This window comes from Abrus precatorius, unplaced genomic scaffold, assembly GCF_003935025.1.
Source record: "Abrus precatorius isolate BTA unplaced genomic scaffold, Abrus_2018 Scaffold9, whole genome shotgun sequence".
In the NCBI taxonomy this organism is placed as follows: Eukaryota; Viridiplantae; Streptophyta; class Magnoliopsida; order Fabales; family Fabaceae; genus Abrus; species Abrus precatorius.
Window position 1 is genome coordinate 14,981,586 of NW_020874439.1, and position 72,089 is coordinate 15,053,674.

At 29.0% G+C, this 72,089-nt stretch overlaps 4 protein-coding genes across 9 annotated transcripts; 2 read left to right on the plus strand and 2 right to left on the minus strand.

Moving 5' to 3' along the window:
- Window positions 1–3,726: 3,726 nt before the first annotated feature.
- On the plus strand, window positions 3,727–8,538 carry LOC113850118 (glucose-induced degradation protein 4 homolog). 2 transcript variants are annotated; one of them, XM_027480489.1, is made up of 8 exons: window positions 3,727–3,894; window positions 4,269–4,324; window positions 5,986–6,129; window positions 7,030–7,103; window positions 7,276–7,330; window positions 7,405–7,467; window positions 7,565–7,692; window positions 8,028–8,538. In XM_027480489.1, the coding sequence occupies exons 1-8, from the start codon at window positions 3,849–3,851 to the stop codon at window positions 8,104–8,106; spliced, it is 645 nt and encodes a 214-aa protein (XP_027336290.1). In that variant the 5' UTR covers window positions 3,727–3,848; the 3' UTR covers window positions 8,107–8,538. The 2 variants fall into 2 exon arrangements, with proteins under 2 accessions (XP_027336290.1, XP_027336291.1); XM_027480490.1 differs by having other exon boundaries at window positions 3,744–3,894; window positions 8,038–8,308.
- An 11,797-nt stretch (window positions 8,539–20,335) lies between these two features.
- Window positions 20,336–22,256, plus strand: LOC113850876 (putative cyclin-D7-1). Its single transcript, XM_027481400.1, has 5 exons — window positions 20,336–20,563; window positions 21,091–21,189; window positions 21,572–21,776; window positions 21,906–22,039; window positions 22,128–22,256. Exons 1-5 carry the CDS (start codon window positions 20,336–20,338, stop codon window positions 22,254–22,256), a joined length of 795 nt encoding a protein of 264 aa, XP_027337201.1.
- Window positions 22,257–23,292: 1,036 nt separating this feature from the next.
- LOC113851444 (delta-1-pyrroline-5-carboxylate synthase-like) lies at window positions 23,293–36,264 on the minus strand. 4 transcript variants are annotated; one of them, XM_027481928.1, is made up of 20 exons: window positions 35,986–36,264; window positions 31,616–31,687; window positions 31,351–31,454; window positions 30,816–30,918; window positions 30,522–30,683; window positions 29,939–30,216; window positions 29,140–29,290; window positions 28,548–28,712; window positions 28,309–28,386; window positions 27,845–27,934; window positions 27,522–27,608; window positions 27,304–27,390; window positions 27,134–27,230; window positions 26,955–27,058; window positions 26,726–26,801; window positions 25,890–26,040; window positions 25,720–25,788; window positions 24,434–24,500; window positions 24,273–24,343; window positions 23,293–23,793 (listed from the first exon to the last, which is right to left on the minus strand). In XM_027481928.1, the coding sequence occupies exons 1-20, from the start codon at window positions 36,184–36,186 to the stop codon at window positions 23,712–23,714; spliced, it is 2,295 nt and encodes a 764-aa protein (XP_027337729.1). In that variant the 5' UTR covers window positions 36,187–36,264; the 3' UTR covers window positions 23,293–23,711. The 4 variants fall into 4 exon arrangements, with proteins under 4 accessions (XP_027337729.1, XP_027337728.1, XP_027337730.1 ...); XM_027481927.1 differs by having other exon boundaries at window positions 23,350–23,793; window positions 29,939–30,228; window positions 35,986–36,244; XM_027481929.1 differs by lacking the exon at window positions 35,986–36,264 and adding an exon at window positions 32,234–32,415 and having other exon boundaries at window positions 23,351–23,793; window positions 29,939–30,228.
- A 19,826-nt stretch (window positions 36,265–56,090) lies between these two features.
- LOC113849673 (uracil phosphoribosyltransferase) lies at window positions 56,091–65,866 on the minus strand. Of its 2 annotated transcripts, none has more exons than XM_027479745.1 (12): window positions 65,613–65,866; window positions 65,350–65,442; window positions 64,720–64,798; window positions 63,872–63,930; window positions 62,485–62,562; window positions 62,109–62,190; window positions 61,769–61,817; window positions 61,507–61,568; window positions 60,820–60,887; window positions 56,623–56,678; window positions 56,503–56,550; window positions 56,091–56,398 (listed from the first exon to the last, which is right to left on the minus strand). In XM_027479745.1, exons 1-12 carry the CDS (start codon window positions 65,745–65,747, stop codon window positions 56,347–56,349), a joined length of 861 nt encoding a protein of 286 aa, XP_027335546.1. In that variant the 5' UTR covers window positions 65,748–65,866; the 3' UTR covers window positions 56,091–56,346. The 2 variants fall into 2 exon arrangements, with proteins under 2 accessions (XP_027335546.1, XP_027335547.1); XM_027479746.1 differs by having other exon boundaries at window positions 56,623–56,642; window positions 65,613–65,816.
- Window positions 65,867–72,089: the final 6,223 nt, after the last annotated feature.

Here is a 72,089-nt window from a genome sequence, read left to right on the forward strand (position 1 = left end):
TGGTTGATCTTAGCTTAATCTTTTTGAAGTCCTCTTTCTTTCATTCTCTTGCTCTTTTCATCCTCTTAAAAGTGATCTTCCACCTCCTTTAGTCTCCTCTTCCACGTGATCAAGGCCTCCATCAAGAAAGTTTGTTACTTTGTGGATTTTAGGGGGTTTAGTGTCTACTTTAGGACCTTGATGGTAAGTTGATGGATGATTCAACTTGGTGGGGTTCAAGAGATAGGTGTGGGACTAATTGTATAAGTATTTGAAGGTTGCTAAGTTTGGAAACTCTTTTTCCCTTGCATGGTTACTCCATTCCTATGTGAAAATGGCCTTTTTTCATTACGTGGAGTTTTAAAAAAATTTGGCTTCTTTCTCTCTCTCTGTTGGCCCCTCACGGTTACTCCCTCTTATAACAAGTGTGGAGATTTAATTTGGGGTTCAATTGAGGCTTCTCTCATAAGCCTACACATGGCCATCTTTCCTAATGCCAAAATTGTCCTCCATCATGACTCTTTGTCCTTAAATTCCTTATCCAATTGCACTTAAATCCTTTTGGTTGATCTCTAATTTTTTTAGTTGATTTAGAGCGTAACTTCTAGTCCCATTTTGCTGGGGTATTCATGGATCCTAATCTCAAAATTGGATGGGAATTGAATCTTGCACTTCATTCAAACTCTTAGTCATGAAACATTAACTTACTTCACATGCTTTCCTTTCTTATTGGCTACTTCATTTCAGCTTATTACACACTTCAATTACTATCCAATTGGCTTCTATTTCAAGCCAATAAAACATTCAAAGTGAATTGGGTTGGGTAGGTTACAAATTTTGCAAGTTTTTGGCACAAAATGGGCCATTTTCCACATCATATGTGGGCTGTTTTTGAGGAATTTGGTTTCAATTTTTTACTTGGATTTTTGAGTTGCTTCTCGAAATTCATAACCCTATTTGATCCAATAACTTACCATAAAAATTTCAGAATTTATCTCATTCGTTTGCTTGTCCAAAAGGGGCCTCCATTCCAGGTGTTTTTAGGAGTATTTTGGTCATTTTAGTCAAAATTTTTATATTTATTTATTTTATATTTTTGGCTCTTTCAAAATCTCTTATAATTCATATAAAACTATTTTATATAGTCTAAAATTGTTAAATAAATTTTTTGATATTTATTTTTTTTTTATATTACTCAATTTTGTTAAAAAAAATTTTAGTTCTAAAGTCTCTGTGATCTACTTATTTTTTATTCAATGAGATTGATATAATTCATAAATTATTTATAGAGTGAAGAAAATTTGGGTGTTACATTTAGAGCCTTAACATACAGTGACCTAATTTGGCATTGCAGAGTAGTTGAGGAGCTTGGGAAAGTGATCATGAATCATTGGAAGAACTAATTTCTGTCATTTTTTCCTTGTATTTTCTTATTATAATGTATGCCATGAACGGCTAGAACTTTAGGGATTTGATGTAATCTTTATACTCTGAATGTTTTGGTATTTTTTATATACGTTTGTTCATTTGTCATGAGTTAGGTGTGTTTATTTTGATATTAATGCTTATTTCTACCCTACGAGGAATGGTTTATGATTCAAGAATTCGGGATGAGTTGGAAAACTACCTTGTAACCCAGTTTGGGTAAATACACATAATAGGCTGGGACTCTAGGAATAGATTTTAATCTATTGTATGCTATATAACTCTTGCTAGTAATGTTAGATATTTAGGTAAGAAATTATCACTCAATAAATACATATTAGAATCTTGGGTGAGAGGAATCCAATGAGTGAATATAATTAGAGTGCATCATAGAACTTTGGTAATTGTTAATGTGTGTTAGAACCAAAATATGAAAAGGATGATATATGAAGTCCAATCCCTAATCTTATCATAGTAGTTTAATTTGCTTTTATTTATATTTGCATTCATTTTAAATTGGACATCTAAAATCGTTTAAGCGCCCACATTCCCTGCGAATACAACAATCCTTTATATTATATCGAAAGCTTGGTAACTTGCCAAATCCATAACATTAACATTCATCGCAATCTTTACACCACAAAGTATCATTATAATTGTGAGATAAGGAGAATTAATTCTACAACAATTATGGTTTACTCTAATTCTCACAATTCACTCAATAAGGTTTATATAGATTAAGGAAAACAACCACTACCATTTTTAAAGGAAATCTAGAGAATCATGAAATTTACAACCAAAATCTCTTATACCAATTAATAGTTGTTATTTTCTCATTTATGTTTTCAATTCCAAAAATTACCACAACATTATGATCTTGAATTTCAGAAATCTCACATAATCAAGATATTGAGAGAATTACCTACATCCATAACTTTGATGTGTTCTTTTGACAATAGTCTTAGTCACTTAGGGATTGTTTGAGAAGGGAGATTTTGGAAGAGAGAGCAAAATTTATATTTTAAATAAATATATTTAAAATTAATATTTTTTTAAAATAAAAGATATAAATTGGTATATTAACATAATGTATTAATAATATATTTGTCATAATAAATTATATATAATTCTTTTAATTTAAAATTTAAAAATATGTCAACATTCCCTTCTCTTCCTTTAAAAAACTCTCTCCCAATTAAAAGAGTGATAAATTAAAAGAAATAGATAAATAAAATTAAAAGAGTTATACACTTATACTTTAAAGATGTAAATTAAAAGAAATAGATAAAATTATGTGTTTTTTTTTAAATAATAAAAATAACTCTTAATGCTACTATCTCTTTCATATTTTTAAAATAATATTTTGTATATTTAATTATTGTTTACTTTCTTATATAATTAGTATTTAATTGTTAAATATAATTAGAAGTGTCAAAATGAAACCTGTTCCTACGAACAAACCTATCTAGCCCACCAAAGTTGGTAGACTGAGTTGAATCTTATGAATTCACTAGCTCGCCCTGTTTTAGCCTACTAAATATTATTTTTTAAAAATAAAAATAATTAAATATTAAATTTTATTAATATAAAAATATTTTAAAATAATTATTTATTACTTATTGTAACTTTTTTCTTATTTTTTGGTTAATTTTCGGTAAGCTAACCCATTAATCCAATGACCTACTAACTATTTTTATTTTTATTTTCTGTGGACTAACTCGTTAGCTCGTCAACCCAATCTTAAATGAGCAGAGCTAGAAAATTTGTCCCATTTTTAAATAAGACGTGAATAGGTACCCATTTTTAGATAGACTTTTGGCGAAACATACCGGCTAAATTAAACTATTTTGTCACTCCTAAATATAATTATAATTTTGAAAATTATAAATTTTTATTCACATCATAAAATTATTCTATAAAAGTATGATTTATTTTTAAATCTGTATAAGTTAATTATATATTATAATTTAAAATTTTTTATTGTGTTTCATGTGTTAAAATAGAAAAAATATTATTTTAATTAAAATTATGTTATTTAATATTGCTAATGTATTTAATTTTATAATATTATATTTTTTATAAAAAAATAAATTTTTATAATTAATGTGTGGTATAATATAACACAACTTACCGGTGCATATCAGTAAGTTTTAATTTTTCTAAGGGAGAGGGAATAAAGGTGTAATTTTCACCTCTAATCTATCACTTAAAGAGAGGAGGGACACGTGACAGAAAATTTGAACGTGATTCGAAGTTAAGGTGGGCTTTCAGCTTTGGGCCAGATATTTTAGCAATAACCATCTTCACTACGTATCTTCAATGGCATAGCTCAATATATTATTAAAGTTGAAACTCTTCTGGCATTTTAATTTGTGTCTGTGTGCCTAATTCCCACCCACACACACTTACCAATCTCTGCATTCTCTGGTAACAATCTAAGGAACATGCCTGTGAGGGTATTGGAGAACACCACACCTTCTCAGGTTTCAGGTAATACTAATTTCTCATATCATGTTGCAATTACCTCCAAAAAGATAAAACAAAAATGCAAATTTTTGTTCTTTTGGTGCCCTTATCTAATTTTTGCTAAATGGGCATGTTCTGAAATTCCCCCTCCTTTTTTATGACTCTTTGTTTTCAACGTGCGTCATTTCCCATCTCACCCTGCAATTACAAAACAAATTGCGATTTCCCTTTTTAATTTTTTTTTTTAACTCTTTGTCCTCCAACCTTTGGTCAAGGGGCGTGTTCTGAATTTTCCTTTTTTTTAAAATTTTTTTTAACTCTTTGTGTCTGTTGATTTTGTAGATTATTGATGTTATTATCAACCGCTAATTCAGTCTTCGTTTAATTGTTTGTGTTAGGTGCAAATTCGGGGCGGAGTTCATTCCAATCTTGTAGTCTTCTAGGAGTTGGGCAGGTACTTTCTAACGTTTTTGTTTAATTTTTGTGCTGTTAATCATTTTGGGTTTGAAATTAGTATGTAGGATTAGCCTTTGACGATGGGAATGTATGTGGGTACCTGAGACTTATATATTCATTGGGTAAATGTGGTTGAGCTTATATTGGATCTCAATGGGGATGGTAGTTGTATATACATGTTATGATTGAGCCCTATTTTAAGGATTATGTGTTGCCGACTATTGATGGCAAAGAAGATTAATAAAGCTTATACCACACAGTAGAGCGAGTCTGTGATTCTTCGCTTCAACTTGTAAACTACTTTTCGAGGAAAATGATAGTGTGGGATGGAGTGGAATGACCTTTACTCATCCATAAAATGTCCATTTTTACTTCATCTTTTTAATCTTTATCTTTACCAAGTACAATAACTTGACATATACCGAGCAGGAATTTTCTTCTGTTGGCACCTGTTCCTCTATGACCTTTTGAGGCCCTGAGAGATAGATCATGTGATAAAAAAATGTTTGTGCTGTCAATTTCTGATTAAGAAGCTAGCATTTGAAGAGATTCTGGTTTCATATTGTTTAACAGCAATTAATTAAGCACACCCTTTATATGCCTCAAAATTAGCTTACTAGCAAGGTTATGGTATGTATTCCAGTTATGTCCTTGGTAGTGATGTACTGCATATATTTTTCTTAATTCTAAATGCCATGACAATCAGTTATCTTGGTGCATAATGGTAAACTGTGCATATCACATGGATAAAATGTGTCTTAGAAAAATACAAGAGTGATTTTGCTATATAAGTTCAAACTTGATTTGTTCTACTGAATATGTATTAATGCCTTTTGTTATTTACATGAATCTTTAACAGATATTGTAGTCAGGTAGTGATTAAATATAATCTAAATGTACTGCTAAAGTTTTATTTCTGTTCTCCATTTGTACTTAAGAACTTGGGACTGGAAGATGGGAGAGAAAAGCTTCTCATATCCAGTCTTATTAAGGATAGTGTATAGAAATTGCCTAGAGACTAGAGCTAGGTTGCATGGCTACAGGATTGGTAATTTTTTCACAAATTAGGCATAGGTTTGGGAGTGGGATAAGGCTTGGTTGGTGGTTGGTAGGGAATGGGTTTGGAAAGTATGTATGTAAAAAATAAAAGTATATACGTATTCCATTGACATAATAATCTTCCAAATCAAATTTTTATAAAACTCAAAATAATACAAAAGATTAGAATGTATCAGTAATGTAATACTCACTAACCTTTTTACAAAGACATAATAAAATAAATTTATTATTGAATCCCAAACCAATACAATAAAAAACCTTTACAGCCAGATATTGGAAACTGAGGAATGAGTAATGACATTACGGTCTACAACTCTGCATTTGGCCTGTGGGAGACATTTCTATTTCAATGCTCAAATAGAATTATGGTGCTGGCTTGGAGACAAATAGTACTGGATTGTATCCAAGCTTTATATGTGGTTGTATTGTACCATATACATACCAACTAGGGCTTGCTGGTTGTTGTACCAATGATGCATAGTCCTAATGAAACAACTTCAACTTTTAAACCACTGAATTTGATTTAACATCTTTTGTAAAACGTCATCTTATTATAAGTTCAAAGTTTCAGCATGTACTCAAGGAGTTTTATATTTACAGGCCTTTTCTGGGACCCAGAATGTTTCAAGCGCTCAAAAAGATGAAGCATGGAGAGTAAATGTCCGTATACAAGGATGTGACCTTGAGCATGGGTATCTATGTGGCACCATGGAAGCACTTAATGTTCCTATGGCAGACACGCCAGTAAGCAATTTCTCTATTTTTCATCTTGAAAATGAAAACAGGGAATCAACCACTTTTGTCCTTTAGAAAATACGCTTGTTTATGATTTTTGTTCTTGTTCAATTCAAACTATTTGTTGTATCAATTACTGTTTTATTGCAAATTGAATTTGTTGATTTAGGACAGCATTAATCTGCAATACTCGTTTTTATCAAAATAATTTATCTTAAGAAACTGTTCATACATGCATTAATAATCACACTTCTCATTTTATTTTCTGCAGTCACCATTATGATCCTGCCAGGAATTAGTTTTTATGCTTTTATCTCTTGAAAATGAAAACAGAGAATCAACCACTTTTGTCCTTTAGAAAACACGCTTGTTTATGATTTTTGTCTTGTTCAATTCAAACTATTTGTTGTATCAATTTCTGTTTTATTGCAAATTGAATTTGTTGATTTAGGACAGCATTAATCTGCAATACTCGTTTTTATCAAAATAATTTATCTTAAGAAACTGTTCATACATGCATTAATAATCACACTCCTCATTTTATTTTCTGCAGTCACCATTATGATCCTGCCAGGAATTAGTTTCTGTGCTTTTATCCCTTGTGTGGATAATATGGAACATTTTGTTTCATTACAGGGTATAACATGTTCTGTAGGATTTTTCTTAAATGAAGCTCTAATTTTAAACTATCTTGATTCTTGCAAAAGTAAAAACTTCAAATTGAAACTGCTGTAAATATATACTTGTCCTGCCTTAAACTCTTGAATGGTGTGGACATGTAGAGCATGTATATTATGTAAATCAACTAATTTTTCAGTCTTTTCCTTCTATGTCCTGCTTGTCTATTCTTTAAGGTTTCTAGAAAGGAAGAAAATTTTCCATGACATTCACTTTAATGATTTGTGTCAGGTAGTAACATTCTGGGAAGGGGAGATTGTTGATACCAAGAATTATACTTTCTTCACTGGCAAATGGGAGGCAACGTAGGTTCTTATGCCATAACTCTTAATTCTTGGAACTTAATTTAAATAACACTAATGATGCCCCACATGTTAGTGTGGATAATAGTTTTAAAATGCCTCATGACTCCACAAGCATATTTACTCTTTATATTTTGATAAACTTTGTGTTTCCTTTTTCTTTCGATTTTCTCAGACCAGAGGATGATATAAGGCACTGGACTAAGTTTCCATCTTTTTCTCCCCTAGTGGTAATGAGCTAGACTTTGTTTTCATGTGTAAGAAGTGTCACATGTAATGTTTCTAATGCTCCTCAACTAACCAGGGCCAAGTCGAGGTTGACGGTGGCAAGTCTTTGGACCTAAGCAACTATCCTCACATATTCATGGTAATTTGATTTTCACTAATAGAAAATGAAAATAGTGAAAAGTTTCATTTTATCTGGAATTAGAATTCTTACAATTTCATTAAACTCTTTGTTGCAGAGATGGAAGGAGCAGTACTTTGTGAATGTTGGAACTGACTGTGGGTTAACTATAGCCGGCTTTTACTATGTTTGTTTTTCTTGCAGTGATGGCTCTATCAGTGGATTCTATTACGATCCCAACAGCAGGTACTCTTCTCTTTTGTTTCGAATTGGTTTATTATGGTGATCCCAATTCTTTAGCCTTCATCTCAGTATACTTACTAGTCATTTGGACATGGAAATATGGCTTAATTAAGCATTTTTATTCAATAAGATTTTATTATATTTATACAATATTTGACAAGAGAACTCTTTAAAATAAGCTGGAAAGAACTTATTCTTATAAGCTATACTGAACAACTTCTTGAAATTACCTGAAAAGAGCTTGCACATGTGATTATCTGATCATTTTGCATTTTTTAAAATTATAATTCATCCTTTTCTTAAAATATTTTGACATAAAACACATGGACCCTTTGCAGCCCTTTCCAGAAGCTGGAGTTGAAATCCACAAATGATGGAAGATCAGGTTTCAGTTTTTCATCATATGAGTTACAATAATAGATTGTGACTCATCTAACATGTCAAAGTCCATGTCTAATTGAACTTCCTTGAAGTGTGTTAACAATCAATCAAGAACCTCTGGGAGAGTATGCCAGAGCTCAAGACTGTCTGTTGTATATGAGTGGGAAAATTTGGAAAGTTCAAGTTTACTGGGTTTGAATCAGGTTTCAACCACTCTGAATATATGCTTCTTGTAAAGCAGGAGGCCCAACACGGCTATTACAAGCTGCAAATATATTATTAAAATGTTAAAAGTATGATACAATTTTTGTGGAACACATTGATAAAGAATGACCTTGCTTGATGGTGTTATAGTTGCAAATTGAAATTTCATTTTTAATTCGTGTATGTATCATGTATCCCTCCTCTTATTGATTAAAAGTGATTTTAACTCTCTACAAAATGAATTTAGTTGGAATGAATTGTTAGTGTAAATCTTTTAATGGTATTTAATTATAGATTGTGATATCGGTGAGAATTTTCTATATATTCTAAGTTGTTACACAGTACAAAAATTTAACTATAAATTGTAAATATTAAATTAGCTTTGTTTTAAGAAGACAACTTTTAGCCTATAATTTTTTAACTGAGACAACTCACCAAATTTTTCTTGTGGTGCCCAGTCGCCTCTCTACTCTTGCAAAGTATCCTAGATATATCAAATACTTATTACACAAATGCAAATAATGACTTTCTTCATCCTCTTTAGGTTGCTTTTGGATGTTATGTTTAAGAAGCGAGAAGTTAGTGAAATTTAATTTTTATTTAAAAGTTTAATTAATTAGAAAAAAAAAAAAGAGTTAGAGGGTTTTTCTAACCTCTTTTTTTGAGTTTTCTATTTTGGAGAGTTTTTCTCTCTCCCACTTTTCGGCGCTTTTTCACGATTAGGGTTATAATTTTTTTAAATATGTTAATTTTTAAATTGAGATTTTTTTTAAAAAATTATAAAAATAAAATTTTAATTTTGATAATTCTAATTTAAAATATATTAGCTTTTAAATTGAGAATTTTTTAAAAAAATTATAAAAAATAAAAATTTTAATTTTAATAATATTAATTTTTAGAGAGAGAAAAATATTTAATTTTTTGTATTATTTTAAAAAATAAAAAAAGATTAAAAAATATGAATGAATGGTATAAAGGATAATAATGTCATTTATATAATTAAACTTTCATCACCCTTTCCTTTCAATATTAAACATCCAAACAAGTGAGTAATTTAACCTTCTTCTCCTCCCCTCCTTCCCTTCATTTCCCTTTAAACTCTTTCCTTTCCTCCTCTACTAAACATTCAAACAAAGTCTTAGTGTTAGCATTTTCATTGCCTCCTCCTTCCTTATCCAATTCACTTACTCATGTCCTCACCATGCCTGACTCTTTCTTCTTCATCTCAACTGTCTATACTATCACCACAATGTCATTTTTAGACTCTCCATTAGAATCTACATCAAAACAAGTAGATATCACTTTAAAATTGTGGTGACTAATGGAGCCAATTTTGTTGAGAGCCAAACTCATTGCAAGAAGAAATGTCATGATTATGGGGATAATTTCATTGGAGTTTGAATGAGGTTGATGGTTGTAGTGCTATGTTAATTTTGCTTAGGTGGTAATGTTAATTCAGGGTCATTTGTTGCAAAAATTACAACAATGGGATGGTGGGTTTGTGGTAGTGGTTAGTAGTATTAATGGACGATTTGTTTGGAGTTTTACGGTGTATAGTGAGATTAGGGAAGGTGAGGCACAATGAGCTTATGGTACTGGTGCTTTGGTCATTGAGATGGTTGAAATTAGGAAAAACATGGTGATGTTTTGAGAAAATGATGGTTAAAGGAAAGGAGGTTAGGGAGGACAAACAAAGAGACTTGATTTCAATATTGTAAGGATTAATAAGAAAATAAATATTTAATAAATCTTTAAATGTAAAATTACCTCTATTTCAACTATAATTAGTATCCAGTATGTCATAACCCTTTTTGAGAAGGATTTGTGACACATTATCCAATATAACCTATAAAAATTTTATCCATTTAAAGAAAGAAGAATCGAAACTTAACTCAGAACGATTAATGAAAAATAAAGAGAACTCACACTTTGATGATAAAGCAGGGCCTCAAGGGCATCATCATAAACTTTTGAATATATACATATAATCTTCGCTTAGCCATATTTACAAGAGCTGCTTGGCATGGAGCTCAAAAGAATACAAAGTTAAAAACAAATTATTACATTCTATGACCAAATATGTAGCTAAATAGTCTAAACTCATAACTAAGACCTAGACTAACAAAAAACAAAGCTATAGATGTAAAAAACAATGTCAGGCTTGGATCACTCCTCAGCCAGACCCTCCAACATGAGAAGTGGAAGCACCACTTGTCATGCTTGCTCACGTATTACTATACAATCATCGCAACACACACACCAACACAGACAAAATGCAATGGTGAGCTTATACAACATATAGTCATAGTCATAATATTAATACAATGTGATTATATATACAACTTAATACATCAAAATGCTCAGCAAAGGAATGCAGCAATTATGCCTCTTCCCAGGTCATCTAATGCAAATGTAACAACTTAGTTCCAAATGGTTTCACAACTCAAATAATTCAGAAGGAACCTACAATTTTTTGGTTTAAGGCAACCCATCCTGGTATTTGGATCTAGACATAGCATTGCACAACTCAACATTTTTCCTATCATTACATATTTAACCACCTAAACATGTACCTTGCCTCTAGAATGATAAAATATAGATTTGAATCATTCGAGTCGTATCTCATACTCAAGCGTTCGATCTATCTCCTTGGGATTCACTAGGAGCAAGTGATGAATGTCGTACTCAGTCAAAAATATTGCAATTAAATGTAGCTAGGGGTCGACCTAGATCGTCTCCCAAGGAACAACGAATTTGGTCAAAGATTCAACAAACCAAAATTAAAAACAGCAAACATGGGGGTTTTTATCAAAAATTTTAAACAAAACTCAAACAAAATTCAAATCACACAGTTGTTGGCAAAACAGAATGAAACACTAACAAATCTAAAAATGCAACATATTGATTCACTTAACAAGATTACGAATTGCTTGCACCAGATTGACATTAATTAATTTCATTCACTAATCTTGCTTCTCAACTCAATCCACTAAGCGAAAATTAAATTGAGAAATTACAATTAAACATTGCATAAGCTAATCCCGGGTTTAATACATGGTTTTACCAAAACAACATTTACTAAGCATAATTGTGAATTCGATTTTACCATGAATCCAACCGAAATAACATTCTGATTCATTAAGCAAGATTCAAAAAATCAATTAAGCATTAAATCAAGAGATTAACAACAATAATTGGTGAAGCAAAACAAGATACAATCCGGACATACAATTCATAATCCAATTAGTGAATCAACTCAAAATCTACTCCATAGCTAATCAATTAGAACCGGAATATAAACAAAATGTAAACTTACAAATTCAAAAACTAGAATTTATAACCAAGAGATCAAAACAGCAATATAACCTAAAACTGTAATCAACAAGCAAATGATTAAACAGCAAGATTCAAAGAAGTGAAGGGAGCAAAAACCGAAAAATGGAACCAAGAACACAGAACAACACCCAATCTAAATTGAAAATATTTAAAGCATAAATTGAAGGAGGAAGAAGAGTTACGCGAGCGTAAATTGGAGAACCTGAATTGGAATTAGAAATAAAATTTGAAAATTATCCAAGAAAAACAAGAAGAATCCGAGAGCTATCATGAATTCAACCGAAAGAAGTTACGTCCGAAAAAAAAAATATTGAGTATGCCGAAAAAAAAATATCTATATTCACTGTGCTGGCGCTTTTTTCAATTAGGGTTATTCCCCCGTCCAAATCTGGACCCACTCATTGGATCTTCTAGAAGCATTCCAAATTGGGCCAAAACTAAAAATAAAATATGACAAAACAAAACCCAAATTCGGACATGTGCAAGGCAGGTTCCGTGGTGATTTTTCGACCTCAAATTTGGCCATCTTCCAGTTGGATTTGGACAATGCACGTGAGAGAGACATTTATAGTTTTGCCTCTTAGCTTTACAATGCACTTGGAATCGCTCGATTTGGAGTCCCATAGCTCCAGATATGTCCTTAGCACTGAGCAAAGGTCAAACTGCCAATAAACATGAAATTTAATTAGTTTTGCAATTAAGTCCACAATTCAAATGACAGTTAACAAACATTAAACTACCACAAAATTAAGCTTAAATGTGACAGTAATTAGGGCTATAATGATATGTAATTACACAATAAAATATGTCCCATCAGCAAGACCTTGGAACTCATTCCAGGTAAGAGGAGCTTATCTAAGCCGATTTATTCATCTAATAATTACGAAGTTAATTGTGAACTTAGTTCTGTTATAGCTAAGAATAAGTCGTTGAATGGTTAGATTCTAAATTAAAACCCAAAGTAATATAGCTGAGTAGATTTCTCAGTTGCTTAACTAAGCTGATTTGGTTCATAGATAGATAATTTCATATTAGATAAGGACCAGTTGTTGTATGAACAAGTTTTACGGTAAAACCCAAAGTAGGTATGGTTGAGTATATTTCTCTGCTATATGATAATTGTTTGGAAAGTAGTGGTAGAATATGATGTGTTATAATGTTATGTTATATATGTCGAGGATGTTAAATACGCAGAAATACTTAAATAATGTTTTAAGCGACTTAATTTTATTATGCAATAAGTGCTAGAATGTTTAATTAATGTTGTGAAATGCTTGGTTTTGCTGTGATAATATATGTATGGGTGTGCTATCAATGTTAGATGAAAATGAATACATTGTTGTATGGATAAATCTGAAATTAGATTTAACTCTGCTGTATTATATTGATTTAACCGTGCTGCACCACATTCATTTTCATCATTTCAAAGTTGCATAAAATGATGAGTTGTGCTTGTTTGGATTCAGATACTGGAATGGGTCGCTCCTATACCGAAACAGTGCTTCTGAATTACTTAGGCTGTGAAATTAAATGAAAACTGAATCGCTGTATTTGCATTAGATGGGCTGGGAAAGGGGCTGGACATGTTGCATTAATTGATTGAAATTGCTGTAAACCATAAGTGTTGTGCAAATGATTTTGCTATGTTCATATTTTGTAATTATGATCTTTATTTAAATAAGCTCACCCTTGTGTTTGTTTTTGTTCTTGTGTGTTTATGCTGCAATGGTTGTACGATGATACGTGAGCAGGAGTAACAGGTGAAGTGTCTAAATTACCTATTGAGGAGTCTGGCTAAAAAGTAGTCTTGGCTGAAGATTTTGGGATATGTATATTAATTTTGTAGTTTAGGTTCAAGTGTGAACTTAAGTTACTCGATTATAAATCTAAGGTTTTGATGTAACTATTATGTAGAGATTTTGTAATATGAGCTCCAGTTGGAACCACTGTTATTATTATATACATACTCTTATGTCATCTCTATGATATATAAAATATTTGTGAGCCTTTATTAATCTACTGATTTGTATGTTAAAGTTAAAATTTTCTTTAGAAAATTATATTATTTGTAGTATACCAGTACTATCTCATTAATACAATTTTATATTAGGAACAGTAATGTGTGATGTCGTTGATCCTTAATAAAAAGGGATCGTGACAAAGATAGCTCTAGAATGCCCAATTCAGCACTACTCTGCCTCGGTTGACAAGAAATAGCTCGCTTGAGTGAGAAACCTTGTACCCAAAATTCCTATTTTCATTAGAATGAAGGCAAAACAAATAAGGGTTTTACAACAAAAGGCTCTGCTATATCACTTATGTTAACACACACACAAAACTCTTAATAATTGATCATTAACTCCTATTACTAAATATATCAAACAAACCAACCAAACAGCTGTGCAAACACACAACTCTCATTTAGCAATTACATGGTTCTCACAATTATATATATTTCATACTCATCTCAATACATATGATCAAACAACTGCAACACAAATTAAAAGGAATAATGCGTGTGTATATATATGTGTGTGTGTGTGTGTGTGTCTAACATAGTATATGTGAGAAGGGCTTTATATATATCCCTTCAAGTTATCTAGTACCATAGATTTCACTTAATGACAATATCTTTCTCTCTTAACATGTCATATCGTTTATTAGAGATAAAACATATCTCTAGGAGGTAATAATCATCATCTCTCATATTTTAAACCCTAATTAAAGAATCTTGATTGTTATAACAGGTCATTTTTGTTTTGGACAACCACTGATGATTATTAGAGTTTTGAAAGCATGTCTTAGGATGAAGAGCTTTCTTTGTCTCATTTTCATTCGAGATTCTTTTCGTTTGCATTTACTTTTTGAATAACTATGAATTGATTTATTATTGTTTTGATCTATTATATTATGCTTAGCTAAATCTATAACTAAGATTATGGTGGATCTTTTGCATGATTCTATGTGATCTTTGTCTGTGATATTAATTTTAGTTTTACTTTTTAATTAATATTTATCCTATTGCGCAGTATTTAGAAGTACGAATGCTTAGTCTAGTAAAAAAAATTATACCTTATCATTGATAAGATAATTTGGAGTTTATAACCTTTAATTAATTAATTAAATCTTTTAATTTATAATAATTTTATAAATTTTAAAATATATTAATTATAAAATATTTAAAATATTAGAAAAATAAAAAAGTATATCCAATTTTATTTAAAGAAATTTTTTATTTAAAAATAAGAAATCATATTTATATTTTATTTATCAAATAATTTAATTAGCTTATTAAATTAATAATAAATTTATGTACGATACAACATTAAATTGAGTACAAACATTAACAAACAAAAGGCTGCCACATGCATTCCCCTTAGCCTTTTGACTGTTCGACCGATTTCTGTGTATAGCAGTTTCGTATATTTTATGTATGAAATTATTTAAAATAGTTTTATTAAAATAAATTTTGTATGACATTTAAATAAAATTATAGAAAATTTTGACAGTGTTATTATTTTTTAAGTTTCATCTGTACAATTTTGACATGCAAAATTTTTTTTTAAAAAATAGGTATAAAACTTGTAGTGACATTATAAAAAAAGCTTTAAATAGAGAAATATTATTTTATTTTATTTTAATAATTAATTTTGAAAACAATTAATAAGTTTTGTTTTCTTTTATTTGTATTATATTTGAATAATTAAAAAAAATTAAAAGATTTATAAAATATTTTATACTGTAAGATCTTGATATGTATAATACTAGTATGTTTGTATGCTTAGTTATGTGAAATTTTAAATTTACGCTACATAATAGTATAAAGGAAATTAATATAAAATATTAGTTAGATGGTGATAAAACTCTAATTATAATAAATAACATGGATGTATCATCAAAGGCCATAATTCAAGTTTCAAGAGAAACACGTGTAGTCACCAACAATAACTATCACAACCCTAGTTAATACTAGTCTTGTTACTCACAATAAAAATTCTAATACGAACAACAAAAATTTAAAATTTTATTTATTTCATAAATTTTTATTTAGCATAAACAAAATTTAAAGAAATTGAAAATATTGTATTAAAAATATAAAATATTATTTTAAAAAATATTTTACAAAAATACTAAACTTTAACCTATTGTGAAGCACAAACTATTAAATACTTACAACAGTCATTTAACGAGTAGGTAACGTAGGGGACTGCCACGTAACCCTTACATATGCTTTATCACCCCTACAGTGGTGCTAAATTTGCCTCTTTAAGAATCAAATCAAATTTGTGGGTATTTATTTATTTAATAATTTATTTTTGTTATTCTCACGAAATTAGCAATACATGCAGTGTACGTGAAAACACAACTCCAAACAAGAAAATTATTTCATACATTTTTTGGATAAATAATTTTAAAAATTACTTTATTTTTTTGTCAAAAGGCCAAGAGTTTTAAATTTCTTAAAAGTTATATTTAAATTAAGGCTTTTATAATTTTATTTTTTTTATTTTTCATCCGATTTAATTTAGATCTGATCCGGATGATGCATCTAAATGTGGTGAGTGAGTCTATTACTAAATATTTTTTGTATACACAAAAACTAAGGTTTTTATAAATTTTAACATGGTAACTAAAATTAATATTTTGGTCTTTTTATATATATATATATTTTTTTTAGTTTACTCCTTTAAATTTTGCTTGTTTATTTAGGTATTTTTTATTTTAATTTTGTCCTATTTATAAATTATGGCAATTTTTGGTCATAAATTTTATTTTTTGTTAATTGTGATAATTTTCACTATTGTAATTGAAAAGTAGAATAAGTTGAAATCAAACAAAAAGATAAAAAAAAATTAAAATAAAATTAAAAGACTACTATATTAATTTTATACATGATATTATTATTTTAATTTTTCAGAATCTTTTTAAGCATTCATCATTATGGAAAATACTTGTTATCATATAATCAATATTCCCTTTTCCTTCATTAATTGTGTTTTCCTGATTAAGTGACCTACCACATTCTTAAGATTATATTTGAGTAAAATAAAAAATAATTGATAAGTTAATTCAAAGTTAAAAAATAATAATTTTAGATGAAAGTTAGTAAGTAAATTTATTGAATTTATTAGTGAAAAAAAAAATCTTTTACGTTGATTAAAAATGGCATCAACCAATATAGTTGGCGAGGAGATTTTTATTAATCAATTGACAAAAAAAATATAATATTCTGCATCAGTTGATTAATGAACTGATTTAGAAAGTATTCTTCTAGTTAATATTCGTCAATGATATCATTATTCTTCTAATAGTTTAACAAACACTTTTTTAATAATGTCAATATTTAGTGTCAATATTTACTCATGATTAATATCTGTTGAGTTTATAAATAAAAAATATGCAGTATTTATCATTAATGTTTATTAATATTTACTCAAAATTTAATCTTTGTTTAATTTGTAAATTAAAAAAATATACAATATTCATTAATATCGTATACCAATGAATTAAAGAAAAAGAAAATAAAAAATGAAGTAAGATAAAATTATTGATATACCTCGTAAGATTTTATTTTTATCAATGGCATAGCTAACATAAATTTGAGAATGTAAATAAGAGTTTATGTTCATCAATGACAAAGACCCTAACAAAAGTTTAAAAATGTAAGTAAGAATTTATATGTTGTCTTCAATTTATTTTCATTGACGCATTCTTTAAAATGTTCTATTTTAAATTAATTTTACATCTATTTTAAAAATAACCAATATAAAAAGTATTTCTACATCAATTCTAAAAATAACTAATGTACAAAACACTTTTTTTATTAATTTTAAAAATAATTTATGTAAAAAGATTTACAATTTCTCGCTATTATAGTTATATTTTTTATATGATCTCAAAAACAATCTAAATATAAAAAGTTCTGCAATTGTTTGTCTTTATAGTTATAAATTTTAAATGAATATAACTTTTAGCACAAAAAATTGATTTATGCAAATTATATGTTTATTTTATATAATTTTTTGAGATTTATCTAATCTAAATATTTATAAGGAGTCTAACAAATTCTTTTTCTGAAATTCTAATTATTTTCTCTATTTTTCAATTTTTTTACTTTTTACGTTAATTCAATTTAAACTTATGTAAAAACACCTTCTACGTCAATTATTTAGATAACTTATATTAAAAATTTGTTGTAAATACAATTATTTTTACTAGTGATTATAAATATTTAATAAATTAATTAATAAATACATAACATAATTACACTTTTAATTTTTATATTTTAAGTTTATGTGCAATATTAGTTTTTTTTAATTTTACTTGCTTGTATATATTTTTATAATTTTTTAATTGTCCAAATTAATTCTCATATCTCAAGTCAAGTGATCTAAATTCGCTTATGAATCTATTTATGTTTTCATTAAATAATTTACAAATTAGTCTAATATGTTAAATAACACAATGACTTGTCAAACATACAAACAATTTGAATTTGGTAATGAAAACAAGATTTTATCAATTTTTTTTAACAAGAATATCTAAGTACTTTAAAAAAAAACTACCTAACATTAACTTATAATAATCATATAAATTTAGAAAAGGCACTCAAATTTTGAATCTCATCCTTAACCACTGCTATTAAAAAAAAAAATTACTTTTAGAAACGAAATTTAGAGAGAGAAATTAAAATCTCTCTCAGGAGTGGAGACGAATTTTAAATAAATATTTTTTAATTGTTTTCAACAAGTTCAGAGAGAATATTTTCTTTCTAAATTTTTCCTCTTAAAATCCCTATTTGAACATGCAAATCAAATTTAGAGACGAAATTTGAGATACAAATATCCCTCTTAAAATTAATTCATCACTATTTTTTTTTTGGTAAAATTTAAGAATAATATTAAAGAGGGACTTCGATAGGTAATGTTCTGTCCTAAAAAATTTATATATTTAGAGAGAAAATTTTGAGAAAAAATTATTCATATCAAATATAATTTAGCACAAAATTTGTCACAAAGATGGAATTTCCTTGAATAGTTTCCTCTCTAATGTTTTTATCATCTATTTATATAAATATATTAGTAGATTTTTTTAGTTACTAATGATTTTATAAAAAAATCAATCATCTAAATATTTATTAATTAAATTTAATATATTTTAATCGTTGTTTTATTTTAAAGTTTGATTCTTATGTAAATAATATTAGATTTTTTAATAAATATATTTAATTATTTGTTAAAAAATATACAGTAACCATTAATAAAACTAACAATTTTTTACATACACTGCACAACAATCATTAAATTAAATAAATAAATAAATTTTTTAAATAATTAATTAAAAATATGTTATATAAATTTTTAAATTTAATAAAATTAATAAATTCAAAAGGAGAAAGTATAATATTTATTAGTAATAAATATATTATATAAAATAAAAATTAAAAAATAAATTATAAGAAATTCAAAACTAAATTAATATTGAAGTAAAAACAATAAATATATAATATAGAAAAAAATAGTAATCATCGTGGTGAAGAAAATGACAAAAATAATAAATAGGACTAAAATTTCAAGACCAAATTTTTGACTAATGAATTATAACCATTAATGAAATGTTAATTTTTCTACATTAAACTTAAACAGTGACGACCATCATTACTTATACATTCTTTCGTTATAATCTGCACAAAAGATTTGTATCTCTTAGCAAAGCTTAAAAGCCAATCTTTAAAATGCTCTCATCTGAAAATGTCTTTAAAAACATTCTCGTTCAAAAATAATAATCGAAAAACTCCTTCAAGAATTAATATTTATCAATCATATATAGAGGTTGATATCATATTTATAAATAAAATGTTAATTATTTATTTTAGACAAAAATAAAAATATTTTAAAAATAACCTACTCAAAATTATTTTGTTCAATTGGTGTCACTCTATATTTTGTGAATATTTTATTATAATTTGGTTCATTTATCAACGTATAAGTAATTTAATATATAACTATGTTTAAATAGAGTTAGTTCATTCATCTCAAGAAAGACATGTTTATTATAAGAGCAGATATCTCAGCAAAAGTTTGCTTTAGCTCAATCATCTTCACGGTCTCTATATTCAAATTCACCTATAGACAAAGATGACCAATAATACTTTAATTTGTATAAGAAAAACATATCATTCTTATACAAATTATGACATTCATAAAACATTGTTTTTAATAAAAAAAAAATTAAATCAAGTTTGAATAGTTTAAATAACAGAATCATTAATAAAATTACACTTGCTCTAGTAATTCATTTACCTTATATGAATACTAAGCGTGACAAAGACAAATGGAGAAACATTTATAGGGACATGCACAAGGACAACATCTTACTCGTGCATTCACGCACACTCATAGGTTGGTCAAACATAAAACCCACTATAGCAATTACCCCTTTTCATATGGGACGTGTCCTTCTTTTTATTTCCCACTTTCTCTCTTTAACTTCCTTGTGGCGTGTACCAACCGCAACTACCCAACCATGCTCTCCAATCAAGTACATATAAATAATAACATTCATACTGTCACGTAGCTTCACTTTCTTGGTCACCAATCTTCTTCATTTGGATTCCAATGATAACAACCCTTCTTAGTGTTTGACATGTTTCCCTTCTCTTTGTGTAAACTGCAACTTCTTCATTATTTAATTGTTAGCTTCAATTCTATTGGTTTATGTATGTATGGATAATTTGCTATGTGATGAGGTGTGGCTTTCAAGGTCTCAAAATACTTGTGAAGTTGTTGAGTCTGTTGCACTCAAAAATCATGAAAATGAAGAGTTTGAACAGGCTTTTACAGTGTGTCTAGAGAAGGAGGTCTTTTACATGCCCGAATCTGACTATACTAAGTACTTGCAGTCCAACAATTTGATCTTTCCTAGGTTTCGAGTAATTCAATGGTTTATCAAGGTCAGTTTTTCTTGGAATTTCAAAATTTTAACACCATAAAAGCTTTGCTGCTTCTTTGTTTTGTTAAATTATTTCAAAATTTTAAAAATAGTATTTTGTTTTAACCATACAAATTTTTAGAAACCCAAAAAAATAATTACAATTATTTTCACTGATTTGTGTAAACATAAAATAATTTTAAAATGATTTCCCAAGCTAAACTAAATATGTCCTTACCTTGTCCTTTTCTCTTTCCGAATTATATTGAGCAAAATTACAACACTAACAATTCATTGCATTAACCATTTTACCCTTCGTTCTCTCATGTGTATGCAGTGTAGAAGTCGCTTTAATCTTTATTTTGGGACAATCTTTTTTGCTGTTAATTACCTTGATCGCTTTGTGTCCATTTGTCAATTCAATGTAAGGATAGCCGGCTATTGATCAGTTTACAATATTTGTTATTTTCTCAATTCTCAGTTCATCTATATAGCTAGGCGTATATATGTTTGAGAAAAAGAGTTAAGAATAAGCATTGCTTATACCAGGATTGGGAATACTGGATGCTTGAATTGCTTTCTATTGCATGCTTATCAATTGCCACAAAGTTCAACGAGATATCACAACTTTCCTTGCATGAAATTCAGGTGATTGTTATATTAATTGTGTATTTGAATTAATAATCAATTATATATATATAATATTAATTAATTAATTCTATATGCAAAGTAAGTTTTATTTTAAATATGCTAAGTTAGAAGTGATTTTAAAATAATCTACATAAAATATATTTTTTTTGTCATAAATTCCAAAATTTTACTCATCCTAAGAAGTCATTTCCTTTATAAAAAAATTATAAACTTTTTAAAAATTTATCAAACAAAAAAATAGTGCCTTCTTAAGTTTTCTTTTCACACAATGCACAAAATAATCTAATTTAAATACACACGGATTAATTTATATTATTCATGCTAATTTTCTGAGTATTATTGATAACGTCTTGTGGCTTTTCCTTCTTCATGGTTGAAGATGGAGGGCTTGGACTATTCATTCCAATCAAACGTAGTTTTGAGAATGGAGGTGATAATATTGAAGGCGCTGGGTTGGCGCCTTAACTCTGTGACAAGTTATTCTTTTGTTGAAATGGTAGCTTATAACGTTGATAACTTGGGACCTCATCTTTATGAGAAGCTTATTTCACGAGTCACTGAGCTGCTTGTCCAAGCTATAATAGGTAAATATGCAATGATGTCATATTCCGCGATTATAATGATACATAAGAATGTTTCTTTCACATGATTGTTATTCTTAACTAGGAAGTATCAATATTTTGCTTACTTATGCTCAAAACTTCATGTGGCAGATCAGAAAATGCTGGAATTCAGGCCAAGCATTGTTGGTATTTCTGCATTATGGTGCACTCTAGATCAGTTATTTCCACCAATATCAGATGCTTACAATGCATATATTATGAGACTCTTGAGCCAAAGTCAGAAGGTCATAATTTATATTTATATTTATATTTGTGCTTTTTTATTGATATAAAATATTTCACTAAATAATTAGTGGCTTTCTCTTGATCCAGGATGATGTCAGCAAGTGTCACAAGTTGATGAAAACAAAGAGTTCATTGTGTGGTGAAAATTACCATTACTGGCCTTTGAGTCCAACAACAGTACTATTGAATACGCTGACTCGCATTTATGATTGCTAACTCAATCACTTCATCTGTATTTCTCATTTTCGATGCATCATTGATCAAACAAAAGCTGGAAGAGTTACCTAAACAAATTATCTGAATATATTTCTATGTATGTTTGTGATCTTCATTTCCTGTGGTCAAAAAATAGGTAATACTTTGAAGATAGATTATGTGGAAGGAGAATAGGGAATGTGACGAAAAGCTTCAATAGAGAAACGAAGATTAACATCTTTAATGTAGACAGATTATCCATTGGTTTTAAGGCATTTCGTATTCTGCTTTTCGGGATAAAATGGAACTATTTTTGTATATTTTGTTTTGTCAATTACAATTACACACACTGTATTGCCGCTTGTTTCTTTCTTGAAGGCTTATTAAATAAGGCTTATAGTATTCTAGGCCACAAATTGATTCCTTTAAGTCATGTTGATGTACCTGATTTTAAATGCCTACAAAAAGAATTTTCTGTGATATTTAGGCAGTTTTGGCTATCAAGATCCACTATTTGCAATGACCGTTAAGGTTCGAGGTTCTCACTCTAGAACACATATGCCTCGTTAAGTTTACGAACTTAAGATTGTGAAGCTTCACAAGACATTCTGTGAAACAACTGATGTCACGTGTAGTTTTGTCCTCTGAATGGTAGTTTGGTCCTCTGAATGGAGTAAAAACAATTTTGAGTCTCTTATTTACATCCATCTAAATAGAGTCTCTTTTTCGAAATAATTACTTCCAGGACTTTGCTATTAGCAAGAGTCCAACTCATATCCTAACACTGCCAATTATACGCTTCCTTGCCTCAAAATACTAGAAATAACACTAAATCATACACAAAAAAGTAGCACTCATACCAAAGAGAAAAAAAAGTAGCACAATCAAATCCTTGGTAAGTTTGCTTATACATAAAAGATTCCATTTCAATAGAGGAACAAATAAAACACCTGTAATCCTAATATTACAGGAAATAGTTAAAACAGAAAAAAAGAAAACAAATATTCAGTTTGACTGATAGACATACTCAACCCAAATAAGGAAATAAACAAGGTGCAATAAAACTGATATATCAGAATTAATCAATTGAAGAGAATAATCAGCATGTGACTAACATCAATTCCGCATAATCAAATTAGATTCTCTATAATAATAACTGGAGAATAACTTCCCTAAAATTATTCAGTTCACTAGGATGTAGTGAATATATAACTGTCACAGCATTGCTGTTTTACAATCTCGGAATATTTTATAAAAGAGCAACAAAGAGCATATAAACAGAGTAACATTCATATGATTATTTCCTCCCCCTTGAAATTGCTCCAGGTAAGAAAAAGGTTCTGGAAAGGGACTAGTTACAATTATACAAGCCAGCATCTCAGCAACTTCTGCATATTAAAACAGAACAGAAAAGAGACGCCACTTTGATGAGGTGAGCATATTAGCTAGAGCTTGAAATAAGTTCTGCATGCAAAGCTATGCTTTTAGTGGCAGTTCTTTGTGAGTGTAACTAACCCCTCGATCACCATCAACCACATGCCCATTCCCTCTCAATATCCTGCATTATATCCACAAAATTTAACAATGGGCGAACACATGGTCTTGAAATAGTTTAAGCCTAACATTACCGGAAAAACACTTCATGGATATGGAGAACATATGGTAAGAAATTAAAAGAAAATACTAATTATAGTAAATAATACCATACCAGACAAGTATGCATGATTAAGAAGGTAGGAATATGTTTCCTGCACATATTTTATCACACCATTCCTTACACCTTATTTCAGGGGAAGTGAAGGGGAGGGAAGTGTGAGTTTCCTTTCCTTTGGTTTATTACTCAAAAAGGGATCTGGTTTAATGTAAGAATGATGTAGTAATACATTGTGCACAAACAATATTGTTGAAGGCTTGAAGCAAAAATAATATAACACAAAAGACAGACCCAAATAACAAATATCAACGATTGCATATTTGTTTAGTATAAAATTCTATTTTCTTCATTAAGAAGCCTAGAGATTAGGGCAGAATCCATACCATCTGTTTGTTAGCAACCCTTCAACTCCCACAGGACCTCGAGCATGAATTCGACTTGTACTTATTCCAACCTGTTCAACAATTAATAGAACCAAGAACAAGATGAGAAAATAAAATCTCTATGCAACTATTAACAATAGGCTTTCAATACGATACATTACCTCTGCACCAAGCCCAAAGCGTGCTCCATCACAAAACCGTGTACTTGCATTGTGGAATACAGCAGCACTGTTTGTGCATGAGACAAATATGAATATATTCCATAATCAAAAGGAAGTAAAAGGACTAATGAACTCAAAAACATTGAAGCACGAATGCTATTTCAGGTTGAAAATGGTATTATGTCTAAATAAAGATACTACGTCCACTCGTTATAAGAAAATGAACAATTCATCAGAACCAATGAAAACAGTTATGAATTATAAATTTATATTTTGTTCCTACTCGTATTGCTAAATGGTTGAATGGAGAATGGGTAAATGTGTCATTAGTACAAATCTCACAACAAAATAAGGGTGTAAAAGGAATTATAGCAATTAATGCACCTGAAAATGGATGTGTGTGTGTTATAATTAGGACCAAGAAAATACTCATTATTTCTCATAAGAAGGATCGAAGGTAGAAGTAGTAGTTGGTATCTTCACTGTATGTTGAGAGACAAAAATAAAGAACAATTTAAAGTAGTTCTAGATAGGTGAAAGACAAAAGATCTTCTGCAAAGAGAAGGAGATGGACTGTGTGACAATAATTCTTTGCAATTTAAAAATTTCAGAGACTCAGATCTATGGAGTGATTTTAGGGGGAATGGTAAAGTAGGGTTATGGAATGACATAATTCATAGAAGGAAAACTAATACAAAACCAAACGATTAATCAACCATATGAGCTGAAAGAGTATATCAATATCAGTCACTAAGTTACAGACACCTAAACGCTTTATGCCAGAGTTTAAGATGAGATATAGGAAGTAAGTAGTAGCACAATGACAACAAAAGCCTTTCCACAAAGTAGGGTGTGACAGTGATACAAGACTACCAAAAGAATAAGGAGCATCAGCCCTTGGTTTGCGGAGTTGTAGAAAACTACTAATCTCAATGCGAAGATAAATCTAACAAGTAGAAACAACAACTAACCAACCACAAGTAGGTCGGTCAACATCAAGATGTTTTTTTCTTCTTCACCTTTACAATGAGAACTAGATGGGATAACTGCAATTTTATCAGATTATAAAGATAAAACTTGAGGAAAGTAACTACTACAAATATTTGCAGATTGGTTAAATATTATGCACTAGCCTAACAATAAGATATCAAACTACATGTTTGGGGAAAACAAATTATTAAAAACACCTGAAATCCACTGTCATATCATCATGTTACACTAGTATTTGTTGGAAGCAGAGGATCAAACAAGATTACCGCCAAAAATAAAAAGAACTCTGGACTTACCTGTCAACTCGACTTAAGAAAGTTTCTGCAACATCACAATCTTCTGTAACAATGCATTCAGTATGAGCACTGCAGGAAACAGCAAAGCAATTAAGAAAAATTGTAGACACAATAATGTTAATGATATATAGATAACAGAAATAAAAATCTTTTGGAGGAGCCAAACATGCCTTCCATGTCGATTTATGTGGTCAATGGCAGCAAATACATCCTCTACAACTTCAATTGTGCAAGCAAGTGAACTATACTCATGATGAAAGGAGCTTGTTTCAGCAATATTTAGTAATGCACTAGCCCTTGGTCCACCATACAGTTTAACACCTGCAAGCCATGTTATCTCTATTTATACATTGCTTGCACCTTTCATTAAGGAAAAAAAAGTTTACTAGATGTAAATATGACACTAAATTAATACATAAGAAATTGTATTTCAATTTGGTGAACTCCAAAATGATATAGCTACAGATCAAACTGATCACCTTTGATTATCTTTAATGAAAGTAGTTCAATTTTTTTTCTCGCCTTTTGCTATATGAAGGACCTAAATAAGTTCTATTTCTCTTAATAACTAAATAAGTGCACAATATGCATTGTACGCATGATTTTTCTTTTCTTTAATTGAAAATCATGTCTCAAGATAAAACATCTTTTTTTTTATTCTTTGAAATAATCACTTCAATAATTCACCAGACTGATACCAATCTCTACACTGGGGTCATTTTTACTTCCCTTAAAATGCACATTTTACTTCCGATTCATCTCTCAAGGAAAGTAAGAAATTGAAAACTACTTCAGCACACAGAATTTCATTACGTGATCTAACAATAAATTGGGGGCAGGGGGAGAAAATGGAGAACATAAATATCATAAAACTAATGTCAAAATTCTTCTCATCTCAGAAAGGAGGTTGTTAAAAAAAATAGAAAAAAAAACAAAAAACAAAACAAAGAAGTTCAGTTTACATTAGTACTCTTTGTTATAGATTCATTTTTAAGTAAAGCCAAACCTTCACGTTGGAGTTCAAGGACAAGCTCATTAAGTCCACCGTTATTTGACAGATCCTTGTGTACAAGAAGAGCTTCCTAAGAATACCAGAACAAAATATTTTGATGAGAAGAGACCATAAATTCCATTGACATCAGGCACACCAATTCAATAAAACCCAAAAGGAGAGGAGGATATAGATGAACATGCTTTACTCGCTGCACTGCAAAAATGAGGTAAATGCTAATTACCATTGCATTGCAGGCTGCAGGATAATCAATCTTTGCATCCCTAATAATCTGCTTTGCCATATCAATATTTGCAGACTTGTCAACATATACATGACAAATTCCATCTGCATAACAGAAATAATTTAAAAAAAGCCTTGTTTCTAACTACAAAATAGGAAATAAATATGGAAGAACATTACCAGCATGACCAAGAACAGGAATTTTTGTTGATTCTTTGATTTGAGAAACAAGCTTATTACTACCTCTAGGGACCACAAGATCTATCACATCATCAAGCTGTGACAGCGCATAATTAGTGGACAATTATCACAGAAAAATAATTATAGAATTTTGACTTGTGATATCTAACCTTAAGTAGGTCTGGAATTTCTTCTCTTGAAGTCACAAGACCAATAAGTTTGTCACCCACAGTATCAGGCATTGCAGAAGTAATGACCTACAATAAAAAAGAAATATGGAAGTTATAAATATATTTATAACTGAAATGATGACAAAAGAAACAAATGTCAATTCATATCCTGACTAATCTTATAAAAGAGCAACCACAACTAAAATTAATAAATAAACCTTGTGTAAGACTAAGTTTGATCTTCGGGCTTCCTTCCCACCTTTAAGCAGTAAACCATTTCCACTTCGAATTGCCAATGCAGCTATCTGTTTATCCATTTAACCAAGCAACTTAAAGATCAATAATTCAATATCCAAAACAACTAGATAAATTCAAACAATTTCATAAGTAGTAGTCAAAATATTGCATAAACCAATAGGATGTATTGAAATGACAGTCAACTGATAGGATACTAAATGGATAATTTGTAATCAAGTTCGTATTGTTCTTCTATGCAGTTTATTGAACAAAAATATATAAGGAATAGGAATCTAGAATTAACCTGAACAAGGGCATCAGGTCGAGACTCAAATATAACCAGGAGGACACCCAAAGGACATGATATTTTATCCAGGATGAGTTTATCTGCCAGCTGGACAAGGAAAGCAGCGAATGAGAACTGTCAAAAAGAGTGTTCAACAATAGGATATATAGTGTAATAGTTTTTTTTCAAAGCAGTAACACTGTAACAGACTATACTTTGTTCTTACTTCTTAGATCAAGATCAGTAAACATGAGTTTCAAAATCCATTCTAGAATTTGTAATTTTACCAAATACTATAAACATATTACATACTTCAAATATGTTAAAAGAGGACAATACTGAATATTTCAATATCACATCAATAACTTAACACGTTACTTGCAATTTAGTTTTCTTTCTTTTTCATAAGAGAAGATTTTCATGAAGACAAAGAAAAAAAAAAAAAAGAGATTTCCTTTGAATAAAAGAAAAGGAGTCTTGACCTCAGTTCTTTTTAAAATCTGACCAACTGGTTCTTCCATATCTGCCAGCATGCGCACAGACTTTGCAAGACTAGCAATCTGTAAAATGTAAAGATAAGCATTAGACAAAAACATGCTCACAGAAAAGCTTTAGCATGCTAGCAACTTGAGAAATGGGTGTTAGACAGAGACAAGAATGGAAATTTGGGCTTGCCATCCTTCCATATTTAACTACAGTATGCAACAAATTAAACTCTTGCCTTCTCAGGTTTCAGGGTCAAACGTGATATCAGAGATTTTTCATATCCAGCTGTCTCAGCATCAGCAACATCAACCTCATTTTCAATCCTTATCATACTTTCATTTTTCTCCAACGCATCTGCTACTGCAAGCAATATCTTCCTCCTTTCTTCAGAGTTTAGGGCCTGACACCAAAAGCATCAACATTCAAATGACTACCCTATTTCAGTTCATATTGAGCATAACCAAAAATTAATAATAATAGAAAGTAAATCACCACCTAAAAATTTTATATTGATAGAAGCAACTCAAACCTACAACACTCATAAATATGTGACGAGTAAGTCCTACATTTGTCCTTCAATGATTAGTATTTCTCCACATTATTCCTTGAAAGATTTTAATCACCATATTAGCACTATATAAATACAAAACTGAACTCAAGCGTTTCCTTTCTGTGACACAAATTAAGTGGGCCATAGGGACATATGTAGCAACGTTTTTTATCTTTAATGAACTAATTTGGTAACAAAACTTTAAAGACTAATCTGATGATATGCTAATCTTTGGAATATAAATTTAGGAATTTACTGAGCATGTAACGGTATTTACCTGAAGTTGTCTAGAACTCTCACGCGCTGCAACTGCCATTTCACGTGCACTCACTTCCTTTATATTGGTCCATAAATGAGCATCTTTATGAAATACAGTACCTATTCTTTCCCCTTGAAGCACACGTAAGATGTTGTTTGTAGCATAGCCACTTGAACAGAGATTGAAATACAATACAAAGTCAATAAGTGCAAAATCCAAATGCATACATGAAATTAAGCACTACATGCAAATTATTGCTCACAACAGAAATCAGAACCCTTTTTCATCTCTTGAATTATTTTCAAGGTAATAGATACTTTAAAATACCAATGGTTGCAAGAAAAAAAAATTCATTTCTTTTTCTCTTTTTCATTCCCTTAGAATGACAAGCACCACAAGCCACTATAGATAGCATAATAGAAACAAGCATTATACTTATTCAAATTGATGAAAACCATCAGATGCACTCTATAGTCTATATGACTTAATGGAATATCTACATTTGCATGTCAACTCAAATGATAACCAGAAACTAAATGTTGTATTAAAAGGGGGGAACACAACCATAGATGCACTTTCAAGACCAAAAAAATCATTTGTAAATCCGTTCATGAGAGAATCTCATGCATTCCATTCTTTCTAGATGCTGTCCATTATTTTACAAATTCAGCATGAGTAGGTCACTCCCCAAATGGTCAACCCAAAAGTGAATTAATTAAAACAATTTTAGTATGGTATAAAAGTGAAACAAAAAAATAGTTATCTTCAGTGCATGAATTTTCTATGAGTAAAATCACAGAACAAAAATTTTAGGTACCTAGTTATAATAACCGGGATACCAGCACAAGCAGCACAAACAGCAGCATTAACTTTCGCAGTCATACCCCCTCTTCCCAATCTTGACTTGTCTCCAAAAGTAATTTCCTCTTGATGTTTCTCTTTTATATATGTATGGATCAACTTGGAGTTTGGGTCACTTGGAGGACCACTATAAAGGCCCTCAACATCACTCAATAAAACAAGGAGGTCAGCCTTAAGTTCAAGGGCCAATAGACCCGCCAAACTGTCATTGTCCCAGAAAATACCAGAAGAATCCTGCACGCAGTGCTTACAATTTAAGATAATCACTTATTAGATATTACAAAGCCACCGACCATGTAGCCAAACCCACCTAGTGGGACATGGCTTGTTTCGTTTTTGTTAGTGTACATATCAGAAAGCCAATAAAATCAAACTAAAGTGTTGTTGATGTAACAGGGTTCTGACTAAGGCATTTTGACCATACTATCACAGGTCACAACAAACTAAGGGAAGATATTTATCAAAAGAAAACTCAAACGTATTGAAAATAAACATTATGGAGATAAGTCAAATAAAATAATGGAAAAAAATTAGGATACCTCGTATGGTGCCTTCCTAGTACTAACAGCATCATTTTCATTGAAAATGGGAATAACCCTTAAATCTAACAATGAGTTCACTGTGTCTGAAAGTTGTTTTCTGAAGCCAGCATCCCTGAAAAACCCATCATTCACTAGAAGTTGGGAAGAAGTAACATCAAGCTGCACCAGGAAAATCTCATATCAGCGTTGTTATGGAGGAAAAAACATCACTTTCCAGTGTATTAATTAAGGAAAAGAAATCATATATTGCATTGGGATGATATTGAATAAACAACTTAGTATTTTGTCAACCTGACTGAACATGGTATCATAGAGAGCCATGAGACTACTTTGCCCAACAGCTGCACATGCTTTTCCATCAAGCTCACCCTGTGGCTTTTGAAGATCAGAAAAGCTGCATCACAAATAAACAATTTCTTTTAGTATCATCACTCTCACCCTAAATTCAACCGCAAATTAATAGAAAATGAACAAATTTACATTAACTCCTCCAATTCCTACATGGGTCCAATCCTAATTACACAATTGGGACTAAGTTCCAAAGAGAAGCATGCTAGGAGTAGGATATAAAACAATTAAGTACTTTCAGTTCTGTTTAAGATAGATTTTTTTTTATATATCACCTAATTGTTTTATATGTCACCTAATTGTTCCAAAGAGAAGCATGCTAGGTATTTAAGAATCACCTACAGGCTACAGGTGAAGCTTTTATCAATTTTTATAAGTTGAAATAATGACAGTATGAAACCATTATTAGTTAGAAATTGGATTCATGTCATAGGAAAAATTATACAATTATCATAGCATAAAGATAAATTATAAGAACCTGCTATTGGCCAATTTTCGATATCTAAGTCTTTGCTTGCCAAGACCAACAGCACCTGAGGTCACCAAAATGACTTCATACCCTTGACTGCTAAGTTCTTTAAGCTGAAATAATTTCAATGAAAACACAGCTTTTAGTTACATACACAAATACATTATGATATAAAGGAATATCAAAGATATAAAATCCTGAAATTTTTTTTTGAAAATAGCTTACTATTCTTGTGCTGAAATCATTTGTTATATATATATATATATACACCTACCTGCTCACAGAGAGCTCCAATTCTGCCCAGTGCTAATCTTCCATCACTTCGAGTAACAACAGCTGTTCCAACCTTCGATACAGATGATCCAACAAACAAGTGTATTAATTGCAGAATTAGACTAGGAATTGAGGGTAAAAAAGATCATATTACTCAGCATAAGAAAAATACTATATAATCAATGAGACCATAGTACAAAACAAGTAAATTTTGTACTAAAAAAAGCGAACACGTAATGGTAAATCAAAAGTTAAAGCAAAACAAATTAAAAATCCAGGTAAATTAATTACAGCTTAATATATCATGTAAAATCTCATCTAGATAAATAAATATCTTTATTTCCCTTTTCTATCTTTACACTGCTTCAGAAAATACAATGCCAGCAAAAAAAAAAAAATGATCTATACATTCCAATTGATACACATTCAAAAGTCATCAAAGTATAAAAAATAAAAATCGAACCCAATTTTTCAGCTAGAAAATACATTACATCTTTGTATCATGGTTTTCATAATATTAATTAAGACCATCCTATATCCAACATAAGAGAATGCATGATCTTAAGAATAGTACTCATAATAACATATTTTATTGAAAATAATAATAATAAAGTGGGACCTTGACAACAACACGCTTGACACACTTGACGAAAGCTCGATTGGGATCCATGGAGTCAATGCAATGAAAACGAATAGGACCGAGTGGAGACGAACGAGTTATCTGACTCGGGGAGTGAGTGAGTTAACGAGCGACTGCGTAAAAGGTTAAAACCCCGAGACGACTCGAAGAAAAGGATAATATATAGGTAACAGACTTGAGAGACGCGGCGGTTATGCCACCTGTAAGACTTGGCTTTGTGGGCCCTACAAATCACGGATTCTCTTGTCATTGAATGGTTTTCAATTCGACCAAGTTCCCGATATCCTGGATTTTTTATTTTTATTTTTCTTTTCTTTTATATGAATATTCTTAGGCTTTTAGAATTTGGATGGAAAGAGAAGCAAATAAAGGACTTCCGAGGGTACCAAAAACACGGATAAATCTCCACCTTCATTAGATATTTAATATTAGATGAAAAAAGTAACAGACCATTTAATATGTAAATAATATTTTTTTTTATCTTTTGAAAAAAATAAAAAAACATAAATATTTTTTAAAATTAATATTTTAAAAAAATTATTTTCATTTTTTATAATTGTTTAAAAAATTCTTACTTTAAAAACTAAACTTTAGAGTATATTAAATATTTAATCTAACAAATAAAAATATAAATGATAAATACTATTACATGAATCACTATGTATGTTTGTTTGATTTTTCTCTTGTAAAAACTAAAATAATAAAAAAATAATATAAATTTCCAAAACTGAAAAAGTAAGTAAAATAAGTTACGTGGTCCTTATATTTAATTAATTTTTAAAACAAAATTAGTGATTACTAATTTCTCTCTTCCCCTTCACTATCTTCTTAAAGAAGAATCTAAACAATACTTTAGAAAATAAAATTATTTGAATCAAGAATATATTCACCTTTTTATGTACTAACTATAAAAAAAGCTTTTAAACAAAAATGGTTTTAAAAATTTTCTTTAACGATAATATTTTTAAAAAAATTATTTTTTTATATTACTTAATTTTCTCAGATTAAATATACCATTGAATTTATTTATATTTTTGTGATATAAAAAGTTTGAGTATTTAAAAACACCAGAGACTTTAATAATCCATAAAAAGAATTAGTTTGGCGCTATAAACGATGAAACCAATCATACAATTCCATATAAAAAAAAATTAAATTAGTCAGATTTAGGGAAATATATTTCAAAAAAAATTTAAAAATTTATTTTTAAGAAGAAAATAAACATAGAAAAGATAATATTTATATCTTACTTTATTATTTTTCTCTAGCTATTTATTTTTTATCGTGTTGATCAAATGGACCAAGGATCTAATGAGATATTGAAATTAATTGAAGTCCAACTTAAAAGGATTAGTACAGAAGCATAATTTACAAGAAATTGTATGCAATTAATCCTGAAATATATCAGAGATCCCTCAACAATGAACGTTCACAGAATAAGATTTTTCCTGAATAGTTTTGTACCAGCCAAATACATTTAGCTCCACCCGGCTCTATAAGAGCGTAAGTCAGGGCTCAGGGCCCCCCTTATCTTTTTTTTTTTTCAATGAAAAAAATATTTCATACCATCATAATAATAATAATAATAATTCTTACGCGTATGTGTGGTTTAACTTTGAGAATATTTAAAATAATATCAAAAATAAATGTTGAAATAATTTGTTATAAAATAATATTTGAAAATTATTGTTTTATTTGATGATAAAGTAAAATCAAATTTAAATATAATAATAAAAGTGAGCTGCTGAAAAATTTCAAGTCTCACGCTTAAACGTGATCAAATTGCAACAAAACGATTAAAAAAAACTTTACTTCATTATTGGGTGCAAAATTTACATTTTTAAAAGAGAAAAAATAATAGTACACTATCTTAAATACACTCTTTAATATTTTTTAATAAAATCAAGTCAATTACCTCAAATAAATTAACTTAAAAAATATTAGTAATTTTTAAATAATAAATAATAAAATATATAAAAATATGTAAGATAGCCTTTTTAAAAATAAATTACTTATATTTCAATAAAAAGGGAAATAAATAAATAAAATTGTTCTCTTTATTTCAAATTTTCAATGAAAAAATTGAATAAGACGCGACTACACTTTTTCTTTATTTGCTCTGGACCACGTATTTTTTACTATAAGTTAGCCGCAAAAGAAAATTGTATAAACGACAGAGACAGGCGATGGGTTTTTTTTTTTAGTGTTTGTTTTTGGCTATAAGACAGGCGATGAGTTTGACACAACCAAGTTTAAAACTATAACATCATAAATAAATTATTTAAATCTTATAAGTGACCATAAGTTGAGAAACGTATTCAGTAGCACAAAGATCAACAAATAAAATAAAATAAATATTTTTTTATTTTTTAAACTTTTTCATACTTTAAATTAATATATATTCTTAGAAAATCTTTTTGATCTTAAAATTATTTTAAGTTAATCAGATTAATTCCAAAAAATAATTAGCGTGAATAATCTTTTAATAATTTAAGAACTTGAGAAAGGACTTTGAAAATGAGAGATAAAATTGTTTGTTCTAAAAAAATGCTAGTTGCCTACTTTTTTTAAATATATTACGTAATATTTAGAGTATGAGATGAAATTATAAGTGTAAAAAAACGTAATTATGAAGCAATGCATGAGTAAACGTATGAAGATTTTTAAAATAATCTTAAAAAATGAGAGCAGCCAAAACTTTTGCTTTTGGGGCAGTAAAACGAAACTAAAAATGTTATAATAATTCATAAATAAAATCTAAGTAAAATATCTTTGAAAACTTTAATAATAAAACACATTATTTCTTAATAATAAAATGCATTAAAAGTTATAAATATCAATCATTTTACTGCATAAGCACAGAACAAGAGAATTACTGCAACAAAATTTTAAATTGTTAACTATTAAAAATTAATTTTTTTTTAAGTTTAAAAAAATTGTCATGTTCATAAAAAAAAATTCAGAAATAAATTTAGAAGTTGTTTATAAAAACACGTAAAACAAATTAACAACACGCGTCTACTTTTTGCCACTGCGATGCGGAGAAAAATGACGGCGATTGTGATTGCCAGAGAAACCGGCCATTCTGATAAAAGCAAAATCGCCTTCGTTTTGAGATAGAGAGTAGCACTTCCAGCTTAAAAAGTTAAAACTCTATTTCTAGGACTTTATAATTAAAATAACATTTTAATAAAAATATATAATTTAGATTAATTTATATTTGTGTTTATATTATATTTGATAGTTTTAAATCAGTTTTACTTGCCTTCAAATTAAATAAGAACTAAATCTTTCGTTTTAATAAATATAATTACGAAATATTATTAATACATTTTTAGCAATTTTTTGAATACTAGTATAAAAGATCCCATTTTTAATTTAAGAATAAAATAAAAATCAACAAAATTTAAAGAATTTCCCTAATTTCATTTCAATTATTAAGTTAAATTTAAGAATAACAAAATTTTCATTGAAAGTATATAAGTAAAATTTTATCATTATTATAATCACTTAACTTCGATTTTAAAAATTAAAATTAACAAATAAAAATCTATTTTAGTTTTTTCAACGTGTAAACATTAATTATTTCGGTTTTAAATTTAGAAAATACATGAATATTTTTTATCACGAAACGATATTTATTAAGAGAAAATGAGAACAAAGAAATACAGTATAGAAAAGTAAAATAAACCATTCTTAAGGTTTAAAGAGTAGGGTGTGAGAAGCAGTACCTTGACAATTAGACGCTTAACCTTGGTGACGAAGACCCGAGAAGGATCTATGTTTCCCGAATACTGAGTTTCAGTGGGCGAGTTGAGGTGAGTTAACCCGTTGCCATTGGAGAGGGGCAAGGGCAAGGGCAAGGGCAAGGGCAACTCTGGGGAGGGTTTGATGCTGAATAAGGGTTTATGGCCATTTTGCAAAAGTTCCATTGCTTCTCTTCTCTTTGTTTGTTGTGAGGGAGAACTGATATCAATGAACCAAACCAGCGGGTGTGATGCTCTGTGCAAGTCACCAGGGCTTTTAAAGGCATGCACAGGATTTTTATTTTTATTTTTAATATTTAATTTGTTTTGCTTTATTTACCAGAATTTCTATGTGGTACGCATCTGCATTGACTTCGGCATTTGGAGTTTAGTGTTGTAGCTGATTCTAACGAGAGTTCCGTTTTTTTTTTCTTTTTTTCTGTTTAAAGTTAAAAAGATTATTTTTCCTAAATTTTAATAATAAATGTATATCATAATAATTTCAATTAATTTATGTATATATATTATTATATTGAATGATTTGAAATCAATAACTTCTATATGAGAATCTATCGGCTGCTCTCTCTCAAAGTTTGTTACGTGTTACTTAACTTTTTTCTGTTGTTTTATATAAATTTTTATATTTTTATAAATTGTCTTTGTTTTTTATCTTTTTAAAATTTAAAATTTATTTTTAAGAATCTTATATCATGAATTTATAATTATTAATATATATTAATTTTTATATTTAATTGAAAAATTAACACTATCCAATAAAAGAAATATTTTAAAATTGCATTAATTTTTTATTATTTTGATGTATGTTATATGTAATTATAGAATACAAAATTTTATTTTTTTTAAGTATCAAATTATATGTATATTTATTCTAAAATAAAATAGTTAAACTATTTAAATGAAACAAACACGAGTTTTGTGGCCAGAACTTGAGCATTATAACAGTCCAAAGAGACAATAATTCTCCCTACAAAAATAAAAATTTCACTAAATACACGTATATTTTACATCAGAAGGCTCTTTTAAAAAGAGACTAGGATTCTATTCTAAATCATTTTTATTTTATAATTTATTTTTTTAAAACCTAAACAACAAGTTCAACATAAAAAAATTATGAAAAATTATAAAAAATAAAGTTATGAACAATATTTTTAAAATTCTAGTCATTTATATTAATTATTTTAGCTTACTGAATATAATTAGTCAAATTCTAGGCGAATGTGGCGCAACTCAGTCCATAATTACTCTTCTCTTGATAAATAATAATAGAAAAATGGGTTCACAAGTTCAAATTTGTCTTTCTCTTATTAATTTAATGAGTAAATCTTGCATTGATAAATTATAAGCATTTTTTATTATTATTGTTGATTTCATAAAACTTTAGTGTAATTCATAATTTTAAATAATGTTATATTTCATTGTTTTCAACATTTTTTATTATCCTGTGAATAGGGCTGACTTAAATTTATTTTCTAAAATTAAGAATTAAAATAAGAGTTTAATTTAATATATTACTTGTGTAAATTTAACTAATTATAAATTACTTTAAACTTCATTTTTAATTTAATTATTTTAAAATTAATCTTAATTATTATTTTTTATATCACCATAAACTTAATTAAAATTTATTGACAATGCCATAATTTTTTACATTATCATTCAATTATATATTATTATATAAGCCAAATCTTTCAGTTCTGTGATAATTAATGTAAAAGTCATATTAGCTAACTTAATTGGTTGATAATGTAAAAGCTTTTATATTGACAACATATTAAAATTAATTTTTTTCAATGTATTTTTATTATTAAATAAAGTTTTATAAAGTTTTCTTTAAAGTAATTAATTATTATAATTTAAAGAAATGGTGTAGGAATTTATCATAATTTAATAATCATAAAATAAAGTTTACAATAAAAATGCAAATATTAACATTGGAAATTTAAAGGTTTGAAAACGTGGACGAATATGTAATATTTGAGTATGATGTTATTTAGGTAAGAAAATTTAATTTAAAGTGTTATGAATATTTTTGTGTAATCAAATTAAAAATGACAACTATATAAATAAAAAAATTTAATTTAAAGAAAATGTGCTATAGTTAAGTGAAAAAATAATACTTACGTCAATTTTATAAAAAAATTATTTTATAATTATTGATATTGTTTTTTTAAATTATCACTAAATAGTAAACCTTTAATTGTTCTTGTTTATTTATTAAGCTTTTAAGAGAATTTTATATGATAAATAATTAATCTATTTCGATTCTTAATTCATTGCTTAAATGCAAAATTAGTAGCGGAGGAATATAATAATAAAAGAATTAAAATTAATTTTTAGAAATAATAAGTTGTTAAAAATTTAGAGCATAACAAAGTTTAAAGAATAGTAAGGACATGAAGATTATATAAAAAAAAAACATGAGCACACATTCTGAAATAAATATAATATGATGCCAATTTATGTATGATTGTCAAAAAGTTGCACAATCATGCATGATAATGCATGTCTTGAAGATGAAGTATATGAATGGTCACATGACCATTCTTGTGCTCATTTTGATGTTTTTTTGGAAGTAGAATCATGCATAATTATATAAATGATGCATAACTAAAAATATGACTTTGTTAAATAGATCATGTTGTTTTATGATAAAGTGATTGTTTAGAATTTTACTTAGACACATAATTCAAGTATGTCCGGAGCTAGCCACCTTTTTTAGATTCAACTTAAATTATTTTCATCCTTATTTAATTTTTTTCATTTTTTATTTTTGGATCTATTATTTTCTCTTCCCTATTTAGGAGACTCAATAGTCTATTAGTATATACATTAGAGTCGTCATTATCATGTGCATGATTTCTAACATAGTTAAAGAGTCATCTTAAATCTATCATTGATATTTCTTTTGAGTTATTATATGAACATTTTAAAGATCTACTATTTATCTCAACATCATCTTTTCAAGTATGTTTGATGTAATTAGGGTAGCTTAAGATTTCTAAGCTTAAAACAAACTTAAGAATAAGACCTTTTTTTATTAATAAAATAATTTATTAAAATTATTATAGTTTGATTTAAAATTTATTTTTTAAACTTTTTATGATACAAAATTATTTATAAAATTATCATACTTAATTTCACTTAACATGTCTTTTTTAACAGACAATATAGGTCAATTCATTTAATCTTTGTTAAGATAATATTGATCTTAAATAAATTTTTATTAATTTTAATTTTAAAAATTTCTTTTAAACCAAATAACTGATGTTGAAATCGTTAACATTTTTAACAAAAATTCAAAATTTTCAAGCTCATAAATCGTTGAACAATCAACTTCACTTTTTATTTTAGAATCATCACTAACTTCAATCAATTTTAATAAAATATCTCTTATATTTGTGAAGTTTGAAGTCTTATAAATTTCATACTTTCCGTACGACTTTTCCAACGTATTTATACAACGATTTAAGAGTTAACCTATGTATATGATCTTGTAAAATTTTCTACCTTTTTGTAGGAGAAGAAAATAACGTATATATACATTGTAATACACCAAAAAAAGATGTAGCTTTACGACAAGAATTAGTCATATCACAAAGTACTAAGTTTAGACTATAGAAACTACATGGAGTATAAAGTGATTTATGATTAATATCTAGAAGTCTTTTTTGTACACCTTAATATTTTCCTTTCAGATTAGACTCATTATCATATCCTTGTCCCATGTAATTATTAATATCAAGTTCAACAATTTTTAATTCATTTATAATAGTATCAAAAAGACTTTTTTCACTTATATCATCTAGTTTTAAAAAATTTAAAATATACTCATTAACTTATATTATAGTTGATGAAATATCCACATACGGGAATATAAAAGACATTTGTTCTTCATGACTTATATCTGAAGTATAGTAAAGTATGATCGAATGATATTTTACATCTATAATTTTATGTTATAACTTTGTTTTGATTTCACCTACTAACAAATTTATCAACTCATTTTATATATTATGCCCAAGGTAATAATTATAAATTACATTATTTTTAATTTGACAAATATATTCTTGCACAATTAGATCAAATTTTACAATCATTTTAATTAGATTGAAAAAATTTCCATTACCTTCCTAATAAAGCTTTTCATTTCTTCCATGGAAGACTTAGCTATTTTTACCAATAGTTTTAATAACTACAATAATTTTTAATAATACTTTTCTCCAATGTTCTTTATTTCTATTATTATTATTATTATTATTATTATTATTATTATTATTATTATTATTATCTCATTTTTAAATCAATCTATGCATTCATGTTAGTAATATGTTCAGTAGTTATTTCATGACTCTTCAACTTAGCACTAGGATTTCTCCAATTTTCACTACCTTTGTTATGTAGTTTACTTGTTGTACAAACATAAATAAATAAATTAAAATAAAAACAAAAAGACTATCCAACTCTACAAAATAAATTAGTCATCTTCTTTAATGTTTCTCTCCATTAGGCAATTTTTAAATGTAATTTGATGAAAAAAAGTGTCTAGAATATTTGTGCTTTGAAAAATCTATACTAGTAACTTTAATAGGACATTTTTCTACAAATAAGTCTCTCAAATTTGTATTAATATTTGTCTATTGAATAGGATCATATACATTTTTAGAAGTAAAATTATCAGTCTTTCAATTTGCTCCCCATTATCATGAGTTTGAGAATGAGAATTATCTTTTTCACTAATTATTTTTTTATATTATTATCTTGTTCATTAAGAGAGCACTCAACTGTATTTTTTAATTTATTTTTCTTGTTTGTTTTTATAAATTTATCTGTAGTTCTTTTTTGTGATTCAATTAAAGTCTCAACTCTTCTCTGTTTTTTAAGTTTTGAATGATTTTGTCATATTTTCTAGTTGACATATTTATATATTTTATGTGAAATTAAAAATAATAATATATAAAGTATTGAAATAAGTATATAAAATAAGACTAAGTTAAAATAATAAAACCTGATTATCACAAAAATTAACTTGATCGTAATCTTGAAGTCTCTTTATGTCCTTTGGTAAATATTTATATTTAATTTTCAAATTCCAATACTTTTTCTTTAACTTGCACAAATTATTTTGAGATTTATAAAATAATAAAATAAAAAATAAAGTTATTTTGAGATCAATCTTCCAATTAAAGAACATGCCAACAAAATGCATCGATAAATGATAATTTTTTAATTTTTGGCCTTTACAATTTTACTTTAGACAAACATACTCAAAAGGAATAAATCAAATGCAAGCACCAACAATAAAGTAGCTTCCTCCACCCTCCAAATAGAAACACACAATGACACAATGTTAAGATATGAGAAAAAATAATTAAGTATTGATTAATGGCACTAAAATTAAATATCATATTAAAGCGAGATTCAAGAAGAACTGAAAGAGTAGAAAGTAGTCAGAGAAAAAGGAAGAAGACAGACGTAAGAATAAAATATGAGATAAAAAATTATTTAGTTTCTTTTGTTATTCAACTATTTTTTTAAAATAAAATAAAATAAAAGATATTATTATTTATTGGAAAAGAATTACTACTCATTAAATGTTATTTGTAATATCAATAAAATATTAACAATCACTTAGACTATTTTGATTTAAAACTATTTTTTAAATAATTTTAATTTTTAAAAGTATACTAATACTATTTTTTTTAAGCCTAAAGCCCTTCGCTTAGTTGTTTGAGCTTTAAGGTGGCCTTGGGTGAAATCTCCATTTTGAGTGTGATTATTATTTTGAATAACTAAAGTCATAGTTAAATCTTTTGTTGCAAACATTAATTTGATTTCTTTTTTTTTAAATAAATTTATGTTTCTTTTACTACTTTAATTGCTACAAAGATCTTATCAACTTTGTTGTTATCTAAGTTAATTATGTGATAGACAATTAAACCATTGCTAATTTAACAAATATGGAAAAAATTAAATTTAAAATTTTATAAGATCAATATTATTTTTAAATTATCAATGTAGCTAGCAACTAACCCCTTTCTTAATCAGCTGTAAGCCTAGTAAGTAATCTTATATGAGGAGCACGAACAGATAAAAAGGGTAGCTCGGGGTGAGGGTACACAATATTTTTCACATTATATGTTGTACATGATCATTAGGGATATAATTTTAAAAAAATTATTATTAATGCATAATTATTGAATATTGATAGATTTAGAATACTCAAACAATAATACATGACTTAGTGAATAAGTAGCTCTTGGCATGTCATCTTTAAAAAAAATCAATTTTCTTTCGTTAAACAACAAAATATTTCAATTTTTATTGATCTTAGTTCTTCCGTTCCTTATTTATTTCCATAATTTCTTAATAAATTAAAATACCTTAAGTTAGATTATGAAAAGTTATATACCTTCGAAACTTCTTCCAATATTCTCACCTAATAAACTTATTAATATATACATCAACTTTGTTTCTCCTATCTTTCATTTGCTATATTTCAAACTAAAAAAGGTTCACATTTATTGCTTACCTTCCTCGTAGGAGTCTCAATTGATAAGATCAACTTGACTAATATAAAGTATTTCATAAAACAATAAAATAGATTTAAAAGATCTTGTGAATATAAAAGTTGTTTTAAATAAGGATGTGTAGATATTTAGTGGTGTATAATATAAACTTTACATAGATTTATTATAAATTGAAGACACTTCCAAGTAAAAAGCAAGAGAGAAAAGCATAAACATGTGCAACAAGTTAAATTATCTATCAACTTTTTATGTTTTTGAAATTTTCTTTTATATAAATAATATGTTAGCTTTAAAAGGTTGAGAGATAATACTCAAGAAATATTTGTTTGCCTAAAGAGGCAGTGTTTGAATAATATTTTTTTTATTTGAGTCTGTAAAAACTCGTACAATAATATTTGTGTTGTAAGATAAGTACTCCTAGTTAAGAAATTATGTATGATACTATGTTTTATCTTTTGTATATTTTTTTAATATTTTGTAAAAGATAAAGTATTTTTTTTACTGTTTTTAAGTGAATAATGAAATAAAATAAGTTTACTTATCAATATTATACTTTTTCTTTGCTAAGTTTTTATCTTACTAGATTTTGTTTAGAAATGTTTTAATGAAACATATTCTTAATGTATAATCATTCATAGGAAAGTGTAAATATATATAAGGGCAAGATTTTCTTCCACTGATGTAAGTTTAAAAACTCTTATACTCGATCTAAGCCTTTCATTTAACTTTTATTTAATGAATTATGATTATTACTTTATTAGCCGTTAAATATAAGTTAAATAAAAGAGTCAGTTTAGATACACCGACTTACACCTGATTTGAGCTTTTCATTTAATTTAAATATAATAAATTATGTTAACCGTTAGATTTAAGCTAAAAAACTAAATAAAATTTTTTCTTTAAAAAAATTTGATTTTTGAATTTCTAAAAAAAATTACAAATTTAATTTTCAAATTTCTATCCAAATTGGTGGAAGTTTCTTTTTCTAAAATTTGTCAAATTTAGGATATATTTGATTTCTCTTTTAGAAAGAATTTTTTATTTTTTTCTAAATATAATATAATTTTATACTATATTTAGAAAAAAAATAGAAAACTTTTTTAAAAGAAAAATCAAACATACTCCGTCTTTCTTTATTTTATTTATACTTAAATTTATAAATTCTTATTTTTTTATTTTAAATTCTTATGAATTAAATTATGTTCTACTCAAGACTCATCAATCAAATATCACATTTCACTAAAATAAATTTATTTATTTATTTCAAATTTTAATCTCACATTTTATAATTTTTTACTATACTTTTTATCCCTGTGCTTTTAAAATTATTTCATATCTCAATTTATTACAAATTTTCCAAAACTTTAGATAAAAAAATAATATTGGAAGATTTTAACTAAAAAACAAAAAAAAGCTAAAATTTCCATATAATATCCTGTTTATAGAGACTTTGAAAATGCAATGACATCTTAAAGTTTTATTCCTTTCAAAAAATATTCCTTAAATTTATTTGCATTGACATGTATTGAGGTTATCAAAATCCACAATAGTTATTATCACTCTTTAGAAAATGAGGTGACGATTTGCCACGTCTCTTTATTTCAGAGTAAACGACAATTTATCTCCAACATTATCTATAAATTACTCTCTAATTTTTTTTTTTTTATAGATTGTACGTAAATTTTAAAATATATGAGCAACGACCAGAAAACTTCTGATAATAACGAAAAATCAGAAATTTAATTTATCCTCAAAGATATGCTTCTTGATAGTAACATGTTTTTCATATGCATTAACAAGGTTGAGATTATCAAAATTCACAACTGTTATTTTCACTCTTTAAGAAATGAGGTGACGATTAGCCACGTCTCCTCGATTCTGATAAAACGACAATCTATCTCTACCAAATTATATAAATTAAACGTTAAATACATGACAGCAGATCATACCATACAATTTTACTGTGTCAATTTAAAAGTTAATTAATTAATAGAATAAATTAGCAATGATGAATGAGTGTTACAAATAAGAAATTAACAAGTTTATGAGATCGAGATGACAACATGAATAATTTTTTTTGGATAAATAGTTTAATTAATAAAAATATGAATCATAATTAACTATATTATCACAGACTATGGGTTTAGTTGTTTAATGTTTTGACTTCTGATAACATTTATTTTGATAAAACTAATTTATGTTTAAACATGGCATTTTGAATTGTGTGTGTATATGTATTTATGTTACTTTTAGGATATACATAAGATATAAATTTATACATTCTACACATAGGATTAATTTAATGAAATATACAGACTAAAGTTAAATAAATTTTTATTAAAAATAAAAATAATCTTAAGAAATAATTAGTTGATTAAACCTTATTAAGGAGAAATTATATATTTCACAGAAGATAAATAACTGGACAGTAATGAAGCGATATTTTCTTAGGGACCAAACACGTTAGGTCTACTAAATTCACAAAAGTTATCATCCCTCTTTCGAAAACGAGGTGAGGAATTGCCACGTCTCATAGTTTCTGAACAAAACGACAAACCCTGAGTATCATTCGCGGGAATAAAATATGTTCGCTTTCCGTGACGACATCTGGTGCATCAAACGCCAAAGCTGAAACCACTGATACTCCGTTAGATGCTCGCCACGTCATCCGTACAGCACGTGAGTACACCAATCCAACGGTGCGGAAACCGTTTAGCGCTCTGCTTCTTCTGTCCACCACATGCACGACCCGTGATGTGTACGCCCCCTTTGCTGTTTCGCGTTTCATGTCAATTCCCGAAGCCACGTGGTCGAGGGGGTGTCGTTGTCGTTGTCGTGTATGTTATATGAACAGTGTGTCGTTTTCAGTTTACCCATGATACAAAGCATCTTTTTGCAACACGAAGTGGACTCTGATTTGAGGATGTGCTATGATTGGTTTTGCTTTATGAATTGACCTTCCCAGAAGCCAAATATTTCACGACTCTTCCTTCCATGTGAGGCTAATCCACAAGTTTACAATTTTGGGGTTAGAATTCTATTATAAGTGTCGATGAATCCAAAAATTATATTCAAAAGAATCAATGAATAAAAATTATATAATAGATATATAATTTAAATTAACTTTTATGAAAATGAATAGCTTTCGTTGATATAATTTTTTTATAATAAATATATTTTAGTTAAAATATAATTAAAAATGAGCTAAATATGTAATATATGAAAAAAAAAGAAGTTGCGCCCTGACGTGAGCTTACAAAAATATTTTCTACAAGAGAAAACGAAGCTTCATCCTCCTTTCGTTGAATGATAAAATATTAAAATTTAGACATTGATAGATAGTGTTCACGTAATAACATGTACACATGTCAACTTTTTCTAGTTTTGATAAGAAAAAGAGATCTTAGAATTTAAATAATTATACCACTCTCTACTTATTAATTCTATATTGATACACTAAAAATAATTATAATAATAATTGTACTTGATCGCAAATTTTACATCAACGCGTAGGGTAGCGAATAAATACAAAACCGAATACATTATATAAAGTACAGATAAATAATCATATCTCTTGTCCACTTCGTTTCTTAATAATTTTGTTATTATTTTATTTTTAAATATTTATACAGTCCTATAATGTATGTCCACTACCCGTAGTTCCACCCATTTCTTTTGCTATATCAGTCATCTTCTAAAATTTTAATGAAATCGGGTGGAGAGAAGAAAATTATAATTAAAATTAAACTTAAAAAGATAAAAAAATGAATTTTGAGTTTTTTAAAAATATATATTTTTATATTTTATTAAAACAAAAATTATGAACAAATAAAATTTATTAAATATTATAACAAGAAGAAAAATATTCTTAAATTAGTATAAATTTAAAAACTTTTATATTTAATTTGAGTTTTTCATTTAATCTACATCTAATAGGAGGTTATAAATTAATTGTTAGAGGTAAGTTAGATGAAAAATTTAAATTGAATGTAAGAATTTTTAAATTTATATTAATATGAAAAATCTTATCCCTTATATTGATAATAAAAATAAAATATGTTTTTAAAAATAGTTTTTATAAACTCATAGATCATAAGTAAGTTTTATTTTCTATTTTTTAAAATAATTTAAAAATATAAAATTAAAATATATTATTAAAAGAATATATTTAAACGAAATAGAAAAGAGCATGCAGCTAACAGAAGAATGTGTAGCGATGGATCTCCCCTGGTTTCGGGACACAGTGGAATGGTTTGCACAGTCAAAAGGATCTCCCAAAATTATGCGCATTCGAGATAAGAGATTTTGTTATTCATGAAACAAACAAAATAAACGGAAAACCAAGAAAGGAGTGTGATTGTTGATTCCATGCAATTGTAACCACCATTTTAATTCTACATTTTTTCTTTCTAATTTATTAACTAAAATTACAGGCATAGACTCATTTTCAATGCCTATGTGGGGAAGGGCTTCATTTCCTCCACAAGGTTTTCCCTCCCTATTCTTGTCTTCTTCTTTCAACCAACATTATTTCATCTTACATTGTAGTTTTTCTTTATAAAGTTTTATTCGTAAAATTGTTTTTTTCTCTCATTAAATTAACTTTATAAAGATTCAATCTATCATTAAACAAAAATGCTTGTCCCCACAAATTCCTGTAGATAAGAAAATTGTAAGTACAATGATTGCCCTTAATTTAATTAAAAAGTCTTTTTTTTTTTTCATTTTTTAATCTAGCATTCCTCCATTAACTTATAAACATGTGTTTGCACTGTATTTCTAAACAAAATGTATATAGCATTGTTCATTATTAAATTAGTCTCTTAAAAATTAAATCTGTTATTAAATTAGTTTGTTTTAAATATTTCATCACTTTAATTAGTTGATATGTATTTTAAATTTGTTAATGACCAAAGTAATAATAAAAAGTTTAAAAGATTAACTTAATAACTAAAGTTTTTAAAAATTTGTCCTCATGACTACTTTTTTAACGAGTCTTTTTTTAATCTCAAAAGTGAAAAATTGTATATTTTTTATTTATTTTGGTCATCACGAAAACTGTGTATCACTTAATTAACATTTTCCCCATGTTGTGGATAGTACTGGGAATGAATTGGCCATAGAATAGTTGAATATGTTGTGTGTTTTTTAAAAAAAGAAAATGTGTATAAAATTGAATAAATGGATAATTACATAAACGAGATTGGAGTTTTTAAAATTTGAACAAGTGCATTAAAGATAAATAAAATGCATAAATTAGAGAGTACAAGAATAGAACAGTGCAAAACTCAATCTATCTTTATTTTGCCACCAACCACTTGTCTAGTCTCTAAGTAGCATTTGAGATTTTTAACTATAAGAATCCAAGTGACATTTGAGATTTTTAACTATAATAAACGTTACAATATTTGATTACAACATTAGAATATTATATTCAAATTCAAAACTCTTGTCTAAATGTTTCCCATCCTTATAATAAGAAGATTCTCTACTCTCTTTCAAAATCAACAAGAAAAAATATTCTTAAAGAAGCTCTCTCACCAAGTAAATAACACAAGTTAAAGCTTTATAGACAAAAGATGTATGTTTTGATCTTAAGAGAAGTAATAATTAGGGATTATGATGACATAAAACTATGTAAAATATTTCCTTATTTTTTTCATATTTAAACAAACTTGAATATTTAAATAGATTGGTAACCGTTTGAATTTAAATAACAATAGAAATATAATATTTTTTTTCTTTAAAACATAAGCAATCTAGTATAAATGCACAACATAATCAATTAAACGAGTACCTTTTTCAATTATTTGATATAGAAAAGAACAATTAGGCATAATCCCTAATTGATTACAAACATATTGCCTAGCACTTGCAAAAAATTCAGAATCAAGCTAATGATTAGTCTAAAATCCTAACCAATAAGGTAAATGTTGCCAAATTAATTTTGAATTTCAGAAGCTCTCTAATTAATTAAGCTAAATATTCTAATAATTATGTCACATTTTACTAATAATTACTCAAAAAATAGAACCATAGTAATTGATTAAGTGCAGCAAGTTATTTATTATATTATTTATTTATAATTACTTTATTATATTATTATTATATTTTATTTATTTATTTTTTGTTAATTTATATAAATTGTTAGTATATATTTGTGGACAAATGTATCCGTTAAAAAGTAATAAAAGAGTTTTTAAATCACATTCTCATAATATCGTTTCACAAAGATTATTTTTAATTATTAAGAATATCGTAATTTAATTATTTGAACTTAAATAGTGAGTAGTAAAGTAAAATAACAGTGTAAAAGAATTAAATAAAATTTAATTTAAATATTAAAAAAATAAAAACAACATCTAACAAGAAAACTATTCGAAATAAATTAGTGCTTTTAGTTTCACATTTACATATTTTTATTTTTATTTTTAGTTTAACTTTAATTTTGATTTTTCTATAATTGTCAATCTCTTATACTAAAATTACTAACACCCAATGATCATGAAAGGTAAAAAGAAAAAAAAAATTATAAAAAACTTATAAATTTGTTAATTTAATAATTGATTAAAAAAAAATAAGTTTAGTCTATTTAATTCTTTGTCTCATTTTACTCTACAGTTCCATTAATTACATATGATATAGAGCTAAACCAATATAAAAGAGAACCACAATTATTATTAAACATAAAGTTCATATAAAATGTGCAAAGAGTCCACTATAACCCTAACTATGAATTTAACTGCTTATAATGAAAAAACAAAGAGTATTGTAAATAAGTGTCATTCGAAAAAAAAAAAAAAACTAAAGGAATTAAAAAGAGAAAGAAATGAGAAAAGTTATTGTCCTTAAGATGCAATCTTAATCACTTGTTCTAACTTTAGAAAGGTATCTAACGTCTTCTCCAATTATCTCCACTCCCAAATGATTCTAAGATTCGTCCAAAGTTGGCTAAGAAAAGTGTACAAGTCAAAGGTCTTCGAGAGAAAAAAGTGTCTTCTTCAAGTATATAGAGTCTCTTTATATAGAGCATAGAATCCACATAAGATGGTGTTTTGCTTCCAAGAGATATTTTATCTATAACAAAGATATGACTTATTAAGAGAGAAAGATCTAATTTTCTATTGTCAAATTTAAAGTTTAAATTATTTTTCACAAGTCCCTTGAGAATCTCCAAATTGGTTACATAAGGAAAAAAAACACAGTTGTGCATAGTCACGAAACACTCACAAGCTGATTGTTAAGCAAGGTTGTGCTTCCTAGTGTGTGTGACCCTATTTTTATCAATTTTTCTCTAATCGTGACTAAAATATTTCCTTAATTTACTAATGATTGATTCATGATAATTTGCAACAATTAATAAAAAATTAGTGTAAAATCTGCATCAAATAAAGGATAAGCATATAAAAATAAGTTATAAGATCACCCTAAAATATGAACTTATCAATATGTCACAATTTTATTATATTATTGATATATTATGTTGTATTGTGTGATGTGTGCACATCTTTTTTTTTATTCATTATATGGAATGATGTTCAAGTTGAAAGCTTTTAACTAACTAGGGGTCATAGACAATGATTTCCCTTTTATCTTTTCGTTCTTTGCATGAAAAAATATTCTTTATTAATAAATCAAAAAATGGAGGAAGGATTATGAAAACATTTATCTATTTAGAAATAATCACAATATTACTCATTTTATTTGTTGAGGATATATATTTTTTTTTTGTAAAGTTGAAAACACATAAGTCCAAAATGTTATCACATGATGCAAGAATTTTATGCTGTCTTCAACTTTAAAATCAACTTTATGTGGATTTACTTCTATTCATTTTGTTTCAGATATGAGAACCTATTTTAGCTTTCCATTGACCAAAGGTAAATTGACTAGAACAACTTTTGCTCATTTACTCAAGAAAATCCATAAAACAATGATGATTTGAAAATGAAAACTACTTAATAGAGTTGATAAATTTTACTTGACAAAATCTATCCTATCTTTTATTCTTAGTTATCTCATGCAAATTTAGTAGTTATTTCAATTTTTTTTGTCATGATATCAATAAGATAGTTAGAGATTTTATTTAATCTTTTAATAATCCATATTTTTGTATTTATCTAATTGATAAGCACAAAATTAAGAAATAGGGTAGCCTAAGTGTTCGTGATGTAGGAACAATTAATACCTCTTTAATAGGTAAATTGATGTGTGATATTTTGTAAGATAAACTGAAACTATATGTTCAAATCATAAAGACTAAATATATTCATTATAAGTTATTCAACTAGGCCCAAAAGACTCATGTTTAGAAAAGCATTTTGAAAGTTTGTAGCATTAATTTTGAGATATGGTTTTAAGTTCTAGCTGAATTCTAGTTCTTCTTTGGTATAATATTCTGATTGGACTGAACTTAACCCAGTTGTTAACTTAGTTAAATTTGTTCACATCTTAAATACAAATCTCTAAATTAGTGAGTTGTTTGTTATTAGTGTCTGAAAATTGGATCAACTCATCATCTATATCCTACAACATATCAAAGTCCATATATATCAGTATCTTAGGCCAACAAACAAAAATAGTGAAGACCAGTGGTATTAAGGAGTTACCAAAGAGACTTATTTTGCAATAGCAACTTATGCTTGACTCAACAATATGAAATCTAACCTTTACTAATTTCAAATCTTGATTGTTTCTAGAAGTTTTCAGTAATAAATAAAGTTTTTGATTTTCCATTTGACTTATTTGTCATGGATCTTTATGAACTAATATTTTGCTTCATTATTATGGTTTTACTTCCTCAACCTCTTGTCATGTGTTTTTATGAGCTTGAAAGTATTAATAATTATACCAGATGTTGTCCTTATTCTATAGAAGTTTGGTTTCACGTGGGATATAACTGGTGGCTTTAGCGTTGAAGTAAAAATTGTATTTCTTATTTATCTATTCTCAGGTGACTTTGACGTTGAAGTAATAAATATACTCTTTAATGAGGAGAAATGAAATATCTATCATATTTTAGATTTCATTTGCTAATTTTAAACAAGTTAGCTCTGTCATAGGATTCACAATCTTTTGAGTATTATAAATCAATAAAAATAGTACTTGTAAAATGGACTATATGAATTGTGGTGGTGTTATACAAGATTGTAATAGTAAATAGTTAATAAAGTTTGCTTCTTTAGTGATAATAAGTTTGTTATAGGTGCTAAATTGAAAGTAATATTTTAGATTCTCCACTTGATCATATTGAAAAGTTATAATAAAGTTATTTTAGAATGTGATTACTTAGAAGTGATAAATCTTATTTTAAGGAAATCAAGATTGATTTCTCTTAAAATGTGTTATAATTTAGTAGATATTCATAATTTCATTCAAATATTCTCTCATATACTTGTGTCATCCTTCTCGTGAAGTTAACTCAAGAGTTGACAAACTAGCTTATTTGATATTGTTGCAAAGTTTCCTTTTACCCTCTAGATGTTTATTCAAATACAACTTTTATACCTATAATTTTAGACAATTTACATATTATGTAGTTTATATTTTTATTTTTTAACAAAAAAAATGAATTTTTTATTTGAACAATTAATGTGGATAATCAAAATTAAGATCAAAATTTCAAATAAATTAAAACTTAGGGATTGCAGTAAAATTAAATAAAAAATATTTATTTTTATAAATATCAAATAATACTTAAAAACTAATAAAAAATTATTTCAGTTTAACATGTTATCTCAAGTTTGAATTTTAATAAATATAGTTATGTTAAATACTAAAAAAAAAAAATATCCTTCGTAATTGTCCTACGAATTTAATGATTATCTTGCACTTGTAGTCTAGGAAAAAAAAGTAATTTTACAAAATTATCCTTCATATAATTGTATTACTGTTTATAACTCTATTTTAATTTTAAATATTAAGAATTGAAGAAAGAGTATAAAACGAAATTGATTACATTAATTTGATAAGTAATTTTGCATCTAAGAAATACATAACAGTGTGACTGTTACTATTAGACGTCTATTTCCAATTTTAATTCACAATAATTTACATTTTATTTTGAAATTATTAATTTAAATTAAAATAAATATATATAAATTCATCAACAGTTAAATATATAAATTATTCATTTAATATAAACTAAGGACAATACGTTTTTAAAATGAGCTTCATTCTTATATACCAATTTTAAGATGGTCCTAAATTAACTTTTAACATAGAAACCGAGTGCCAACATAATTTATCGTAGTGTGTGGTGGCTAATGACTATGGAGACGCAGGTGGCAATTTTAGCGTTCCCTAGTCAACATCGGTCGATGCAGTAGCAATAATAGCACCGATAAGAAAGACTATGCTGAAAGTGACAATCACAAATCCTGCTGAGTCTATGAGCAAGAAAAACACCATATCATATTTCTTAAATTTTAATTGTAATTTATTTTTTTCAAATGAAATAAGTATAAATTTTGTGAATATTTTTTTTTTTAATTTCATTATGTATAAAACATAACAATAGTGACAGTAGAGTAGAGAGTGACAATTATTATTATTATTATTATTATTAATGTAATGCAACAGTATTCGCCAGGATAATAGAAGTCACTATCACCATAAGGATCAGGATGACCAAACTAGAGAGAATATCAACAATAATTATCTTCATGTTTATTTCTGAGATTGTATCTAGGTACTATTTTTATACAATCATCTTGCAATATGAAAGAAAGAAAAAAAATGATATGATAAGAAAAATAGAAAATCTATGTTATAAAAATATTTATTTCTGTAAAAGATTGTAATAGTAACAAAATAAGATAAATTCAAGTTTTTATTCTGAAATATTAAGTCAGTGAATATTTTAAAAGATATTAATATAATAATATTTACTTTTTGAAGATTAATTTAATGATAACAGTCTTTAAAATATTAATGTAATAACAATCTTATTTGAAGGGTCAAGCAGAGAATTTACTCAAATAAAAAAATAGTGTTAAGTGACTATAGCTATTACAACACCCAAGATACATTGTACTAATTCATGCTTATGGGAATTAAAATCATTTTGAAGTTGAAGATTATAAAGTTTTGCATGGTATAATGATTACGGCTTATTGATATCTTTTTAATTCTTTAAAAAATAGTACTTTTTACTATATTTTATAAATTAATTTTTTTATGTTCTCTTATATGTAAAATAATTATTATAATTTATTTTATATTAAATACATATAATAAATAGTAGTGATTTATTTAAAAAAATATTTTTTAATCTCTAAAAATTTAAAAAGATAACAGTATGACCTATTTACTGGTACAAAGCACCTGAAAAGAAATTGTGATTAAAGAATTATAATTCCAATGCTAAAAGACATAAAGCAAGAAGATTTGCAAATATAAAATAGAATTGTGTGGATTTTGATTGCAAACAAGATCTAACAAAGTCCAAATATGTTGACTATATCGCATGTGATTGATTAAAACATTCTTGAAAATGACCCTACAAGTGGTTAAAATTTACTTATGACTACCATAAGCATGAAAGTTTTTTATCATTTTTCCACACAATGTGAATGAGCAGATACTTATGACTACTCCTAACAAAGCAATATAGGTTAAGAATTGCATGAAAGTTTTTTATCATTTTTCCACACAATGTGAATGTAACAAACTCACACTCCTTGGAATGAGAAAGCGTGGGAACTTGAACCATTTTCAAGTGAAATGCTTGTAAAAATCTTGTATCTTAGACAGTTGCAAGAATGTTGTAGGACTGTCCTTTCTTGTAGCTTAGTTCCGTCCCTTTGCGGTTTTTTCGTCATGTAACAAAGGAAATGTCAAACAATACCTACATGCACACAACCAGCAGAAGTTGATTAAAAGCTTAAAATTGAAGGATGAAAGTTGAAAAACTAAGCTTAAATTGAAAGAATTTAATAATATTAATTATTGAACTAATTAGTTAATGTAAAATGATAAACAAATACTCCACTAATTTTTAATCTAAAATTAGTAATTATATATTTTAAAATAATTATAAACTTTTAATTTTACTCTCATTTAAAAACATTTTTACGAAATAAAATGAGATATTATGAATTAACTTATATTATTTTTTATTCATTTTATATTGTAAAAAAAAGTTTTAATGACAAAATTAGTTTAAAAACGATGAAAGTGAAAAAAACAAACAAAGATAGTAAGGTTTTAAATATTGAAGGGGAGTATAAGAGAAATTATTATAAAACAATAAAAACAAAGATAAAATTTCTAGCCAAAAAAAAAAAAAAAACATAAAAAAATCACTTTCAACCGTAGTTCAAAAATAGCATTTAAAATAAAACAAGCTAGAGTGACATTCTAGAAAACACTAATAACTACCTTTTCCAACTATCTTACCAAACATAACTATTTTTGCTGAATTCTTAAATGAAATTATGATTATTTATAGTTTGTTATAATATATGAAAACGATCAAACTAAATTCTTGTTTACAATTATATTGATTTTTAAAAATAATTAATTGATTTTCACAACACTTTAAAAAATTGATAAAACTAAGTCATTATATCTTTAAACTAAATTAACTTAACCCACACACAAAAATAATTGATTCTACTTAAAAATAAATAAAAAAATCTAGTCAGATTCAATGAATTTAGAAAATTAGTCTAGAAAAAAATAAAAGCAAACTGATAAATCGATCATCAAAAGTTAAAAATAATGAGGTATATATAACGACAAAATCTTATATTGAACTTTTTATTTAACCTATACTTTACTTATTGTTAGATATAAATTAAATGAAAGAATTTAATTGAATATAAAATTTTTTAAACTTATACTAATATAAAAAAATCTTTCCTTATAATCATATATATATATAATTTAAACCAATAGTTTTTAATAATTTTGATATTTTATTTTTCTTCAAAAATATTTTTTAAATAAGATCTCTATACAAGATTCACATATAAATTGCTATTATTTAATTAGTTACTACAAATTATTTATCTTGCAACATTAATTTAAAGCTTCACTTTGCTTAATTTTACGTTAGTTCTCTACTTTACGTATTATATAACACTAAAATTATATACTTAATTGCTACTGATTTAATTACAACTCAATTGTGATTAGTTGAACCAGTAAGTTGTAAATAATATCTTTGCTAATTCTATAATTGGCTTGATTTTAAAAATACCATATTTCATACGGTAGATGATTCATATTAATTTCTTTTTCAGTAGTAAAAGGAAAGAAGGTTTGGAACGTTAGATTTGGATCATGTGCATCTTTTAGATACCTTCACAATGTTAAGCATGGTCTTCTATCTTTTTAAGTACCAACCAACAATGGAAGGGTTTGCGCAGGTCATGATCCAATGACCAAACTTCATATAGTTAATAAAAATGATCTGAATATTATGAGTGTACGTGTAAGTAAATTTAATTAAACACTTATTTAATAAATTTTTCCACAAATTCATACCATAAATTTGATAATGAAACTTACCATAATAAACACTTACTAAAAAATGTACCAAAGTCAAACTATTTTTATAAATTACCTATAAGCTCTTTCAAACGTTCCGATAACATCGCAATATATAGATGCTCGCCACTTTTCACATTTGAACACCTATGTAATTCAATAAATGGTTATAATTACCAAAAACCCCCAAGAGGACTACAGATCAAAGGGTGTCGGAAGTTCAGCATCCATATGAAAAATAATAAATTTAGGGCCTCAAAATTGAAAAAAAATGGCACCCAAGGGGAGTGAGGTATTTCATGTATCATGTAGCATAGCTGCGGTCTCCAGCATCTCCTAGGCCAGGAATTATGAACCTATACAAAAAGAAATAAAATAAATTAACAATGCTGCAATTCTGTGGATTAGCCAACTCCAAATATATGGATAAATAAAATTATAATGCAGTGGGGGCACCAACCCTTTTTCATTAACAGTGGGGTCAATTATTCCAGTATACACATGAAGCCTGCAAATTGTTATAATTAGAAACTGTTGCTTTAAAGAAAGTGAAGAAATTGGAATGATATGATCATATTACCCAGAGAACAGCTCGCTCAGCTTTTGAAGGGCCGGAGGGGCAGACACAGCAGATATCTGGAATGTCATAAACTCATTAAGTAGACAATTGATCAAAAAGCATGTCTCTTAATTATATTGCACATGTATGATATTGAGAATACCCTTGTGATGATGCATCAACTACAAGTTGTTCAAACATTACTTATTAAATCAAACTGGATCAATCAATTGGATAGGTTAATTAATTAGGTGTCAGATCTATTTAATTGAAAAAATTCACTAATATCGAAATCGGTGATAGAGATCAAATGCATAATAAAGGGTCAAGCAATGATGGAAAATCAATTTGAACAGATTGTTTTATTTGGCAACCAAAACTATTTTTTATTAAATGAAGGTCCAATGCCAAGTAACAAAAACCCATCACCCATGTATGAGGTTCACTCATGTATTGCCACTAATTAACCTCTTAATATTGTCTTTTCATCTTATTATTGTGTTGTTATTTCATGGAAGTTTAAAATTTTACCTAACTTGACTTTTTATGATCGTGTTTATTTATTACCTAATATATATGAGATGTATTAAAAAAATTAATTATTACCTATTCTAGCATGGTTTCCCTACAGTCAAGCTAATGAAATGTAAATTAGTACCTTTATCAACGATTGGCTCAATTTTTTAAAACTTTGGTTCTAGTAACCAAAATTGAAAACTTTTTACCTAATCACATCATGCAAAATGTATGAAGCATAGATTTTAACATGAAAGTTGGACACAACACAATGAACACATGGAAACAACTGATGTAAAAAATATAGGACACTAAGACACAGCATACATAAACACATATATGTAAAAGAAAATCATGAAATGAAAGATGAGTGACATAACAGAAGACTTAAATTGATAATAAATATTTATACATTCTGGTATATTAATTATTCACTGTTTCCTTATAACATGTGATCCTCGCAAGAGGCATTATTTTTGAAGTCTATTGATGCATCTAACATATGCATAACAACAGACAAAATTTACAAAATAATAGATGAGGCTGTTGAAGAAGTTAGAGAGAAGAATGTAGTGCAAATGGTGACAGACAATCCTATAAATTATAAGGTAGCTGGAGAAATGTTGATGGAGAAGATAAAAATGCTTTATTGGACACCTTGTATAGCACATTATATTGAGCTTATGGGATATTTGAATGATAATAAGATATTATTATTGAAAATGTTTACATCCAATGAATGGAAAGATAGTAAGTTTGCAAAAGATTAAGGATGGAAAAGTAGTTAAAAATCTAGTTTCAAATAATGAGTTTTGGAAATACATTATGAATTGCTTAAGGGATGCTTATCTGATTCAGAAGACAAGTTAGTCATGAGCTTCATTTATGAAGAGATGGATCAAGCCAAGGAGAAGATTCAAATCAACTTCAATAATGTTAAAAAAGAGTATAGAAGACATTAGTTTAATTCAATGTTGTTAAAAAACAGCTATGGCGGCTCCATGGCGGATGTCGCTGGCAATTTCCACCCAAACCACCACAAACATGGCAAAAAAGGGAGGGTTTACAATGGCAGCCATTACACGTATGGCAGCCATGGCAATGGCAGAAATGACAGCTTTTTAGGGTAAAAAACAAGTTGGGCATTCTGAACCGACCCGTTCTAGAGTGACCTGCGAACATAACCTTACGAATTTATTTTTCTTCCTTCATGCAACTCGCATCTCTCTCTCTGTTATAAAGTCTCTCTCTTCGACGTCCTCTGTATCTTCATTCTTCCTTGTGAGCATGGTAGTCAAAATTGAGATTTTATGTAAGATTGGAGAGGGGGTTAAGGATCGTAACACGGAACATAAGATCCTAAAAAATTGTATATACATATAAAATAGTATAAATAGGAAGAATATAGAGTACATAGTAGCCCAAAGATGATGAAAATGAAGAAGAAAAAAAGAGCATAGAAAGCAGAAAATCCCAGACCAAATCGCAGAAAAAATCAAGTGTTGGAGCTAAGCCCAGTCGCCGAAGCCAAATCCCAATCGCCGAAAAAATGCAGAGAAGGCGCACAGCAAAGTCGGAGGAGGAAGTCGCACAACAGAGACGTAAAGTCTTGCAGAACAAAGTGAAGAAAGGAAGAAATCACAGTGCGGAGTTTTGAGATTTTAGGGTTCCAACCCCTTTAATGAAGTCGGGTTGGGTCGCGGGTCAAGGGGCCCAAAAAGTCTTCTTCTTTGCGTGTCGAGATTGTGTGTTTTCAACGATTTTATGCTCCAAAAAGCACGATCCCACTGATCCTATCATTTTGTGTTCCCAGCACCAATTCAGCACAGAAGCTTGGCTGGAGATCGTAGAATCGTACAATTCTACAATCCGAAACACAATTTTGACTACCTTGCTTGTGAGTGCTATAGCAATGGAAATTGTAGCTTTTCACACGCTTCTTGGCTGCTATTGTGAGATTTTTTTAAATCCAAAAACGTCCTAAATTTTAACATTGAAGAACCATGAATGGGGGGATATTTTGGGGGGTTTTTGGGTTGAAACTTGAAACTAAAAAGAGGCTTTAAATGGGTTTGAAAAAACTGATTGTGCCACCACATTTTTGCACCCTCTTTTCTCTAACACTTTAGTATTGTGAGACCCATCAACCCACTACTCTCTGGTGACTTTCCAATGAACTGCTGGTGTTTTTTGGCCAGTTTTTGGTGTTATTGGCAAACCCCTGTTCTTTGACCTTTGTTCTACATTTTCTGTCAAATGCTGTTTTTTTTCTATGTTTTGCTATTGTTCGCCAAGTTGTTCTCCTCTCACTGTCTATTTCTTTTTTTGTTCTTAGCTGCCAAGTGTTCTGTTTTGCTGTAGGTTTCAATTTCCAGCAACATTGTTCTATTTTATTTATTTTGTCTAAATCTCACCTCATTCAGTTCTAATTTTATTTGGCTTTCAATGTTTTTTTACTTTAAAAGCGATGAGTTAGAAGCTTGAACTTGTTTATTCCCTTGACTATTATTGTTATATACTTAAATTTATCGTCTAAACCTCTTTATATCAACTTTCCTTAACATTCCCTTTTTTTTTCCTCAAACCGTTTTTCCCTGTTGGTTTTATATCACATTCTGCAGATTATATATATATATATATATAATTTTATCATGACCATCCATGGTAGTCAATCCCGAATAACAGCACGGAGCGGCCGACCTCAAAAACGTTATAGCAGCATAGCGGATAGCGGGCCTGCTATCCTGAAGTTCTAAGTATTATACATAATATAAAATTAATATCCAAATCAGAGAGAAATAAAAAACAGAGAAGGAAATAAAAAACAGAAAAGGAAATAAGAAAAGAGAGAAATGGTCAATCACTAGAAAATGTGCATGTTCCTCGGACTTTTTATGAGAGATGAAGAAGATGACTAGAAATGTTCGGATCACATCGGACGCTTCGCTTGAGTTGAAGAAGAGGACTGGAAAATGTCTAAGTCACGTCAGAAATTTCGCTAGAAATGAAGAAAATAACAGGAGAACGACTCTGTTACTTCAGAAAACTTGTCGGAGATGGAGAAGGACACCGGAAGCAAGAAAATGTCGTAGAGAATGAAGATGGGGAAGAACAAATCAGAGAGAATTAAGAGGAGAATTGAGAGATGAAAATGAAAACTTAGGGCTTGCTAGGAAGAAGTAATCAGAAATGTAAAAAGGGGGCGAAATACCAAGATTACCCCTATTTAATGATGTCCAACATTAAGAAAGGAAGGGAAAAGTCAAGTTTTGGCCAGAGATGAAATAAGGCCGCTATGGCTGCGATTCTCCAGTGATTTGGGTGCTATTTGCGGCGATGGCCGCTCCACTAAAACGCGACGCTACAAGCTCCCTATAGCAGCAACTTGCTGCTCCACTCCTCCGCAATAGAGGCCACTATGGCTGCTATTGACTACTACTATGTAACCATCATGCTTCCGCCATAAACTGCCATTGCATCTACCATAATTTTATGACAATTTTTTGGCTGTCCATGACCCACCATCCGCCATTGGTAACATTGGTTTAATTTTATAATTTATAGCTTTAGTTTGAAAACTTTTTTTTTCTTTCTTTAATCTCTAATTTCATGCCAATGTGAGAGATAATGAGATACGACGACCAATTGCATAGATTATTAAAAGAAACCTAGCTTCTGAATATACAGATTATTATTCCGTACCACTTTAATCTGCTTGTTGCCAACTCCACGTTCCTTTATGAGACTTAGGGCTGCCACTATAGTGCCACCTACAATTCATATAATAATGATGATGATGACAACAACCATAATTTGGAACACAAAATTGATGCACAGATGTCATTTTTTTGTCTTTAACTGGGATTCCTCAAAGGATGATCTGTGAGATTAACTCTTAGGTTGATGGTTACGTAAAACCTTTCCTAAAGCAAAAGTCTAAGATTCAAATACTAACTTTCAGGGTAAAGTTTCTCCTGGGGTGACAGTACACTTCTAGGTATCCACTAACCCAAATCATTTCCAGCCAGTATTAGTTCAAGAAATACCTATCCAATCTGATCTGAATATATGACAACACCACTGCACACAAAATGTTGCTTCAAGGCTACATATGCACATGCACGTAATACAGTAACAACAACTAAGTCTTATCCCACTAAGTGAGTCAGCACACATATGCATGTAATAAAGAACTTGAATTATGTGAGATGAGAAGACAAGCAAAGGTTCAGCCACCAAGCACTTCCGTGCATATATCTCTTGCGACATATTAATTGATGTGAATATTAAAGGAATACGATGATAAAGACATGTCAAAAAAACCCCATTTTGATGGATAAAGAACATAAGTTGAGAACAAAAGCTTAAACATGAGGAGACTACACATACCTGTTGCCAGCATAGGATCAACCACAAAAACTTTAGATCCTTCTGGAAATTTCTCAGGTAACCTGCAGATCATATATAGCAGGAATATGTACCAAAAGATACCCTAGTATTCAGTAGAACAACCCAAAAGCAAGAAACACAATAGAGTACTATATGGATCTCACCCCTATCTCAACAAGCCATGCTAGAATGAAAAGGAGAAAAGGAAAAGAAAAACAATGGACGAATAAGCATAATTCTCTTACAAATATAAACTTCTTACTTGTTCAAATATACAGTTGGCTGAAGAGTTTCCTCATCTCTGCTTATTCCTTTTTTAAAGCAGCATAAAAATACAATTATTATTCAATTTAAGGAATAGACAAGAAAAGTTCTCCACTCTTAAAAAACTACATCACCAGAATTTCCCATCTTTAAACAAGTGATTATCTTATCAACATGAATTATAACAACATTATATACAAGTATGTGAAACAGCCTTTTGTTGCATAAATCACGTTTGATGGGTGTGCCTCACATTTCTAGACTCAAATACAAAATAAACAACAGTAAAGCACCTGAATCATCTTGCTTTCATTAGCCCCTTGTATAAGAATCATTACCTAGATGATATGTTTTTGTTGCAGGTAAGACTGATGTTGCATGTTCAGAAAGAGCAAGACCAGCTCTCAAGATTGGAATTATCTGAAAAAATAAAATAAAATTCAGGTAATAGCTTGCAGAAAGACACTACCCAACCACAAGAAGACCATAAAAGGATTTTGGTTTGACCACATTGACTAATATTAATAGCATAGAAGGAAAACAAAAAACATGAGTGTGGTTTTGGCTGAATAAATCATATCTCTGAAATGCTTCACAGTTTAGTATAAAATAAAAAGAATCAATCATTATACACACAAAGGGAGTATGTAATTATCAGGCCATAACGGAAAATATTTAATCCAAAACAAACATTGAAAGCAATATGCTACTTACAGCCACAGGCTCCCTTGGATCAATGAACTCCACTGAAGCAACACCCATTGGTGATTGAATCTCTCCAGAAACAGTGGGCTGAAAACAAGGAAGGCATAGTAGAAAAGAGGGAAAAATGTAAATCCAAGAGAACAAGCATGATGATAGGTGGACAAAACTATTAGATGTGAATATGAAATAACATCAAGTCTTAAACAATTAATTCAAGCCACTGTCACTACCTCTAATCAATGACAGGTTCCAGATTCTTGTTAGAGTGGTGCATTATGCTCTAGATTTAAGCAAGAAGTTTAAAAATGATATTGCCTTAGATTTTTTCATAGCTTATGAATATAGGGCTGTATACAATACTTTTCTTTTTATACCCAGTAAGTGCTAGATTTTATATATATATATATATAGTGAAAATCTATAATGGAATAAGATTTTATTTTATTTTCATAAAAAGAATATAAATGAAGAAAGTTTAAATTATTTGCATTTGCAATAAATTGAAAAAACTTTCCATAAAACATATTAAGCAAAACATACATGTATATAACAATAAAAGTCTAGGAAATAGGTAAGTTTTTAACCCTCTAACTCAATGGCTTAAAGAAACAAAGATTAAAGATCAAATAAAACTAGAACTTAACAAGAGAATCATACAAAAAAAGAAAGAAGAGAGAACAAAACAGTCAGAAACCAACAAAATACAAAAAGATAAGAGAACGGGTTAAGGAGAACAACTTGTGGGACAGTAGGAAAACAAAGGGGAAAACAGCGCTATTGACCAAAACACTAGAAGCTGGCCAGAAAACATTGGCAGCTCACCAGAAAGTAATGGAGGGCAGTGCGTTGATGGGTGGCACAATAACAGAGTCCGAGAAAAGAGGATGCAAGAATGGGAAGACGCACAATCGGTTTTACTAAACCCATTTAAAGCCATTTTTTATTTTGACCCTAAATACCCCAAGCATGGCTCTGCATCGTTAAAAATATTTAGGGTTTTCAAAAACTTTCACAGCAGCAGCTAAGACACTTGCAAAATGCCATGATTACCACTGCTATAGCATCTGTGCAGCTGCAAAACTGAAACACACTGCAACAAGCTCAGACTAGTGGCAAGTCACTGTGACGCAATGCAACACTGCTATAGTGGCACTATCATAAGTATTCACAACCTAGCTAGATGCTCAGAAGTTGGAACACAACATGAAGTTTAAAACCTATTCCCTTTAGGCTTGACCTTTAACAGATGGAAAACCATAGCTTCAATTTGTAAGACTTCATAATTAAAAAAAAAAAGGATTGCAATGACATCAAATTATATTGTAGGAACTAGAAAAATCCAAGTGAAAAATGTGAGAATTATAGCAGGGATATGAACAATAACACAGCAACTAACCAACCAATCCCTTGATGCTTCGTAAATTAGTAGCCTTCCCAACTCGGCCATTGCATTTCCTACAACATTAGAAACCCCAAGAGTCAGTTAAATTCAACTTTCATATAATTAATCTAGAAATTTCAAGCCATGACTGACTAAACTTTAGTTAAATAAGGGTTTAAAAAAGGCCAAATGAGGAAAGATCGGGAAACCTTCCATACTTTTGGTATATTTTCTGTCTTCATTTTGGGTTTAATATGTTTTTGTTAATAACTACAAAAGTACAAACTTGCTTTCACTTCGTTTTATCTTTTCATGAATTTGTGAAGGAAATAGTGAAAATCAAATACAGATAAACCAAACATTAAAACGAACACAAATCAAATGCACCCTTTGATGTTGAACATATCAATAAATGCAAAATTGATGCTATAGTTAAGACTGTCACCATAAATGCGAATAATGAAAAACTATCAATCACACTTGGCATAAAAGCATTCAGATAAAATTAGCTGTTGGCGGTGGTAACAACTAACGAGTGATACATTCTTTCCACACTTGATAATGGTAACAATTCATGAAGCGAGTTGTTCCAACAGCCATAAATCGGAAACTTATCAAATTCGAAGATCAAATGACAGTAAAATAACAACACTCCCAGTAGTGTATTTTTGTCAGGAAGCTACAATAATGTTAAGCATTAAACCAGAAAATTGTATGTTAATTGAAGTGATAAAGCATTGTTAGGTATGTTAATTAAAGTAATAAATAAACCTATTCCTAAGTTGAATGCAGTGATCAAAATCAAGTCAATGTTAAGCTCAAATTACAGAAGATAGCTCAAAAATAAACTCTTTGCTACTCACTGAAGATGGGACATGGGGTTTGCTCATTCCTCAGAACCGAAACCCAGTGCTTGATCAACGGATGTGGAGGCACATACACCTTCAAAAAACCAAACAAACAGAGAAATCAACCAAACAAGCCACCGCAGAGAAATCACCAATATACAAACTTTAAGCTTCTTTTCTTTCATTGTTTTTTGTCTTAGCAACCAAACAGACCAGAAAGCCAAGACTCCAGATGCCAAAACCACAAAAGGAATCCAAAAACTCAATATATAGCGACAGATAAACCATCAAAATAGAAACATTGGCGCTTTTTCTCATAAACCAGACACACCAAAAAAGCATAAACCCAGAAACCAAAACCACAAGAGAAGTTTACAAAAAATAAAAATAAAAAACCTTGCAACAGATCAAACTCCAAAAAGGAAACCTTTCAGCTCCCTTCCCTCCATTTTCTTTTCTAAGAAACCAAACAAACCAAAAACCCATAAACCCAGAAGAAAAAACCAAAAGAGGAATTTTTATAATTAAAAGAACCCTTACAAAACCCAACAAACACAAAAATCAATCAGAAAAAATAAAACTTGGGCCCTTTCCCTCCATTTTACGTTCTCCGGAAGCAGAAAGCAAAAGGTTCAGAAAACTAACGAGCATTCGGTTCTCGGAAAGAGGTTTCTCCTCCATGGTCATTTGAGAGCACACAGCGCCACAGGTACGGCGCGGAGCACTGGATAAAGCCATCTGAGCGGGACACAACGAATAAAGGGTATGTTTGTGCGTAAGTGTATATATATTGGAACCAAGAATAAAATCGAATCTAATAAATGGGAACAAACAAATCCAATCTTTTTAAAAGGAAAGAGTATAATAATAAATGAGAAATTAAAAAGTGGAAATATTATATTTATTGCCTTCGTTGTTTTGAAGAGAGGAGAGTGAGAGAGTGAAAGTGAGAGGTGAGAGGGAGAGTGACTTGTGGAAGGAATAAGCGCCGCATCGGAAGGGAAAGAGAGATTAAGGTTGAAATGAATGCGCGAACAACCCATGTATGTGTCTGGGACAGGGTCCGAGGTTGAGGTTCAGCTTGTGACTTCTCAGTCCAAGGTTTCGGGGAACAAAAAGATGATATGCTATGCTATGCTATTTTTAGGACTACCCATTGTTTGGATAGATCGACCCTTCGTGGACACGGATACCGTGCATTGCATGTATTTCTTAGCTTTATTTTTCTTTTTCTTACATTCAAATAATGTTAGTAGTGTGTTTGGTTTGATTTAAAATTGAAGAAATAATTTTTTTTTCTTAATAATAAATTGATAAATTTAAATGATTGTTTTCTAGAATAAATCGAGTTTAATATGTATTAGCTTTATTATTTTTTAATTAAGCTTATATTTTCTAACTTTTATTTATGTTCTCCTTTTAAATTTAGATATTTCAAAGTTATTTTGTATCTTTACTAATTTAAATTAAGTCTAACTAGAAATTTTTTTTTGTCTGAATGATTATTATTAAATTAAACTATTTTTTTAAAATAGTTTACTAGCTCATATAATGGATGAGTATTTTATTTTAAAATAAATATATAATCTAACAATTAAAGAATATTTTTTATTTTGTAAATAATTATATATAATAATTTTTTTTTGCTTATAACTGGGGCTTAACTGTCTGAAAATACAGCCAAAACTAGACCTGAGATCTAGGAACCCATGTTCCTAAGGAATACAAAGTGAGAAAAGGATTTAAAGATAGCAAGTCTCATCAAAACAAACAAGAAGGAAACCTAAGTTCAGGCCTTATTTTAGCCAACCAATCAACACACTGATTAGCTTGTCTTAAAACATGATTAAATCTAATGAAATTAATCCTTTTCAATAACTTCCTAATAGCACAAATAATAGAAAACATAGGATAATTACAACGTTGGATGTGCACAATAAGGGACAATACCTCCTTTGAGTCACTTTCAATCCAAATGTGGTGGTTATTCCTAGAAGTAACAAGCTTCAAACTCCAAAAAATTCCCCAAATCTAAGCTGTCAGGGGGAAACACCAGGGTAGAACTTTATGAAATCCAACAATAAACTTGCCATGGTTGTCCCGAATAAGCCTTCCACGATTAGCAGATCCATCAGTAAAGGAGATAGCTTTATCCACATTAAGCTTCAACTGGGAGTATAGAGGCGGCTGTCATTTAATGAAGCTCTTAGCACCCTTTTAGGCAGTTCCTAGTTTATTACTAGACCTGCCACAAAAACCACAATAGTCAAAATCTGATTTAATTTTAAAAAACAAAGCCTCACTATTTAAGGAAGAATTCTGAGAAATCCCTTTATTCCTATTATCCCAAAGGTACCATACAGTTATGCCAAATAAAAGACTCCAAACAGGAAAAGAGAAATTTTTTTTGTTAGATAAGTTCAAAGTTAGCTAACTAGTCAAAGGCCATCCAACAATTAGGGGTTATCAGTTTGTTCCAAATCTCCTTGGCAAAACAACAGTCTCTTAGAACATGTATAACAATTTCATCAATGTTATTACACCTGAAGTAAGCAGAACAAAGAGACATTTTACGATGGCATCTTTCAACATTTGTAAGGAGGCAACCATGGGCCACCTTCCAAAGGAAAACATTAATTTTGGGAGAGAAGGGGGTTCCAGTCCCAGACTATGTTAAAAAGATTAGGTTGCATTTTTAGGTTTTGGGCAAAAGAGGAGATCAAGCTATAAGCAGATTTGACAGAGAAGATGCCATTAGCATTAAGTTTCCAAAGAAAGATATCCTACCCTCCTGTAGGCACAAGGGGTTTATACAGATAATGGAGTCACAAATTTGAGCAGGGAGCAAAGATTTAATCTAGTTCCAGTCCCATAAGCCATTATTAGAGAACAAGACCATAGGTTCCTTTAAATCCAGATCAGAGACTAGCTGAAAGGCAAAAAATTTAAGGAGTTGATGGGGATGCACCCAACCATCATCCCAAAATTTAATGGTTGAGCCATCACCTAAAATCCAGCCCAGACCTTCAGAAAAATGTTGCCAAACAGAGAGAATGTTCCTCCTTAGGGGGGATAAGTTCTTATAATTAGATCTAGGGTCTTTCATAAAGGAGAAGTTATGCTTAGAATGGATAACACGGGCCCACAATTCATTAGGAAAGGATACGAATCTCCAACATAATTTTATAATGAATGCTTGGTTCACAAGGTGAGATTCCCTGAACCTAATCCCCCAATCTATAAGATGACACTTCCTACCACCCAAGGAACCCCAAATGAACTACTTACAAATAGAGTCAATCTCAGTACACACAAACTTAGGGATGATCATGGACTGCTTAAAGTAGGTAGGTTTGCTCATAATAGAGGACTGAGCAAGAGAAATTCTCCCAGCCATAGATAAGGAGTTCATCTTCCATAGAGAGAGCTTCTTCCTAATTTTATCACTAGAAAGACATAATCCTACTTGGTAGGGTTAAGATGACTAATATGAGATCCCAATTAGGTATCAAATTGGGCAGAAATTCTAATACCAAGCCTAAGGCTAATATTTTGAGAAAAAGCAGGGTCACAATTCTTAGAGAAGTGAGCAAAAGACTTATCCTTGTTAATAGCAAGGCCAGAAGCAAAACAAAATTGGTGTAGGATTGAACTAATAATTTTAGCATTATGAATATTAGCCTTAGCGATAAGAACAATATCATCGGCAAAAAGAGGTGAAAAATTTTAGGTCTAGAATTACTAAAGGAAAAAGGAAACTAATCCCCCTCATTAACCTTATCTTGAATTAAATAAGCTAATTTTTCAAGGCAAAGAACAAAAAGATAAGGGGAAATGGGGTCCCTTTATCTAATACCCCTATTTGGAGAAAAGGAATCAGTGTTCTTATTATTCCAGATAATGGACATGGAGGGAGAAGAGATACAGTGATAAATGAGCTCAACTAATTCCAATTTCAATTTAATCTGTTGGAAAGTGTTCTTGATAAAAGCCCATCTGAGCCTATCATAAGCATTTTCTAGGTCAAGTTTTAGCATCATATACCCATTATTCATATTTAGTTTGATAAAGGAATGGACTAACTCTTGGAGGATCAGGGTATTATCAACCCCTTGCCTATCTTTAATGAAGCTAGTTTGATTACCAAAGATTAAGATAGGCAGAACACCCTTAAGCCTATTAGCTAAATTTTGTAGTTGACATTGCAAAGGGAAATAGGTATGAAATTTCTAAGGTGAACAGGGTTCTCAGTTTTAGGAATAAGGGCAATAGAGGTAGAATTAATCTTAGCAATCTCAAAGTGGTTATTAAAGATTATGAACACAAAGTTGAAATAAAAGTGGCTAAAATCTCCCATTGATTTTTGAAAAATAGGGCATGAAAACCATCAAGCTTAGGGGCTTTCAAATTCCTTATACTAAAGAGAGAGGATTTAATTTCTTCCCTAGAAGCTCAGCATTAAGCATCATGTCATCAGACATAATGAGGGAAAGAAAGAAAGAAACAATACTTAGGGGAAGGTTATTGGGGCAGTGGTCAAAGTAAATATTCTTAAAATAGTTTGCAATCATGGTTTGAAGTTTTTGGGAATCAAATTCCCAATTATTCAAGTCATCCTTAAGAGCTTCAATAATATTCCTTTGTCTATAAATAATAACAACATTGTGGAAAAATTTATTATTCCTATCACCAAGCTGAAGCACTTAGATTTATAGTGGTGGGACCAAAACATTTCTTCTTGATCTAAGATACTTTGGTATTCAAACCATAGGGATTGCATCAAATTACTGAGAAAAAAGAGAGGGCCAACTTAATTGAAATGCCCCTAATCCTGTAAAGAATTATTCTCTTTCTTTTAAAAATGTTACCAAAACATTAATATTCCATTCAAAAATATTCTTTTTGAAATAGGCTAAGTTTTCAGACCAAGATCTAGAAGCCATCTAGGAATTTTTAACTTGAGTAGAGAAGTCACTATGCTGAATCCATAGGGACAAGAATTTGAAGGTCTTACTGTGGAGGACAAGATTATTATTATCCCTAATTTTTAGCCATAGCCCAACATGGTCAGACTTTAAGAGGAGAAGATGTATGAGGAAACTATTCTGGAAAGTCCTCCTATAACGCCTCGAGTTTTGTAATCTATTTGTTTATTAATAGAAATATGTGAATTAATATGGAATGTGCATTTTTATTTATGTGGTGATGAAAATAGGTGTGTAAATACGTATAGATGTGTGTACATTTGTATATTATGGTTGAGATGTGAGTGTAGACTTGTGGTTGGACTGAAAGTGTTTGAGTGTGGGTTAAGAGTGTGATGCAGGGTGTAGGGCATGAATCTGTTGCATTCTCGCTGCAGCGAGAGTCTCCTCGCTATAGTGAGAAGGCAATAGAGGAAGGTGCATTTCTCGATGCAATCTCACTGTAGCGAGATTCTGCAGAAACCACAGTATAAATTTGTTTGAGATTTTTGTTGCAGCGAGGAGAGGTTTTGCTGTAGCGAGAATATCTTACTGTAGTGAGAGTGTTGCGAATCCTAAATATTTGAGGGGTTTAGGATTCGGGAAACTCATTTTCCACTTCTCCCTTCAAACACTCTTTCGATTCTCTTGATTCTCAACTCTTTTTCACTGATTAAATTGTCTCTAAAGCTGTTCGTGAGTTAGATTGAAGGTTGGAATCATGTTTGGAGCGTTTGGAGGTGAGTTAAAGAGCTAAGATTTACATTTTTCATCCTTTCTCTGTTCTCCTCGGTTTCTCATGTGGTTTTCTCTATATTTAGGACAAAAATATGTAAGGAGAGCACTTTCATCGTTGATTTTGTGTTTGGGTCTTCATTCCAAGGTAAAGAGAGACTCTACCCTATCCTTTTGTATTTAGATTTCATTCATATTGTTATATATTAGAATGTGATTGAGATAGAATACAGAAAAATGTATATTTGGATGAAAATGATTTAATGGTAGTGAGATTGAGATAGAAAGATTGTATGAGGTATAATGTGGTTGATGTTGAATAGCGTGTGTGATAAAATGGTTTGATTGTGATTGGATTGTAATGGAAACTTTGTGTGGACATGCCATTGGTTGATAATAAATAATGTAAAATGATTTAAAATACGTGTGAATGGCATGATGATTGTGTCTGAAAATGTTGGAAAAATATGAATGGTTCAACAATACACTATGGATGTGGAAGATGGGGACAGTAGAAATACCCTAAGAAAGAGAGGGTGGTAGTGACACCAACAGTGAGCGTAGGTGCATCATAGGTCACACACTCTTCTCCTGACTCGGCCTCTAACTAACACCTTTGCTAGGGGGCCCAATATCGCACACGTTGTATCTGTGGTGCAGGGGCTATCCGGCGATCATCCATGTGCAAAACTGAGTAAGTCCTTGAGGTTGAGGGCATCAAAAAACTGTGATCACAGTGTCACAGTGAGCATGACTACGTGCAGTGAGCGCACGTGTGTATGGATTGTTTGATGGTGCAATGAGCGTACTTGTTTGTGATTTATAACGGAATGTTAAAAAGTATTGTTTGTGTTTATTGGTGCTTGATTTGAATTATGTTAGCAAATGTGTGAAATGTACAAGGTGAGTCTCTGTGCTTGTGCGTGATAGTCTAGAGTACTTACCCTTATATTTATTTTTCAGGTGACCAAGACGATCAGCACCAGGCTCAGTGAAAGGATGGATGAAACTACTATAGGACTTAGGAAAATTCTTTTGAAATTATGATGTATTAATTAAGTCCTATAGCAACAATGATTTGATTCAAAATTTGTAATCCATCCTTACTTTGAAATACTTTATTGAAACCATATATTGGGAACTGTTGAATGAAATTTTATCATTCCCCTTTATTGCAAAATTGAATTATTTGGAAAATTAAATTAAGGTATTACAATTTTGGTATTAGAGCAGTTCATCCAAACCAGACTGGGGTATTGAGGCTAAGCATCCAAGCTATATGTTGATATGTTTTTATTTACCTGAACTATAAATGTTATTATTGTTCTGACTTGTTGAATATGGTTGTTAAATTGTTTGCTATCTTAGATCAGAAATTGTCGATAGAGGTAAAGGAGCTAGGATCACCAATGACTTCCTAGAGCGAATGACCCAAGTTCTGGAGGCTTTGGTGCATAACCAAGATGGTGAGCCAGCTGAGTATAGAGGGTTGTCTGCCTTCACTAGCCATAATCCTCCTAGGTTTGAGGAGAAGTTTGACCCTGAGGGAGCCCTAAGATGAGTGGCAGACGTGGAGAAGATCTTCTATGCTATAGGGTGCAGGGAAGAGCACAAAGTGACCTACGTCACATACATGTTATATGGAAAGATGGAAGACTAGTGGAGGTTTCTCAGTTAGACTTTACC

Coding starts and splice junctions, on each gene's coding strand:
- LOC113850876 (XM_027481400.1), top strand. CDS start 20,336: ATGGATAATTTGCTATGTGATGAGGTGTGGCTTTCAAGGTCTCAAAAT. Junction 20,564..21,090: donor TAATTCAATGGTTTATCAAG/GTCAGTTTTTCT, acceptor TGCTTATACCAG/GATTGGGAATACTGGATGCT. Junction 21,190..21,571: donor TTTCCTTGCATGAAATTCAG/GTGATTGTTATA, acceptor TCATGGTTGAAG/ATGGAGGGCTTGGACTATTC.
- LOC113850118 (XM_027480489.1), top strand. CDS start 3,849: ATGCCTGTGAGGGTATTGGAGAACACCACACCTTCTCAGGTTTCAG. Junction 7,104..7,275: donor ACTGGCAAATGGGAGGCAAC/GTAGGTTCTTAT, acceptor CGATTTTCTCAG/ACCAGAGGATGATATAAGGC. Junction 7,331..7,404: donor CATCTTTTTCTCCCCTAGTG/GTAATGAGCTAG, acceptor TCAACTAACCAG/GGCCAAGTCGAGGTTGACGG.
- LOC113849673 (XM_027479745.1), bottom strand. CDS start 65,747: ATGGGTTGTTCGCGCATTCATTTCAACCTTAATCTCTCTTTCCCTTCC. Junction 64,799..65,349: donor TTTCCGAGAACCGAATGCTC/GTTAGTTTTCTG, acceptor GGTTTTTTGAAG/GTGTATGTGCCTCCACATCC. Junction 56,399..56,502: donor CCCACTGTTAATGAAAAAGG/GTTGGTGCCCCC, acceptor CTTTTTGTATAG/GTTCATAATTCCTGGCCTAG.
- LOC113851444 (XM_027481927.1), bottom strand. CDS start 36,186: ATGGAACTTTTGCAAAATGGCCATAAACCCTTATTCAGCATCAAACCC. Junction 30,229..30,521: donor CTAGGAAGGCACCATACGAG/GTATCCTAATTT, acceptor TTAAATTGTAAG/CACTGCGTGCAGGATTCTTC. Junction 27,935..28,308: donor AGATTTTAAAAAGAACTGAG/GTCAAGACTCCT, acceptor TTCCTTGTCCAG/CTGGCAGATAAACTCATCCT.